This window comes from Rhipicephalus microplus, chromosome 1, assembly GCF_043290135.1.
Source record: "Rhipicephalus microplus isolate Deutch F79 chromosome 1, USDA_Rmic, whole genome shotgun sequence".
NCBI lineage: Eukaryota > Metazoa > Arthropoda > Arachnida > Ixodida > Ixodidae > Rhipicephalus > Rhipicephalus microplus.
The window spans coordinates 193,361,864-193,433,952 of NC_134700.1; the positions used below are offsets into that span (position 1 = coordinate 193,361,864).

The 72,089-nt window shown below is 44.0% G+C and overlaps 1 protein-coding gene across 1 annotated transcript; it reads right to left on the minus strand.

The window, feature by feature from the left end:
• Positions 1-18,635: 18,635 nt before the first annotated feature.
• On the minus strand, positions 18,636-21,063 carry LOC142769138 (uncharacterized). Its single transcript, XM_075872092.1, has 2 exons — positions 20,553-21,063; positions 18,636-19,533 (listed from the first exon to the last, which is right to left on the minus strand). The coding sequence occupies exons 1-2, from the start codon at positions 21,042-21,044 to the stop codon at positions 18,838-18,840; spliced, it is 1,188 nt and encodes a 395-aa protein (XP_075728207.1). The 5' UTR covers positions 21,045-21,063; the 3' UTR covers positions 18,636-18,837.
• Positions 21,064-72,089: the final 51,026 nt, after the last annotated feature.

A 72,089-nucleotide genomic window follows, 5' to 3' on the forward strand; every position in this document is an offset into this window, starting at 1 on the left:
ACTGGTTTGTATTGAGTCAAGATTGTGTGGTGATGAACCACCGAAGCATAGACAATTTCGTCTTGAGGCCTAGTCTTGATCGCAATAAAAAAATAAGCGACCCCAAAGTTCAAACGCTAATGCTGAATTATACGATCATTTATAATAAAAAAAAGAAAACCACCAAGATGAACATCAGTGAAAGCGCTCCAAGAATCCAGTTCATGGCAGCGTGTCATATCACACAGGCCGTCTTAAATTTTAAGTGGCATGCTCCCCCCCCCTTCCCTCTAATTGGTATTCCGGAATCGTTTTGAAGAAGCAAACAAAATTTGGAGAGAAGTGAGGCTGCAATGAAGTAGTAGTTTTAAACGCAGGTAAAATATTTCATTTTAACACTATTCAAGAGCTACAGGGCGGACGCCGCACGCGCGTCGGCCCTAAAGAAAATGCGGAGAGTAATTTTCACGACTACACTGCCAGCTAGCATTACTTGTTTCCAGTGGTGATAGAGCCATAGAAGCAATTAGATCTTCCATATCCCTCTCTTTGTTTTTTTTTCCTAAAAAAACCTATCTCTGTCTCTCCCAGATCCCATCCGAATTGCCTAGTTTTTGTTTGAATTTTGGAGTTTATTTATTATTCAGAAAGAAAGTCAGTCCTTTAGAGCGTTATGTGCTCAGCTGTCGAAGAATGAATGGTACGCAATGTTTTAAAATAACTTTGGACTTCAAAAGAAAGAATTGGAAAAGAATCAGCCGAGCCATGTGTTTCGAAAAAGTTTTGACGGCTGAAGCATGACATACTCCTTTATGAAAGAGACATGAGCCGTCCCTAATGAAGTTTTTTGAAACAGACTCACATCACTGTGTTTTCAAAAATAAGTATAGTTAGGCTAAGTATAAAGTTTACTGTTAACAGTGTTCAACTGTGCCGCTTTGCTGTCACATAAAGCAGCCTTCAAAACGACACGATTTAAGTTTAGGAAATAGATTTTGGCATAACTATTTTGGCCGTTGTTTAAAAGAGGCTTAATTATATATTTCTTGTAAATAGTGGCCAATTTGACAAGGCCTTTTTATGGTGTTTATGACAGGTCAGCACAAGAGCATACTCACTCATACTCATTTACCAAAATTTTTCAGACTTTCTACTCACTCCTGACTGCTCACGCCTGTTCTTCTTCATCTGTACGCGTTCATGTTCATACTTAGACCTACTCACACTCGTGATTACTCACTCACGTTTATTATCATCACTCTTGGCACCCATGAGTTCTCACTCATACTCCCACTCAACCATTTGAAATAAGCTTGAGAGGGAGTTAGTGTGCTGAAGATTAAGTTGTGCGGCTATCGGTGCCTTCAGTCTTCTCTCTACCATTTGTCAAGGTTTCTTCTTAATGCCTTTCTGCGCGAGTCATGAGAAATTGTGTTGGCATCAAAGTGTCCGCCCGAGTGTGGCATGATATGCCTAGTTTGTCCCATCGGGCGTAGTTGACCATGGTCTCACCCGTTGTATAATATATTGTCACAAACGACTGCAATTTTTCTCTTGCCTGCGCGCCCCATCGTCCAGGAAGGATGCTTTTGTGTTACATCCGGCAACTAACGACGCAGCAGCGGTGCCACCACGTCTTGGAAGCAATGACTTTGAAAAGGGAGAAAGGAAGAAATAAGCGCAGTTCCGTTAATGCCTCCCTACAACTGTACCGAAAGGAGAGACATGTGTTCGAGGGAAAAGGAATCACCTCGAGAGGGGACGGGGCGTCCCGAAAGAGTTTTGACTGCTTTGAAATCGGCAGTTGACGTGCAACCAGCAGGAAGCCCACTCGTTGGTGTGGCGAGGCTCGTGTAGGCGACGAGCATGGAGAGGCCCGTGCAACGTATTGAGACGGCTGCAATACTGGGCACCCTCGTCGTATACTAAGCTGGCGAGACCTTCAGCAGCACCCGTCAACTCCCCTACGTGTACCAAGAGCTGCCCTGGTTCGTATGGAACTTTTAAAAACGATATATTCTTTCTTGGGGACCTTCGACGCAAAAATTTTGGTCTGTCTGTCTGTCTGTCTGTCTCTCTGTCTGTCTGTCTGTCTGTTCGTCCGTCCGTCCGTCCATCCGTCCGTCCGTCCGTCCGTCCGCCTGCCTGCCTGTCTGCCTGTCTGTCTGTCTGTCTGTCTGTCTGTCTGTCTGTCTGTCTGTCTGTCTGTCTGTCTGTCTGTCTCTGTCTGTTTGCCCAATTTTAACGGCATCGGGTACTTGAAATGGCCGACCCCATCCGCAGCGCCCACCAATGTTGCTCAAGATTGAGCGTTCATGCTTGTGCAATCGTCAATTAAAAAGCAAAATTGCGCACGCCTGGGACACCATAACAACACGTATATATTCTGCATGTGCGTCTTTTATTAGAAAAGGCATATTTATTGTGTTTTTTACTGTTAATATAACCAGCTTTTCAATAAGTGTAGTTGTGTGTGCTGCATCGCACGTAGAAATTCCTAAGCGCTAGCACAATCTTTTTCTGTTAAATTTTATTTGTATCTTCTTTAGTGTCATCATGTTGTTACTTTATTAACATTCCGCGTATTTGACTTTTGTCTGTACCTGTTGTAGTGTTCTTTTAAAGAATGCGTTTTTATAGCTGTTCTCCATCGCGCGAACTTTTGTTGTTTCCTCTCTGTTACATTTTTGTAATCTTATTGCCATTGTCCCATTTTGATGAAATGTTTGCCTGCGTTTATTCCAATGTCCGTGTCAGCTCTATGAGTGCTTTGGTTGGGCCCATATATCACCACACGTGCAACCCCGCACGGGTCGACAAACCTGCAAAAAAAATTTGAGATGTACCACTTCGATGCCTCTCAGGTGTCGCTGGGCGCAGCCTAATGTGGAAGCCTGCGAGTCTGCCGCACGTCGATGTTGGATTGGCGGGGCTTCACCCGAAGTGTGTGGCATATATAAAACATATATGACACCCTGTTTTAAATACCGTGAAGCAAAATAAATCGAGCAGGGTCAAGTTGAGACGTGTGTGTACTACACACAATTCTGCGGCTGGCTAATAGCCTGACATGTACCATAATAGAAACTTGAGCGGAAAGTTTCTCAAAATATAGTAAGGGTGGTAAAATCCGGTTCATTCAACTCATTTATTTGTAGCATAGGGACCCAGTTGACAGTGTATAGAAGCACTTCGAGGTTTGCACTTCGAGCAAGCCGAGATAAACACCGCAAGAATACATCGCATTGGAACATTATTGTTAAAACGAGGCTAGTAAATGTATTCTTTCAAAATTAGAATGAAAAGCAGGAAGTTCTTAAAATGCACGAAAGTTAAAGGGAACAAGAATTTTCATTCAGAATGGTCATTCGGCAGATAGTACAACGAAACGCAAGCTCTTATGGCATAGCGCCAAAACAAACAAAAAAGAACAGGGCAAGAAAGTGATTCTTCTGCATGCTAAAATGCGAATAGATAACGACCTATACGTGTGGAATCATGCCAGAAATTCCAGAATAGAACTGGTTACCCGATGAAACGTTGCTTGTAAGAATTCCCAGACATATTCCGGCCTTGAGAAACTGCGCCTTTAAATTATTAATGTGAGCAGCATTGTGAACAAAAGTGATCATCTTGAAGCCATAATCTTGGGATACAGTCTTCATATTGCTTTGATCGCTGAAACAGTATCTTTTCGCCTTCGCACCAAGTATTTCGGTGGGACAGAAATTTGAAATTCGGTAGTGTTACCATTCTGATTAAACAAAACATTTCGGGAACACCTAAAAAACAAATCAATACCCATAAAAGTATTACCTTAAAATTGTCACGCCGGTGATGTTTTTTTACTACTTGTAGTTGTGTATTGCCCTCCCTGTGCTTAACCGTAGTTTTTTGCAAGATTTATACGATCACATGTCCTGTTTTAGACCACAAAAATTAATTACGGCTGGTGATTTTAACCTTTCTGGTTTTAAATTGGGAAAATTCGTTATCTTCAATTGAGCCCAGTACCCTTGTTCACAGTGTGCTGGACTTATTGATGCGCAGTAATTTGAAACAAGGGCCTATAGAGCCTATTCCTATTAGGTGGAGTTCCACATCTATATTAGATCTTATTTTTTTTATCGATGCATGTCCGACTTTTCTGTGACAATTAAACCTGGGCTTTCAGGTTATTATATGATGAAGTGTGTATGCCACTCCCTCACAAAGAAAAGGGTTCCTTATAAAAACATCAATTAAAAACTACCTTCATGCAGCGAACGAAAGTGACTTAGACTTGCTCGACATAAACCTAAGCATTTTTGGTAGGTCTGTTGTTTCTGAACTATCGGAGACGTTTAAAAAGGTGGTTCTGCACTGTATAGATCGCCTTTGCCAAATAAAAAAGAATGCGAAAAAACTTCGTAAATCTTTCATGACGTTTTGCATAGAAAAAGAAAACTGAAGTGACTACGACTTCATGGCGCACCCCAGGCAACTATTCGAACGAACCAGAAACTTCTAAATCAATCTATTTGATGGGCTAAGCAATTTCATTTTCAACATACCCTAACAAACTTCATACAGACAGCTCTTGATACATTCTGGTCGCCATTCTCCCGTAAGAAAGAAGGCATTCTTCAAATAATTCACAAAAATAGAATCGTTGTGAATAAAAGAAGCATAGCGAAAGATTTCACGGAATACTTTCAAAACGTTTTCCAAAAAGATTGCGAAAGCGCGCACACTTATGACACCTCTCCTTATCTCGACACAGACATCGTGTTTCTATCCGGCGTTGTATTTGTGGTTCTGAATTCAAAGGCTAAAGCTTCGCCTGGTCCCGATAACATTCGCAATGCGGGTATACGTCACTACGTCAAAATGGTTTCTAAATAATTTTGTGATCATTTTCAGCGCCTCCCTGTCTTCATCTTTTGTATCGACTGATTAGAAAACAGCACGAATTGTCTCAATAATGAAGTCTGGATATCAATTATTTGTTTCAAATTATTGACCTTTACCTATTACTTGCTTTTGTTGTAAGTAATATGAGCACGTCTTAGCTATAACTACATCACTACTTTTTTATTGACAACAACATACTAACCCCAGTTTAACGCCGGTTAAGATAGGGTTTCTATACTGTCACCTATCTGGTCACAGTAATACATATTTTCGCATCTATACTAAATAAACTCGGGTATACTGATGTTAATTTTTAAACTTCAGGATGGCGTTTCATTTAGCTTCCCACAATACATTGATTTTCAATTTTTGAAATATCGGCCTTCCAAATCGTACTGTAAATTGGGTCATTGCGTACTTTCCTGGATAAATCTGGGCGTATTGATGTCATTTTTGAAACTTAGAAATGCTTTTGGTTTAGTTCCCACAATACATTGATTTTCAAGCTTAAAAATTTTGACTTCCAAGTTTTATTGTAAATTGGGTTCTTTGTACTTCTAAAATCGAACACAGTTTGTTAATATAAATGGTCACTGTTCATCCAAACTTCAGGTTACATGAGGTGCCCCCTGGAAAGTGCTTTGGGACCTCAACTTTGTTTAAATCAAATAAATGATATTTTAAAGTTGTCTCTGAACATGTCGTAATAGGGATATTAGCCAATGATTGTGTTTTGGTATAAGAAAATTGTTGCCATGAATGATCAACAGCTTTTAAATACCTGCCTTGATAACGTTTTTCACTGGAGTGAGCAGCGGATTATGAAACTAAACTTAGACAAGACAGTGTGCATGGATATCACAAGAAAGAATACGTAGTTTTCTTTTTCATATGCGCTTCTAGCTCACACGCCCAAAGAGGTCAGTGAATATCTGCACCTTGGCGTAACGATTACCCAAATTTTAAGTTGGATTATGCATGCATTTACCATTTGCGCATCAACCTTTTAAAATATATGCTTTCTCAAGTACAAGCTTCGTCTTTCCCCGCCACCTGTGAAGCTGATAGCCTATAATACCATCATTAGACCTACTCTTGAATATGCGTGCGTTATTTCGGACCCACACAAGAGAAACCATTCGTGTCATAGAAAGTATTCAACGTAAATGCATTAGGTTTGTATTTTTTAAGTACCGCATGGCAGAATCCTCGAAAGATATGCAAGAGTATAAAATACAACTACTTCAGTTTTGTCGCGAAATCCTGACAATAAAATTTTTTTTTCCTATAAAAAAACTAACATTTTGCCCTAGATGCCTCTACGTTCATCCAACCACTGATGTCACGACTAACTAGAAATCACTATGATGCGGCTATAACACCATTCCAGACACGTACCAACCCATTTAGGTTCTCGATTTTTCCTCGGCACAGTACCGACTTTAACGCCTTGCCATTTGCGTCACTGCAACACACTCACTCTCTCAATGTCATACATTATAACCTAAAGCACTGCCCTTTTCGCGTTCGTACTTGCAGGAATGTTTGTGTAATCCTTGCGGTTTACATGAATATGTTGAAGTAATATTACTCGTTTGGCTGTGTCGTGTGTTATATGTGCGTGTATGTTTTGAGGTACACAGTTTTTGTGGATATACTTAATTTGGTCACGAATTGTTACTGAATTATGCAGTTAAAACGCTGTTTGTGATGAATTGTTATATGTACATGCTTATGTATAGGAGTTATAATTTTGTGTGTACATTGCGTGCGTAGACTACCGATTTTAATTATGAGTTTTTTTAATACTGCATGCGCTCTGATCTGAGCCTGCAGTATTCGAAATTGAATAAATAATTATGGTGGTGGAGAAGTAGCTACTGTAACACGGTTTGCTAGTGCGACTATTGCATCGGCACATACAGCCCCGAGTAATTTGAATAATATCGCACAATTGTCGACCACACGCAGTATCAGCAGCTTAGAACGGCCATAATATGCGAGACCGGCAGAAGTACGAACATGTGCATAGTTTAGCGCTTGCGCAAGCGTCGTATGCCAAGCTTTTCTTTTCTTTTTTTTTTACCACAATGACTGTATTAGTCTCCTTAGATGAAAAAAAATGGAAAACAAAAGTGGTGGGAACAAAACCACGCGCACAACCTAAACAGTGATCTATACCGATTCATGTTCTCCTAATCTTTCCTATGATTGCAGTCGAAGAAACCGCTCAAAGTTGGTGCACAGAAACTGAATAAAAAAGGAATGAAAAGTAATTTGAAAGTCATCGATTTTACTACTTTATCCGCCTTTTTCTCACTCGACGCAGAGCCGTCCTCCGCATGGGAAACCTATAGTGTCGGAAGAAGTGCAGCTCGGTCAGCGGGGCACTCCTCAGGGATCCGTCCTCTCACCCACGCTCTTCAACCTTGTGATGATCGGGCTTTCCGAACGACTTTCAAAAATCGACGGGCTAAACCACACTATCTATGTGGACGACGTAATCATATGGGGCTCCACAGGATCGGATGCCTTTATTGAGTCCGCGCTGCAAGAGGCCATCGACACCACCGAGTACTACCTCGACCACACCGGTCTCAGGTGCTCACCCGTGAAGTCAGAGCTGTTGATATATTTGCTCAAACGCCGGGGTGCCAAGCCCAAAGAGTGGAAACCTCCAGCGGAACGAAATATCACCGTCCACACCAGAGATGGTCGTACTGTACCCAGGGTAGACACCATCATGGTCCTCGGCATGATCATCGAGTCCCGCGGAACCAACACCCAAATAGTACAGAAGCTCAGGACTAAGACTGAGAATGAATGCCATACGACTCATACGTACAGTAGCCAACAGGCACCATTGCCTCAAAGAAGACAACCTGCTGCGTCTCGTACATGCGTTTGTTTTGTGCCATTTTACCTACGTTGCCGCTGTACACAAATGGCTACGTTCTGAGCGCGATCATTTATATGCGCTTATTCGCAAGGTGGTCAAACGAGCCCTCGGCCTCCTTATCACCCCTCTAACGCACAAACTCCTCGAGCTTGGCGTACATAGCATGCTAGAAGAGATCGCCGAGGCTCAGGAACGCGTGCAATTGACCCGACCCACCACCACCAAGGCGGGCCGCCATATTCTACGCGAGCTCGGCTTCTTCTCCTCGAGGGCCAGGGACCCCCCAGTGGTGACTCTTATTCCCCGAGAAATCCGCGACATTATCACGATTGCTTCCATTCGGCGAAATGTACACGCCGAATACAACAGCGGCAGGAGCCTTGCGTGTCCAACCACCATTCTCAAGTGCATAGACATGGAAGCAGACAACGTCTCGTTCGTGGACGCCGCTGCCTATCACAACAACCGAGCCTTCGCCGTGGTGGCGGTATCATCTGTGCAGCAGACTCTTAACTCTGCCACAATCCTCCCCCGAAACGCCGAAGTAGCGGAGCAAGTAGCTATAACTATACCTATGCTCGACAGCAAACGGGAACTCATCTACAGCGATTCCAGACCGGCCATCAAAGTCTTCGAACGCGGAGTCATCTCCGACCAGGCATTACATATTTTGCGCAGAGCGGACCCTAGTGCCCTGAAGCACCACACTGTCATCTGGTTCCCCACTCATCTCGGCCATGTGCCGGGTGCCCTATCCAACCTCAACGAGATCGCCCATGATGCAGCGCACGCACTTACCGGCCACACCGCCCATCTTGCTGAGTTAGAGACCAATCGGAATGCACCAATTATGTACAATGACATAACAAAGCACTTTTACCTTGAACGCCGTATTTTCCACCCCCATATCCGAAACCTAACTGACCACAGGCATTAACCCCATGCCTATTACAGACACACACGTACCCAAACCTTGCTACGTTTCACGTTTATTATTTTGATGCACACCCCAGCGATACATGCCCACCATGTGGACACCCTGCGACGCTCGCACACATGCTCTGCGAGTGTAGAACAACTCCTCCCGGCTGCACCTCAAACAAGTGGGAGAGGTTCCATAGAAGCTCACTTCTCGCCGACCAGCAATCGGCCGCCCAGCAGGCCCACGAAGCGGCCGCTAGGTACTCCCTGTCGGTCCGTATACGTGGGAGACGCCCGCTACGCGCTAAGCACGTCCTGCAGGACTGAAATAAAGTTTGTTTCATTTCATTCCATAATTTAAAGTGCGAAGACCTTAGCTGGCGCTGCATTTTCCACATTCGATGATGCCCCCTGGACGGGACCTTTAAGGATGGATACTATTTTCTACATCACGACCTATCGCCAGAGCATACGGCGCGTGCTGTGAAGGAGCACCTGCAAGCATTTCGCATTATGACGCTGCACTGGACACCTCGCGGAGAAGACATGAACATAATAGAAAAAGTTTGGCAAATTCTAAAATCGAATCTTTCGAAAATCAGTCTTCACAGTGCATCCCCCAACAAACTATGGGGAGCAGTGAAAAACGAATGGGATGTTCTTAGGGATGACGTGGACCTCGTATACCAGCACTGTATGCGTATTTGCCGAGGCGCATCGCACGCGTTGAGGAATCGGGAGGGGAATTTCCGCCTTATGGATGCCTTATTTGTCTTTCATTAAACGTTTGTTCCTTGCCGAATATAACAAGTCGCAGCTTCGCCTTCCCAGGATGTACGCGAGAGTTTCCTACTGCAAAAGAAAACAAATCTGTGCATATCCATAAAGTGAATGATGATGAGCGGGGAGAAGCGTCCATCAGCCCGTCCATCCACCTGTGCGTCCATCCATGCGTCTATCTGTCTGTCCGCGCGTCCATTCGTGAGTCCATTAATTTATCGGCCCGTTAGTTCGTACGTCTATCCGTCCGTACGTTCGCGTCTCTGTAAATCTGTCCGTCCGTCTTCTAGTCTGTCTGTCTGTCCATCCGCGCGTACATCTAGTAAACACTCCAAGTACCGCCATCTTGCATCTCGCATCACCTGGGGCACATACCCGCTCTAGAGCGGGTATGTGCCGCCGGTGGCTACGTACAACTATGGAGGAAGGATGGTCCCACACTTGAAGAAGCTCCACCCCTAAAACATTATTTTACCACACGGTCTTTGATAGTTTATTCCACCTAAGTAAGGTACTAGTATTGGCAGAAGCGCATGCTGTTTAATGTGAAATTAAAAACAAACTTGGAAATAAAAATAGGCTAAACGTTCGTGACATTTCTATCTGCTATTGTGAACACTCCGGATGCCTTTAATAAAGAAAGGGTGTGTTTCCTCCTGAAAGAAACAGCCTGGCAGACGACGCTTGCGCTAGCGCTGCTTTATACGCCTGCGCCTATCGGTCTGGCAGATTATTGCCGTTCAGAGGTGCTCATATACTGGGTTCAGTCTATGCTCGCGTGATATTATGAAAAATGCTGGAGTCTGTTCGTGTTATGTGTGTGTCACTCTGGTTTACAACACACGCGCTAGCATATTTTTGCCTCTTAGCTCCTTGTTCTCAGGCAAGTTCACCATGTCACTGGACTATGGTTGTTGTTCATGTTTAAATGGGCAAGGCGAGCACTCTGACACGGGAAATATAAGAAAAATGCCTAAACAACACAGCCGCCTGCTCGCTTCTTTGCAGGCTTTATCCAGTTGAAGTACGAACCAATACCAACTTTTCCAATCAGTAAATAGTATACTCAATATGGCTGTTGTCTCTTTATAATGTTAAGCCGCGTTTAACCCGGAAAATGACGAATGAAAATGAGAAGATGAACAAATATTAGAGCTGATTTCTACTCTGCGTTTGTCTTAGCTCGTCGCTTCTTTTTAAAATTTGAGAAGTAAGGTGCGAAAGAAGCGCCCTTGGGCTTGTCTTCTAACGTAACACTGAGGTGGTCGACGAAAAACCACCAAGCTACATCAGAAGGTAAACGTAAAAAGCAAAGAAAATGAGGTGGATACTCCTATGTGTGGAATGTTGATATAGCTATCCAGGTAAAAATATATATTTGAGTAAGGTGCTGCTCTCATATTCTAGCCCAGCCGCGGTGGTCTAGTGGCTAAGGTACTCGGCTGTTGACCCGCAGGTTGCGGGATTGAATCCCGGCTGTGGCGGCTGCATTTCCGATGGAGGCAGAAATGTTGTAGGCCCATGTGCTCAGATTTGGGTGCGCGCTGAAGAATCCCAGGTGGTCGAAATAATCTCGTAATCATATGGCGGTTCTGGGACGTTCAGACCCACATATAAATCATATCAATGAACTCTCATATTCTACTGCAATGTTAACACAAGCACCGTGCCATCCGCGATATATAGCTGCCCGTTTCTTCTGTAAATCTGCGAAGGCCGAGCGCAGTTTTTTGCTCTATTTCTTTTCACGGATCGCGTTGTTTATATCCAAAGTAGAGCAGAAATGCACTGCGACATCCCACGAACAAGCGTTAAAGGAGAGGTCGGAATGCTACGTTCCTCTTCCTTCCTGCATAAATACAAAGCCATAATGCAGGTCTGTACGAGCAATAGAGTGAAAGAAAAAGATTTTAATACTTCATTACTTTCGTCTTTCGTTCTCAGCATGCAATGCAGCTTCCCACAAGAAAACGACACTTGATAATTTTGACTTCACCATCATAAGCTGCACGCTCATATATACAGTCAGCCCATGCCACAGCCAAATGTCTAGAACGTTAGCCAGGGCAGTTCGTTGTCAGCCAATGGCGCACTAGATCGAGCACTTATTGTGTTCGGAAAGGGGCGTATATGACATTCTTCGAGGGTATCCAAGCATCGTTCTATTCTTGATTCAGGCAGGGTACCTGCGATACAAGTGTGCCCATACAATACAAGTGTGGTCGCTCGAGCTAAATGGCCAGTTCACCTTATGCAGCACGCTCCCTCGTTTCGTGTCCCAAGGCCGGCCACCCTGCGAATGCCCCACAGAAACTAGCAGCTCGAGAATTAACAGCGGCCACTGTTATTCAAGTGGGGCGGCGCACTTTCGCCGGGAAAGATAAAAAAAAAAGAGGGTTTTATGTTCAGGGGCCCGCCTCCACTTAACGATGTCCAGCACGTTTCATCTGGCAACATAATCATTTACTAAGAAATGTTGCATCATGCATGGCGTTCAAAACATGGACTCGAGTATTGGCGTTTATTTTTTTTTCCTGCAATGTTTCTCTTTCTCAAAGTAAAAGTCGACTGGGGTATTCGCTCTATAGTGGTTGAAGTAGCGGGCCACAGCTGTGGCCAGGTCTGGCTTTTTTCCCCTAGTTTTCTTAGGGCGATAGGTACGCGGATGAGCCTATATAGATTCCCCCGAGGCACACGCTAACGATACAGTAGGTTTCGCAGCTTTTACGTGTGAGCGGGCATTGCACTGTTTTTCGCTTGCAACATTCCTCGCTGCTAAAAGTGGATGCTCAGAAGTACTTGCTGCTGGCTTAAGAACAGAAAGTATCCTCTACGAAAACCTGCAGGCAGCCACCGGAGCCAGAATAACACGCTCTCCTCAGTAATAAAAAGGTCTGGCCTTGAGAATAGGAATCGGGCGATCTACAAGCGACATCTCCCGCTAAATCTTCTGTGACACGCGGTGTCCATAATACTCGTTCGAGTACAAAGTTGCTCTAAGGAAAAAAAATCTAATGCTCAAAACATCCCCACGGACGAACTAGTACATCAGGCACCTCTCGCTTAAATTAACTTTTATTCCTTTTAGAATATAACGGTCTCAAAGTAAGTGCGTCTTTGAGGTTATGTGTACGATGACGTAAATACAGTGCTAAGCAAATCGTTGAGCAAGTTTATCCTCTATCGGCTGTCATTTTTGCCTCATCTCGAAAAAAAAAACAACAACGATGTAGACTTGTCCCATATTTTGTAAAGCAATTTTACTCTTGTTCAGCGGCGACAAGAATTTATGCGTATTGCATTCAATCCTGTCATCACTGTTATAGTTTGTGGCACAATCTAAAAAATGGTTTATTTACTAGTTTAATTTCACTATAGTGACTTGCATACGCTTAAGTATTTCATTCGCGTTCTGCCTGAGTGTTGGCTTTTCAGCACAACGCGAGTATTCTGCGTTACGTTTATTTTATTCTGTATTTTTTTTACCGAAAAACTTTCGCGGCTAATAAGCTTGGTCTATCGAGCATGCATGCACTGTTATAATTTTTTTACGTAAAGTAGCATTTTCAACTCTCGCTGGTTAACGGTAGAAGGCGTTACTATATACATCATGAAGTCGGAAGCCTCAACATTAACGGGGAGGCAGTATTTATAGTACCAGCTTCTACTAACTTTACTGTTGCTCACTGCGCGTACCAGTTATATGAAGCAAATTTTGAAAGTGAACTACGCCTCTAGCAGGAAAACCAGACGACTGCTGCAGTAGCGGGCAGCTTACACGATGTGTGTGCTGAACAGCTAGAGAAACCACTCATTGCTTTTTCTTTCCTTTGTGGGCCACGGTATCAGCCTTCTCTGTGCATCGCGTGGTTTCGTCACCTGAAAATATTGAAAACCAACTTTCACACAAGCAGTCCCATTATTTCAACGAAGGACGCGTCGTTGAAGAATGTGATTGTATCTGCGACCGCGCGTCGATTGCAGCACTGCATTCCCTCAACCTTTTCCTGAATTGCTATTTTACACACCGACGTTATGGCAGTCGCCCAACGAGAGGTGTATAGATAAAAGAAAACCCAGCGCCGGGAAGACGTTGCTCAATATAGACACGTTCGACTTACAAGGCGTCCTATGAAGCCGATCATGACTTGGTTAAATATATACGGTCACTCTGAAGCAATATGTGTCTAAAATAAATGTATTGAGAAACTGAGGCAGATACAAATGCGCTGATTGAATAAAATGGGTAACAGCTGTATTTTTGTCCCCATGAACTAATGTACCGCGTTTGGTGGGGGATTTTGCAGATTAGACTGAATATGCCCATGTGCGCTTTTGATTCATATAAGTGCCAGAGTTGCAGAATCAGAGCGACACAAGTTTTGACCATATCCACCAGAAATTGAGAACAATCAATTCTTAGCTTTAGGCACACTGCAATAAATCTAAGTTGGTATGAGCTAGGAAAGGATTTTTATAGGAAAATGTAAGTGTTAGGCAATTGTAATTTGTTTGAACTGGACAAGAAGGACACTCGAGAATTAGAGACTTAGCCATATTAGCACGCTTATTTCAAATGAACGTTTTCGGTAGACCGAATTGCATAATTGGTTTTACTGTATTTATCTTCGCTTATATTGGTCATTCACAGGTCTCCATGGCTATAGGTCATCATCAAATTCATCACCGGCGTGAATAGGAATGCAACTATTTTTTTTTTGCGTTGCCTGTTCTTTTTCAAATGCGCCTCCGTTCTAAACAACAGCTAATTAGCCAATAAAATAGTACTCTCTTTGCATAACACACAGCAATGACACGTACAACTTTCGTGGATTTGCAGACTTACCTATGTATATAAGTTAGTTTGTATGTTGGTTACATCAGTGCACGGAGTGCATTCGTCACGTATACTTCGCATATACTTTCATTTTAAGCTTGATGCCAACCAAACAACGCCACATTGGAGCAACCTTGCTCTTTGTATTTTTTCTACTATTTGTTAAAAGAAAATTAGATGATGCTGCAGCCAACAGAACGCTCTTGCTCTTGTAGGCATTTTCATATGATATTCTGAACGGACTTAAGCCCATATGCTGCTTCATAGGTTTGTTTCTCTCATGGTGGTGCTATTTATTCCACGTGCTCACCTCTATATGCTGCACACATTGCGTGGCTTTAGCATGCCATTATTAGAAGGCCAATGGCGGGAGAGATTCTATTCTGCGTGTTCAGAGAACGAGGGCAGAGGGTGAAATAACGATTCATTGATTGATTGTATAAATGATATGTGGGGTTTAACGTCCCAAAACCACCATATGATCATGAGAGACGCTGTAGTGGAGGGTTCCGAAAATTTCGACCACCTGGGGTTCTCTGACGCGCACCCAAATCTGAGCACACGGGCCTACATCATTTCCGCCTCCATAGAAAATGCAGCCGCCGCAGCCGGGATTCAATCCCATGGCCTGCGGGTCAGCAACCGAGTACCTTAGCCACTAGACCACCGCGGCGGGGTTGTGAAAGGTCGATAAATACAAGCTAATAGGAAATCGTATAATTGAAAAGAAATGCAGATAGCAACCGACGCTGTAGCTGACCTTTCAGCATGTATACATTCTCAACGTTTCAAATATTTTCCTTTAAACATATACACAATTTAACCATGCTGCTTTATATTTATTGTTGTTCAAAACTTAGAAACAGTCAAATTTACGGTAATCACAAAGTTGTCGTAGGCGATAATTACTTAGTTATTTGCTACATACTGCAGAGGGAAATTTGCTTGGCACAGAATAGGTACAAATAAACATATATTCAGAAATTGCGACAAATAAACTCAGGTGTCATTGGTTCTTCATTAATGATCGTCACAAGAATATACATAATTATCATGATGAGCTGAATGTTAAAACCAGTCCAGTGTACTTTCTAAAGCGCCAAGCATAGGGATATTAACATGGCAACTGTATTGGTCGAAGGTCACAGTGAACGCACGAAAGCTAGTGCCACAGAAGTAAAATGGAAATACGTAGATATCAAACTGTTTAATTTACACCTTTACTTAGATTTCAGACATTTTGTTTTACACAAATTGAACGCTTTTGATTTTTATTGCTCTTTGCCACCGCTGTGGCTGCAGTCGCCAAAACAAAGATAGCGCAATGCCGTTCTCTAGTCTTTATTATACTTTTCTTGACTAAACTCCGATCGCCGCATTAAAATGATACTTGTGTACAGTAAGCGCTGCAGCCGTATGTACTTTCGCTTCTTGTCTAATGCCAATTTCAACGAAAAATGAAAGGTGGCAGATGCGCCCCTCCAAGCCGTGGCTCCTTACGCCAAGTCTAGCGATACACCCACACGTGCATATTTCCTCCGCTTTGTCCGGAGACTATTTTCGGCAAGTTGTGATCGCCACACATTTACCGTGGTGTCGTCTGGTCCGCGAAACTCTGGCACACGATTCAGACCAACGGACCTGTCCGCACCCAAGGACGATGAGAGATAGTGTGTGGCGCGACTATATACGGTCGCACGCTCAGAAATATGTGCGAACACTTCGGATAAACAAGTGCCAAAAAAGCTACACAAATCGACACAAAATAAGAACGATACGGACTGTAAATTCCGGCCCTTTACCTCCGTTCTCGTCTTCTTTGCGGCTTCAGGCCTTTCTTCCTCTTCGGAGTGCTGCAGCGAACCGGTTCAGCGTGTGACATACCAGATGCATGTGATCTCTTCTTTTTTTTCTCGTTTCTGAGATCACGCACCGTGCACTTCATTCTGCCAGTTATATTGCGCTGTACTTTTTTTATTACTGAGACATTCTTGTAGCCCGAACTTGAAGGACGCTTTTACCCCTTGCCTGCCCCTCAGCAGTTCCGTCAGTAGCAAGCATGACTCGCCAGCGAACAGCGCGTGTGCTAGCAATTTGTTATCTCTTATAATTCCTCCCAACCAGTATCAGTTAGGCTCTTTCTGTTTCGTACCTCCGGTTAGTTGCACAACCATTCATTCGTGATTCAGTGCACATCGGTCACTGTCGATAACGTTGCTCTTTCCCACACTCAACTAGGCTCTGTCTGTCTATATGGTGAGCCCTAATCCCGCTGAATAGTAATACGCAAGCTAGCGAAAGAAATAAAAAAGTGCCCAGTTTCACCATAACGACGTTTTTGTTAGTTAAAAAGGAGATAACTGAGGTATAAAGCGAAGCTTCTTCTGCATACGGTATCAATATTGGGAAAAGTTGCGGCAGAAGAAGCCGTGGAGCATCTCTGATATCTAGGATAAGTGAGCCAGAGAGTAGAGGGGAAAGGGTGCTGGTTCAATGCTTCGGCTTCGAAGAACAAAAGAAAACAAAGAGTGTTCCGCTGTCAAGCTCTTGTCTACACATAGAAATATCCTCAAGGTTTAACGCCGAGAAACATTTTTATACAATAAAGATGCAACGATTGTTTTCAAGTGTTAAGGCTTTTAAACATCTGAAGTGGAAGAATGGGGTATATTGCCTTCATATCCTGATTACCAAAGCCTAGGTCAGCGAACTCGCATTATCCCTAAGAAAAGATACGTTAGGAGCAAGGAAGGTGGCCCTTATAAAGTTGCGTGAAATTTGTGTGTAACTAAACGCCGGCTGCCGTGAGAACTTTCTCGCGAAAATGACTTTTTCGGTTCAATTTCAGCTTCGAGAACGTTGCTAAAAGTCACATGTCCAAAATGCTTGGATGCCTTTCAATTTACACTATTGATGCATTTTGATGGTCACTTAATGTTTCAATTGCTTTTGCGTTTTAGTTTGTCCGCTATCTACACATACGTGACCAAAAACGACGTGCAGAGTAGGCGTCAATAGAATAAGTATCAACGCAATAGGGACCATTGCTATGTAGATCAATAGAATATACTTTTGTGAACACCTCTGCAAAAAAAAAAATGCCATGAGGCAAGCATTGCGACCGCCAAGCTATATTTGTTACGTCGACAAAGCTAAAATTTCACATTACCTATTGAACACAAGTTCGCACTTTCCATAAACCACAACTTAAGCAAACGCCGAGGTGCACCTTGCTAAACTACACCTCTATGCGCTTAAATAACTTTGATGGCTCACAACTTCAATTTATCGCTCTTAGCACAAAGCAGACCCCGAGCTATTTAAATACCTAGATAGAATATAAATATGTGTGCAGGTGTGCGATGCCATAACGGAATCATTCCGCGGCGTAATGTACTGATCGGTTTCTTAACTTATTGCAATTTTGTATAAATATACATTGGGCTAACCGGGGAAGGAAGATAGATGGCATAAAAGGGTTGAGAAGGGAGGGGGGGTGCTCTTTTTTTTTAAGTTGGCAAGTGTATATACGCGTATAAAAACGAACATACGAACATAACAAAAGGAATATATATCTCCCCCCCTCCCCTCAAAAAAAGATTCTGGCTACGCCCTTTGAAATGATTTTTTATTGCACGTACAAAATACAATTATTTATATCCTGGTTTAAATTAAAATGTTGAGTGGTGTTTGACATTGCGGAGTTAACAAAGCAGGGTGAAAGTCTCACTGAAATATGAGTGAAATCGTTTATTATGTTCATTTGAAATATATAAAAATCAAGTCTGGGAGCCTAAGCGAGCATGTCACTGTGCAACTGGAGCACCTATTCCGAAGAACAGCTCCGTCTTTAGTTCATACACGTAAAATATGATCAGCAATAACGGGGTGCCGTTGGCCAAAAATATTGGTTACACAAAGATCGCTTGTTTCATGTGTTATAAAACAAAACAGAGATTTCTTGGCACAGAAAAGCATGGACTAATGTTACTCGAGCCATTTTGCCTGTGAATGGTAACCAAAGATTCATTGTTTATATTCCCCCTGTATGCGCTTTAACTTCGCTAGCAAACACGGATGACAAAGAAAACAGAAGGCTGGACGTAACCACGTCACATCCAGTTAGGTGTTCATTCGCGGTCTTTAAAACCCCTCACGAGGGACGTTAACAAAACAAGACAACTAGCTGCTGCTCTCCTACATTGTTCTTATATATATATATATATATATAGCAGGTTTACTAGCACTTTCACTTTCAGGTGGTTCTTTCGTGACTTATCTTCCTATTATTGCAAAAGTAGACTAATTATTGACACAACGTGATTAGAGAGTCTGTAAGATGTCGTGTTAGGAAACGAATTGTGTCTTTTTTCAAGATTATTAGGTTATCACTCTACAGACGCGTGAATCAGTGTGGAGTGGAGAATTAATACTTCGTATTGCTCACCCAATGGTGCGCTCACCTTTCCAGTGCCATTTGATTGATTTATTTGTTGAACAAGGCGTTTTAGACACAAACGATGGTTTTCTATCTACTTTTGGTTTTGTATTCGTGTCCAGTGACGCGGACGCGATGACGGGGTCGTAGAGAAACGATTCCTAGCGTCGCGTGGACACCACGAGGGTCCGCTGGATCTGTGAGAACCTTGGTTGCTACCACTTCCTCGACACCGTCCCGACCACCGCTGCCATTCTCGTCAGCGACTGTAGGGTCACGATCTACTATGCTACGGCCGTCATTTTCGACCGATGCCGTTGGGGGACCCTGGAGATGAGGGGTGATGGGGTGCGGGGCAAGGAGCACTGAGTGTCCATTCTTTGATCCTACTTGGAAAGGAACTGATGGAACAATGACAGCAGAATCAGGCTTCCTCGCGCTCACAAACAACTCCTTTCCTTCATTCGGCCTTCCTTGAGGTCTGCCCGCCTGGAAAACCGAGCCGCCTCGTTGAGATTTGATGAAGGTTGCGACGGCACCAACGGGCTTGGAGTCGTACAATGCACCAGCTGGTGCAGAGGAGGTCGTACCAGGCTCGTTGGTGCGAATATGAGCACGGAAGCCATTGGAATCCGCCACGTAGTCCACCCGGCGATAGATTCCGTTGGCATCGGTATAGCCGTAAAAACCATGTTTGTTGTTGTGCACGTCGCTGGTCTCGTGTCGGTACTGGGTGTTGCCGAACTCATCCACAGTGTCGTAGCCAAATTCATACGGATGTGGAGGCTGCAAAAGTGCAAACATTTAAATATAAAACGTCGTGCGCAAGCGCTTGTAGCAGTGTACGTGAAATGATAAAATCACACGTTTAAAAAGCTGAGTTTCTAGCACTGGTGACCTTCAGAACCAATGTCATCCTAGCAAGCTAATCAAGCTACTTGACTGAAGCAACATTTTTATTTCCGCGTTGAGTGAGAGTTTTTCTTGCTGTAGTTGGCCCTGTAAATATTTGAGCGCACTCTTTTCGAACAAACCGTGAAGCATATGCATGCACTTCAGCAGACGCGTGTGCGCATGAACACTGCACAGATGCACTCAGAGAGGTACTGGAGCACGCGCATCTGCAAATATCACGGGAGTACTGCTTTTGCTTCAGTTAAGTGTTCATTGAAGATCACGTAATTATAAGGGGAGATCCTACGTGGGAATCCCTTTAACAGCGTACCTGCGATAGCCCCCCGTAAGATTTCGATGGTCGCCAGAAAACTATCATCATCACGAGTAGGAATGTGACACAAGATTTGTGCAAATCAAATTATATTCCACTGGTGAATTAAAAATAAAAGCGAACAACAGTTATTCCAAGAAATGTCTGCAAAGCGGTTGTGTGTAGGCAAAAACACGGAGCACATACAACGAGATAATACCAGGGGAACGGGAACGGCAACATTAACCCCGCCAGAAGACTTCGAAGCGACGGAAGCCTAACGCCAGTGACGATGTGACGGTCGTTGGCATAGCTGTGAGAAATTATTGGGAAATGGGACAATTATTCATATCTCAAATACGGGAAGGAACGTTGGCTTTTAAATGAGAAGATTAACTGATATATGTTCAACAGACAAACTCAACACACCCCTATGTTTTGACCTTCATCACTGTACTGGCCACGGCGATTCTAAATCTTGTGACTGGAGCCCAGTCGCTGCGGCCACCTGAGCTATTCAATGCAAAGTCATGTTCAACCTCATTATAGTATGCCCGTACACACAGATAGGTTTCAAATGGAGCATTGCTTTACTTACATATAGAGGTCCGGAAAATGGACGGGGCACCACAACTGGTGTTATAACCTTAGGGATGGCTGGAATCCTTTGTGTAAATATGCGCACAGCTGGTCTTCCTCCCACTATGGCACCCCCAACAATAGGGGACGGTGGCACTTGCTTTACCAAGGCAGTTGGAAGTGGAACAAATGCACTGCGCACAGGGATTGCTGGAACTGGAGACACCCGAACGACCGATGGATGTGTCAGATGAACCGATGGCGTTACTACGGCCTGAGTTTTCGTGAGTGGAGGCCCCAGCGGGTACGATGGAAGTGGGTACCTCTCGAGCACTGGTGGGATTCCGTGGAAAGTGCCAGCTGCGAAATTCGGTGGCGGTAATCTGTCCGCTCCCGGTGACACTGTTTGGAATCCTGTTGGCTTCGCTGGCAATGTTTGTGGCACAATCGTTCCATGTACCCGGGGAAGCAGGAACCGTGAGTCTCCCTGGTAGCCGGCCTGTACTGTCATGCTCCCGCCAATACTCAGCAGAATCTGTGAATAGAAATGTAAAATGCCTTGGCTTATCAGTAACTTCTATTTTTTGCATGTAATTGTAAACCTGTCAGCCATGTCAACAGTAGTATTACATATTATTCTACAAAAAATGCTACGTATGCCCACTATATGACAAAAACATCACCACTACTCACCAAGACTAGCATGACCAGCTTCCTGATACCCATCCGGTGTCGCGCATTTGTCGAGTAGCCATGTTGTGACCTGCTGACTGCGCGTTTATATAACGACAGCCTTCTCTCTCGTTTCGGGATGGCCGCGGATACGTCAAGATTGAGGACAATGGAACAGGGACTACCCGCTGTTCTTCAACTCCGCATAGTCGCGGAGAAGATTTGCTTCCTTCTTGCCCCTCACTGAGCGTCTGAAAGTATCCGATGCCTCGAAGAGCTGGGTCAGCGTGATCTACTTCAACTGCCTCGCCCGGTAGGGAACACAAGCGCTTTCTCGCAGATTGGCCACGCCACACTGTGCAAACGAACCCCGCTGTTTCACTTTCACCTCGCTGGTTGCCTTGTCTTCTGCCGCTCGCTGTGTGACGGGACGAATCCTCGAAAGGTGCTTCTGACCTATAATCGTTCAGAGTCGAATAGCGGGCACTGCACATCAAGGTGCACTTACAGATAGCCAGAAGGGTGTGTTTGACCTCAACGTAATGACCAGTAATTTGGTGATCATGTGCAGGGTCATCAGATGCCGGGAGCATAATTTGTTGTCGAGTTTGTATGGTTACATCCTGCTGCTCATCTTCCAATTATGCGAGGTGCTTCATGAGTCTCAAGTAGCGGTGCGAAATAAAATGCTTCTGAACAATATGAATTCAAGGGCACAATCAATCAATCAAATCATAAACTCATAATAAAGAAGCCAATATACTTTAAATGGCCGCAGTATTTATATTCCAAAGCGGTTTCATATATATATATATATATATATATATATATATATATATATATATATATATATATATACAGTGAGATCTACCAGACAATAATGCAAGGAGTGTAAAGGGAAGTTATTACAACCAATATAATGTAAATAAGAAGAAAGAAAAGTGGATGAAAAATAATTTTCCGTGAGCAGGAATCGAACCTACGACATAATATAATATTATATTGTATTATTATGTTATTTATGCACCCACTGTTCTTTCTTCTTGTTTACTATACATTGCTTCAAATAACTTTCCCTATACATTCCTTGGCATTATTGTCTGTTAGATCTCATTATTATTGTGTCAAAACACGGAAAAGCGAGCCCTTAGGTATACACTTTTTTTCCTTATTCATTAACGAGGATCTCATACTGGCATGCTTGGTGCCGTTAGGTTGTATACGAGGGACTATTGATCAGCTGCACGCTCGTAATAGGTTAACGTGCTACGTGACGCCACACAGGTACATAGGAGGGTGTTCCACACTCGCCGTCATGGCTAAATATGGCGCTGACTGACACTCCCACGTTTAAATTCAAATATAAACCCAATAAAAGTGGCTGGGGGAGTAGCCGCCGTGATATCTAAGTGGTTATAGCATTGAACGCGTTATTCGAAGGTCTTAGGTTCAAGTCCTCCTCACGGGAAGTTATTTTTTCACCCACTTTTGTTTCTTCCTATTTACATTACATTGGGTGTAATAACTTTCCCTATATATTCCTTACCATTATTGCCTGTTAGATCTCGTTATTATTGTGTCAAAGCACGGAAAAACGAGCCCTTAAGTACACACCTCTTTCCCTAATATATATTTATATATAAGGGAAAGAAGTGTAAACTTAATGTCTCGTTTTTCCGTGTTTTGACACTATATTAACGAGATCTAACAGACAAAATACGAGGATTATCTTGCGTTATATATATATATATATATATATATATATATATATATATATATATATATATATATATATATATATATATGTATATATATATATATATATATATATATATATATATATATATATATATATATATACAAAACGCAAGATAATCTTCGTATTTTTTATATTTGTTATTGAAACCAGACTCAGCAAAGCGAGTGGAATATTAAGGAACCAACTATCATATTAGAGAGCCTGTCAACTTTACAAGGTCGCTCTAGTTATGTGTCTGCCCATCAGGTGCTTGCAGATATATACAATTGGCGTGGTTTTCCTCAATATAAATTAAAGCAATGAAACTTTCAAATATGTTGTCAAGTTCGTACGGTACAATTAAAAAGGTTGTTTGGTAGGTGTTGGTGGTAATGGGGAGTAAACATTTGTCTAACACCGCTAATCACAAAGCACTAAGAGTGACACCAAGGTTTCGCGTTGCAGCATCCGGCATTTTTTTAAACGCTTGTGCGATCTTGAGTGTGGCCCTAGTATTGCTGGTCTCAAGTATTAATGATGCACAAGATGGAATAAAAAAAAGTAGACCACTGTGATGCTTTGAAGAAATGATTACATAGTTTTAGAGAAGTATCGGGTCGTCTCACGAAAGGTAAAATACTAAAACTTCTAAAAATTATCAGCCTAAATAGGAACATTAAAATAATAGTTTGATAGGAACACTTACAAGACGCTTCTTGTAAAAAAAGAAGCTTGCGTCCAGTCCTCAGTATCTTTGTGCCCACGCAGACGAAAATGCGCATCATACACTGCTAAGTACGTAAAAAAATGATTCAACGCGAAATGTACTACGACCAGTGAGTTACTTTACGAGCAGTATTACGAGCGGTGAGTTACAACGAAGCTCATTGAAATATACTGACTGTAGATATCGGATACTTGGTTCACCGCCAACAGTGGGCATTCAGAAAAAAAGTGATTGTGGGCTTCAAGAACAGTATTGGTGAAAAAAATATTATTTGAAAATAGTAAGGTCATAAAGTGCAAGTGAAATGCGTAGCACTAGTTTTGGTACGTTTTAAAAATTGTGCTATGAAGTGGTCTTGTCTTATAGGTCAGACATATTTATTAGTCTTCTGTGTGTTTTTTGTGAATGTCTAGTAGCATTGAACATCTTATCTTTCAATTATTCTTGGGTACTTATTTACCTGAAATCCTGCTCGAGTTTTTTTTAATATTGTGCTGTTAGATTGTAGCGTGTTTGCGCACCTTGCTGACTACTATTGGACATTTCTTGTGGCCATTTTTTTTGTAGTGTTGTATATTTTATTTCCTATGTTAGTAGCAGCTGTGCCTTTCAAAAAGGCGCAAGTTCTCTTCTTTGATATTTGAATAAAATAAAATCAAAACATCATATCGGCCTTCGCTATTAGATGACATGCACACATATCTGCTCACGTAATCGATAATGTGTTTGATTGAAACGCTTCAGCCAGTTGTGTAACACCAGGACGCAGCTTTGACGAAAGCTGACCTGACTGAAGGAAGCGTCAGCGTTTGTTAACTTGGCTTCTTTGGCCTTTCACTACAAGGTTGTTAGCGTCTTTGGGGTCTTTACTCTTCCACGCCGGAGCTGACCATGCATTAAAGACAGCAGGAGAGCATGACGATGTTCGCGAAGTGACACCACAAAAATGCCGATGGCAGTAAATGCTTGCTGTCGCAATAAATGTCTACTGACTGCGCCTTTCGTCATTGAGATGTAGGTACTTTACAGAAAATATATTTATGTAAGTAATAAATAATAAGTTCTGTGGGTTTACGTGCCAAAACCACTATAGGATAACGAAGCTCATAGTAGTAAAGGTTTCCGAAAGTTTTCAGTTCAGTGTTGCGTTCATTTTAGTCAGCGAGTAGTTTGCGAGCACTGTATTGGTCGAGTTATGTCTAACAAGACCTACGTTCTTTCTTATTTGCCCACAGAAGCAGCTCAAGGAGAACAGTGCTGCCTTGATATTCTGCAGACTCTTCTGCACCAGACGGACGAAGCCCTTGTTCACAGGACGAACTTCTTGTGGGTTTCTGAATTATGCAAAGTCTTCAAAACCCCATGATATAACCTAAGTTCCGCATTCGCGTATGATTGACGCTTAGCTCGGGTGAAATCTGCCTCCGTGCAGTCTCGTTGAAGGTGATTAGAATTTCAAATCATTCTGTGGTTCGGCTACTTTCTTTTTGAATCGGCTTGAGTCATCGCATAGTTTCACGTGGTCTCGCAGACGTATTTCGTGGTGGACTTCCCTGATTCCTGGCTGTGCTGGCTAGAGTTTTACTTTACAGACGGACCACTCCGACTCACTGCATTACTTGCCCGGGTTGCGACCTTTTCGGCCTTCAAATCTTTCTCTCATTTACGGGAAGGCGTCACTGTTGTACCTTATTGCCGCCGAATATCGAACAAAAAGACTGAGTGGCGTTCAACTGTCGATACTGATCCCATGAAGTATTCTTAAAAATGTATAGCACTAAGCCGACTGATTTCCTTAATAATTAATTTTTTTCTTTATGAAATGCAGATATAGGATAAGCCCCATTTTATTATTACAAATGTCTCATTACTCAACCGTAGAAAGCAGCACTGAGTAGCTACGTGAAAAAATGCAGTGACCATAGTAATTAATTTTTAATAACGATAGTCTTTCTTGGTGACTTTCCACGGAAAAATTTTGCTCTGTCTGTCTGTCTGTCTGTCTGTCTGTCTCTACAATTGTCTGTTTGTTTTTTCTTACCGATACCTCAAACGGCACCAAACGGCCAACCCCATCCACTGCGTCCATCAATATTGCTCAAGGTTCAGCGTTCATACTTGTGCGATTGTCAATTAAAATCAACCATTGCGTATATCTGAGGCACCACAACAACACGTCGATGCTTTGTACGCGTGCCTTTATACAGGAAAAGGCACACACAAGTTTTTTCAAGGACCGTAGTGTTTATCGCGCTGCGCTGACAGTGCAACACTATGCTCAAAAAAGGTAAGTGCTTCCAACGCTTTGCTAAGAAGATACAGTGGTGGTGGCACCTGCCCGTCGTTTTGCGTTCTACACCTTATCATCTCCGAGACAAGTGCGCATCGTTCTCCGCAGGCGCGCACGCTTTCCTTTGTTTTTTAACTGCCAGATGGCGATTGTGTCTAACGTGCCTCGATGCGCTCATTCGCCTCCGCTACACCCTCGAGGCACTAACGCAGCGCCTCCAGAATACCATTCACCAATTTCGTTGCACAGAGCATAAAATAAACATTTTGTTCAATTTCTCCAGATGCAAGACTATAGTCTTTCGACAATATATGTGGTGTAAAATGCAGATTCGGGGCCACTTTTAGTATTGTATGTTTATGTCGAATGTGTAGGTGTGTACACTGCTTACTTTCTTGATGGGACTACATTCAATTCTCACCCTAATTCTACATTTCAGTCAATAGCATGGTTAACAGGTATAGAGCTTCGTTTGATTCATGGTCTCGTGGCTTCATATGGCCGTAAATTTCTTAAACCAATTATTCTTATTTAGTAACCAGCCTTATTACTACTCAATTTATAGATATGACATTTGTTTACTCGTAGCACGAAGAAAAGTACTGCGTAGAATGCTACAAAAGAGGTAGGGCCTTAGGCCAATGCGTCTGCAGAATAGACTACCTCGCGCTGTAACTGAAAACTTGAACGCTATGAACAACTGCATGGCTGAATGAGTTGCAGGAACGAAACTTGGGCTTGTATAAGCAATATGCAGTTTTATTTGCATTCGGCCATGCGACCAATTGCTTCTTACGCACTGCCTGCAATTTTTTAGTTTTCCTGCTAGAACGATCGAAAAAGACCTGTGGGGTAGTTATGCCTCGGTACTAGACGCAACATCAACAAATCTCTTTCCTGCTTTATTATTCTTATGAGACCACTATTCTACCTTAGACTAATATTACTCGAGAAACTTGCTCGGGCGTCTTTTGCACCGTGCTTTTTGTCACTTTATGAACTTAGCCAGGGCTCGCTTTGTGAAACTTTCATTCAAGGCTTTTTCAAATTGTTATATTCACTCAACTGCCAAAATATACATCTGCACTGCCTATTGTAAAGATGCCAGATGTTCACAAAATGTAGGAGACCACCCTAGCAGACATTGAAGGGCACTTCAGCAGCATTTTAAAATACTAAAAAATTGCGCATTCGTGGCGTTTTTGTTTTGCTTTTTTTTACGCACTTTGTGACGCAAACAGTGATTCCCGTGACATCTATTGTTGGCATGCTTTCGATTGGTTCATATACGCGAAATATCACACGTGATTTCTCAAGTGAACTACTTTGCAATGTAGCCTTTCTTCCTCATCTCACACAATCATCCTGCGCGATCCGCATATTTCCCTTCATTTTGCGTTTACACGACTGACAAGCAATCTCTAACAGCGTCCGGCCTAGAAACGCGAAATTTCGATACGCTCGAGCGTTTAGTGCTGACACTGTTCACGTGTTTTAAGAAGAACTAAGGCGTGAGGAGGACACATCGCCAGTGTGATAGTTAGCGAAGGCGAGCAGGAAGCTCTTGTTATCAAAAGCGGGATTGACACGGGCCCTTTAGTGCTTATATTTGCTGAGAATTATTCTTAGATTCATGTGATTTATGGTTAATGTTACGTTATAGGAGTGACAGCGATTTCATGCCAGTGTTGAAGACAGTGTGTAAAGTTTTTATAAAAAAATATTGAAGGCCACCTTTTTTATGCCCAATTGACCTACACAGGGGACTGTGTGCATCGCGAAGTGTGACGGAATATTTGGAAAATGAGTTTCGCAATGGCGTAGAAGTACGCCACTCGCACCAAATTGAAAGATTCTTTTGAATATCACCCCCTGTTAGGTGGAACGAACAGAAAGCGATATTGTTTTGCCTAAAACGTATAAGAAAATCATAAAATCTTTTCTGTAGGCATTTATATTGAACGTGTGTTATAACAGCACTGGTAATCTCTACGCTTGTTACGATGCCTGTGTGTGTGAAATTGTTATGAAAATGTGTATTTGAAATCTTCAGTTTATTCAATATGTATGTTTTCATTAAGTATGAAAATACCATAATCAAGTTCACAGTTTTTCTTACTATAACATCTCTATCACGGTGCAAAATAGGCACATTTATTCTTCAACTTCTTTATAAAGACATTCACGCTTCACACCAACACTTGATAGTTGTTAATGAAACGTAAAGGCTTACCACTGGCTGCTAGTTTACAACCAAGCATACAAACTTTGAAAATCTCGTATTCGGCACAGGCATAAACTGGTTTTTACACGACAACGTTACCCACTCGTAATACATTCGGTTATTGAGAGTATGAAGCTGCAAAAGTTAGTTGTACAGTTGCATGCACGGCGGCGCGCAGCCTGCGAGTTCATACTAGGATCTTCTCATGTACGTGTATAACGCCGTTGCAGATGTTAAAAGAAATGTCGCAAATGGTGAAGAACCGTGCAGTATCTGCTTGTACATGTTTAGAAGTTTATGGTGAACGTGTGAACATAGACATTCTAAACAAGAGATGGAAAAAGCTACGCTACGTGGTTAACATCCTGATGGATGGCATGATGCCTTGTTGACTTTCTTAACGTTTTACTTGAAAGCGAGCAAGATGACGTCAGTGCCTGTCAGATAAACAGTCACGAAAATTCTTAAGGTGCTGGAAACACTGCAGGCTTCTCAAGATTCAGCTCCCCAGGAACGCTGCTGGTTGGCATTCCTATTTTCTAAGCTGTGGTAAGGATAATGGTGTCCCGGAGAGAACTGAATACGGATGATTGCGTCCCGCTGGGAAAGCTGTCAGCGGCTGTCCTCTCCATTCGCTTTCTTAATAACTGGCTGCGAGAAAAGGTGGCCCGCGAGTGGCGGCTTGCCCGAGAAAAAATGAACCTGTTTTATTCAACCTGCCTGCCGCTTCCACATTTCTTTTTCTCATATTTATTTTAATCCTCAGTGCAGATACCTTGGTGGTCATCTGTCGAACTGCAGAAATGAGAGACAAAGAAGCCACTACTACATCTGATTAGGTGTTCTTGTGAATTTCAAGCCAACAAATTGACAAAAAGTTCAATGCAAAATTCCATCACATAAAAAAGTGATTACGAGTGCTCTCATTGGTTTTTCATGTATATTTTTTCTTGCCCCGTGACCTATTTTTGTTGTAAGAATTTCGGCTTTGTCCCGTTTTGTTGTGGATAAAATTTCATTCCTTTCTTTCTCAGAGCATCAGCGTATTTCATGCATTGCTCACATGTCTATAAAGTGGTATATAGCAATAAATAGCGTACTGCCTTCAGCGATCGAGGCTACGTGTCTCACAGACCTTTTGAGCGATTCGATTCATCGTGTTTTGCGCGCTTGCATGCACTCAAAGCAAGAGATGATTATTTCAAAAAGAAAAAAAAATAACTATAGCAGCCCCCTTTTTTTGACTACAGGATCGCACCACCAGATCCCCAAGGCAAGTCCTAGCGGAATTCAAGCCTAGTTGTAAAACAGTATGAGTTATACACGGCAGGTTAGAAACACAGCTCATTCCCTGTGCTAGCTGAAGTCACAAATACCGTACTGCACTTCCTTCCTTCCCGATATCGTTAGGGTGTACTTCGTTGCACCAAATGCATGTACGCTCCATCACCACTCTACACGAGCCTTTTCCCACAATCTTACAACACTGTTTTGCAAAAACCTCACGGCAACCATTTTCGTATAGTTATGTTACCATACATGCTTAATTGAACCATTAGTTTTGAAAGTACTAATAAATTATTTTTAGCTCATAGTCTTTTTTGGCATAACATTAATGAAACCCGGTAAATCATGAACCCCACAATGGTATCGTAAAAGTTTATTTTGCTGGTTAAATGTACATTGCTGAACGAAAATTTAGAAATATAATTGAAGTTGTATTACGTAATCTTGGATAATTGGGCATGCTATTTTACTAACATTTTGTCTTCTCTTCTATTGCGATGCCTGAATAAAAATATCACAGCATATCTATGAGGGGAATGATGACGATCCGGAGGTGTGGTGAACCGGAAGGACGGACGCACGGACGGATGTACGAGAGCACGGATGGACTAATGGACATTTCATCCCACTCATCATCATTCACTTCGTACATATGCTGGGACACTGACTCACATGCAACGCAATTTAACTGGCCACTACGACTACGAGGGCTACGACGACACGGGCCATACGACCCAAGGCGTAAGAGGCTTCGACCCTAAAAATAACAGCATGTCCATGGAGTGAGTGATGACGAGTGGGGCAAAGCATTCGTCCATCCACCTGCCTGCCTGCCTGCCTCCATGTCTGCCTGTCTGTCTGTCTGTCTGTCTGTCTGTCTGTCTGTCTGTCTGTCTGTCTGTCTGTCTGTCTGTCTGTCTGTCTGTCTGTTTGTCCATCCATCCGTCGTCCGTCCGTCCATCCATCCGTCCGTCCGTCCGTCCGTCCGTCCGTCTGTCCATCCGCCCATCCGTGCATTCGTGCATTCGTTCATCCAACCCCCACTTTTATTCTCGACTATAGGAATAATTTACCCCGTCTAGTGATCTCATATGCAATTTTTTATAGACACAAAAACCATCTAGTGAGCAACTCATAAACTAGAGCTGGCTACACATTGTGTACTATAGGCCGAGAAAGTAACGAACCACCATCTCTGGAGCTTCGCCCCTAAATAATAGTAGAACTGATAGTATATTCAACCCCACCCTGCCCTGTATTCTCTCATAGTTCCAAATTTTATACGGTGAACGTACATTTACCTATATAGTAAACTGGGGACTCAAACACTTTTTACAGTTCATACAGAACACCTCAATTCCAGTGAAGATTACCACACAGTAGTGTACTGCAAATTACACATATGCGGCCATGAAGGAGCACTTCATGGCAAATGTGAAAGCGGCCTCACAGTAGCTGACGTGATAATCTATAGATGCTCCTAATAAGGAACACTGAATGAGAAGTGTGCAGGTGACCACACAGTAGTTTACTAAATAATTCATATACGCGTCCATTAAAGATCACTTGCTGGCAAATGTGCAGCAACCACGCACCAGATTATCACATGATTCATATATGCAGTCATTACGGAGTGCTAAATAGAAAATGTGCAGAAAGGAAAAAAGGAAGGAAGGGTATAGGAGGAAAAGAACAGCAGGAAAGTCAACCAGCTTACAGGCAGCTGCTTTGCTACCCTGCGTATGGGAGAAATTGGGGGAGATGAAAAATAAAGAGGAAATAGAGAAGAGAGAAAAACACAGCACAATCGGCAGCGCACACTCACAGACCAGTCTTGTCTTTCGTGGTGTGTGACATTGCTGTTACAGCCGCTTGTTCAAGTCCGTGTCGCGTAGCAATTTTAACAGAGCTTTTGTCGCCTTCTGTTGCAATGTCTTGTCTCAGGCACTGAAAGAATAGTGTCCACATACATTTGGCTGTTGTCGATGCGCGCAAGAATGGACGCCAGTGACTGTCTCTGGATGTCATACAACGGAAAGTCACACAGGATGTGGTGTAACGTCTCTTCGCAATGACAGGAATCGCAGAGATCATTGTCGGTCATTCCTATGACAAATGAATAATATTTTGTAAATGCCACTCCTAGCCATAAGCGATGAAGAAGGGTAGCTTCTCTTCGGTAGAGCCCAGTGGGTGCGGAGAGCCATCAAAGAGGACAGGTGGTGTTGACAATTCGACTCGTTGCTTGGTGGGCACCATAGTGAAAACGTGATTTTACGCGCAAGTCATCAAAGATTACTGATAGCATCGGTCCGCGAAAGTAGTATGGCTTCTTCTCGTGTTCCTTTCAGAGCTGCCTGCATGGCAGTATCGGCATGTTCGTTCGCTATGACGCCGCATTGACCTGGCAGCCACTGGAATGTCACATGATGCCCTTTCTCGTGTGAAGTGTGGAGAAGTCATCGAATTTCAAAAACAAGCTGTTCGTACGGCTTGCGACGCAGTGCTGAGAGCATAGATTGTAGGGCAGCCCTCGAGTCGGTGAAAATTGACCATTGTTGCGATGGTTTCCTATCGACCACACTAAGTGTAGCGCGCAAAGCAGTTAGTTTCGCTGCTGTAGATGCCGTGGAGTGGTCATTCCTAAAGCTGATGGTAACACCTCTTGCTGGGACAACTACTGAACCTGACGAACACTGGTGGTTCGTGGAGCCATTGGTGCATACGTGTACACTGTCTGATTTTTTCTGGTGCAAAAGAAGATGAGACAGTTGTTTCAGCACGGGCGATGAAAGCTCAGATTTCCTCCAGATTCCTGGTACACTAAGATGCAATGTGGGTCGAATAAGACAACAAGGGTATATCGATGGTTTAGATGCAGGAGTGAAGCCCGAGGGAAGTTTCTCACTGTACTTCACAATCATTTTAGCGAAGTATGTTTGGCGCCTCTCTGAAAGAAACAGTGCAAGGTGATAACAGGGAGCACGTGCGAAGTGTCTGATGTGCGTTCTCAAGACCTATACAGCAATGGAAGTTTGTATCGGATAGTCACCAGCAATTGCAATTGTTGCCTCTGTTGGCGTACACCAGGGCAGAGCAAGGCACGCTCTCATTGCTTGGGCTTGTACTGCCTGTAGAACACGAACATTGGTCTTGCAGGTATTTCTCAGCACGGGCAAGCTATATCTCAGGAAACGGAGAATCAGGGCTTTGTAGAGTTCCATCATTGCGTCTACTGACATCCCCCACATCTTTCCTGCCAGGAACGTGAACAACTCGGAAATAGCGGTCAGGCGCCTCTTCGTATAGACCACACGCGGACTCCAACAGAGGTGCCTATCAAAAATGATGCCCAGAAATCGGTGGGTTCTGACGTAAGGAATGGGTCGCCCACAAATTTAGATGACATAAGGGGTGATTGCTTTGCGAGTGAAGGCCACCAGCACGCGTTTTTCTGGTGATATGCTGAGACCTTGTTTTAACAAGTAGTTGGCAATCATAGTTGCTGCTCTTTGAAGCCGGGAACGTATCTGAGGACGTATGATTGCCGAAGTCCTGACACAGATGTCGTCAGCGTATATTGAGACCTTAATGGTACTTCGAAAGTATTCAGCAACGCCGATTAGTGCAAGAATGAAAAGCATCGGGCTAAGAACTCCGCCTTGAGGATCACTCCTGGAAGTATAGCGTCACGTAGTTGGACCATCTTCCGTTAACACAAAGAATGATCTTGCAGCCAGGTAACTCAAAATCCAACGAAAGACTCGACCACCAAGGCCAACCACCGCAAGAGCACCGAAAATGGCTTCATGTAGTACATTATCATACGCGCCTTTCACAGCCATAAACCATGCTGTAGATAGTCGCTTACGGGATATTTCATGCTGAACATACGAAACTAGATCAACGACATTGTCAATGGAAGAGCGGCCACGTCGGAAACCAGCCATGAAATTCGGATAAATCTTGTAGCATTCAAGATACCTCTCCAGGCGGCCTAGTATTATCCTTTCCATTATCATTCCTACGCAGCTGGGCAGTGCTACTGGGGGGTAGTTCGAGTGGGTATTTGCCCTGCTTCAAGATGGGTACCAAGCGGCTTATTTTCCAGTCGTAAGGAACATTGCCATCCTGCCATGATGTTGTAAATGCTCAACAGTTCTCTCCTCACACCTTTCCCAAGGTTGCACAGGGCTCAGTACGGAATACCATCTGGACCCGGAAAAGTTGAACGCCTGCAGAGAGCTAGTGTGGTCTCGAGCTCCTCCATTGTAAAAGGGAGGTCCATGTGGTAGCCACGAGAACGGGTAGCGTCACCTCTCGCTGGAGAATCTGGACGAGTGGCTTTGTTGGTGATCTGCGCACAGAAATCTCCGACATTGATGTCTTGTCGCCCTTGAAAGAGCGTGAGTGCTTTAAATGGAAAACGCTGTTCGGTAGGATGACGCAGACCTTGCACCATTTTCCAAACGTGTGAGAATGGCTTGCGATGGTCTAGTGACTGGCGAAACGTTGTCCATCGTTCTGACGCTAATCATTTCATGCGACGCCGAATCTTCCTTCGCATCGTGCTGGCTGCCCTAAGATCGTGAATTGATTTTGTGCGCCGATACCGACGCTCCGCCTGGTGTCGAAGTGCTCGAAGTCACTTCAACTTCATGTCAAAGTCGTTTTGTGCGGAAGTTATTGTCACCATGCGAGTGGCGTTTTGCATTCTGCTTCTGATTGTTTTCTATAACTCAGATCGTAGGCTATCGCTGCAAGCATTTTCCATCTCAGATTTGAAGTTGGTTCTTGGACTGCTCGAATGGTCGTCTGTGAACCACAAGTAGACAAGCCTTTGATGTTAAGGTAGATTGCAATGTGATCACTTCCTAATGTCTCGACATCATGAAACTATTTGACAAATTTCACCAGGGAGTTAGAAACAAAAGCAAGGTCGAGACAGCTGCCGTATGTCAACCCTCGAAGTGGAGCTACCATCGTTAAGGAGAGTAAGGCCATAGTTGTAGGCGATATTTGCTCACCTGCGTCCTCTTGCATTTGTCCGCGTACTTCCACATGCATGATGGTGCGCATTGAAGTCACCTATGATGACCCATGGAGCAGGACACACTCTCCAAATATCCACTAACCTCCGGGAATCGAGATTATTAGACGGCGATATATAAACGACTATAAACGTAAACGTGAGTTTGTTCTTTTTCACAGTGATGCAGACATACCGATTGTCGTCGTTAGGCGCAATTGGTTGCACAACATACGTCAGTTCATGACCAACAAAGACGATGATTTTGCTTCGCGCACCGTTTGTTGAAGACATGAGAGCTTTGTACCCAGAAAGTCTTATTGGCTTCGACAGATTGGGTTCACAAATGACGATGATTGGAAACACGTTGGTAAACACAAACTAACGAAAATTCGAAAGACGCAATTTTAGTCCTCTGGCGTTCCATTAGATGACGGATGCAACCTAGACTTCTTTAAGAAATGATGAGGTGCGTGTAGCCATCTTCCTAGTTGAGAGATTCAAGCACTGGGCTTATGGCGTCCAATACTCTTAGTGCGCTTCGAGCAGATGCTGTCTTTATGTCGACTTATAACGCTCGGATGACTTCCATGAGGGAACGCCGCACCGAGATCACTTGACGATCTGTTTTTGGCGTGGCCTCTGTTGTGGCCGCAACCTGCTGAGATTCCTTGGAAGAAGAGGAGGTCGGGAGCGTGGGCCATTCTTCCAGAGAAGGAGGCTTCTCCACTCCTTTCGCGGCGCTACCGAGTGGAACCGCTAGCATTTCGGGAATGTGCCTTCTGTGAAGACTTTCGATGATGCCAACGCCGACGCCGACGCCGGACTACTTCGGCTGCCTCCCTGTGTGTCGAGTTGTCTCGGGCCATTTGTGTGAGAACCGCGCGCTCCTTTCGGATTCGAGGACAGTCGTTTGACGAGGCAGCGTGAGGACCGCTGCAGTCGGCGCACTTCAAAGTAGTCGCCCGATAGGTGTCTTTGGCATGAGGTTCAGCGCAACGGGTACTCAGTCGTGAGTTGGGGCATACCCCCTTGAAGTTTGCTAGCCTAAGCACTGATGACATTGAAGTGGTTTGTGGACGAATGGTCGAACCGGATGTCGGAAATGTCCATTTTTAACGTGGGACGGTATGCAATCTCCCTTGAAAAACACTCATGCAGTGCGTTTTTCCAAGGCGCCGCACTTGCGCAATGACAGTTCCCTCGTTTGCAGGCTTGACGAGGGTAGACAAGTCAACATTAGGAATTGCAATATCGATGTCATAAATTACACCGGCAATTGATTTATCATCTATTGGAATAAAGGGGCGTATTTTAATGCCGCCTAGCTCAGTCATTCGCTGCAGCTGTCCAAGCGCAGTCACACACGTGCACCTCCATTGCGAGAATATTCTTCTTTGGGTTTACTCTTACGTCCTTAATTTCATCTGGCACCGCACATTCCGGAGCAACCGAGAGGGCTTGCCTGTTCAGTAGTCGTAGGTTGCATGAAGGATCTTCCGGCGTGAAGATAATGACGTGAGGCCAGCGCGCAGGCCTTGACTGTACAGTCGCTGCACTTGCAGGAGTTGATTCTGATGCATTGGCAGCCCTTCTCTTCGCCTTCTTACGCCGGACAGATATAAAGCTGTCATCGGATGTGTCGTCTTCCGACATAGAATACAGATCGTTGTCTTCAGTGAAACTGGGGGAGCCAGCTTGCTTCCTTGTGGTTGACGGGTGTGAGGACCTCTGACCAAGCGGGCCTCTGGCATGCTCCGCGGCTATCACCGCAAGACGAGGAGGCGAGGCACCTCTAAAAACCGATGGTTTCAGTAAAAAAATACTGAGCGCAGAAACAAGCGTTATTCTAAAGAGACACTTCTTCTTCCAGGACACTTCTCCCACGTGAAGAATAATAGGAAACGTGCAGGCGATCACACAGTAGATTGCTGCATAATTCATACATGTTGCGTTTAGAAAGTACTGAATGAGAAATGTGCAAGTGACAACACAGAAGTATTTAACATCAATTCATATAAGAGACCATAACGGATAACTTGATGGCGAATGTGCAGTAGACCACACAATCGTGTACTATTTGATTTATATATGCTGCCATTACGGAGCATTGAGTGAGAAGAAAGCAGGCGATCTTGCTTAGAGTGTGCATGTTAATCAATTATTTTGAAAAACAAAAGCGTACGCGAACATTTCGTGTTGCCATGAATGTGTTACACAGATCGCATAAAAGATACATCTGCAGTCTTGACTGCAACAGAATGCCGGAATAGGGCTTAATTATTACAAGTTTGGGCTTGATATTATTAGTAATTCGCATTGAAGCATTTAGTAGTGTTAACTAAGTGTCACCCTTTCATATATAAACAAGTTGAGCAGACCTGAAACGCTTATATGCTCGTTTAGACAAGCAACAAAATATTGTTGGCACGTGAATGGGTGACACTAGTGCTACTTGTTTTATTTGTTCAAGTCGGGCATTCATAAACTTCAATTATCAAGCCAGAATAGCCAACACACTTATCAATTCTTGTCGAAGCATTGTTCACATAGCGAAATGACTGCAAGATGAAGTGAACCAGAGAGTCCCAAATGAAGTACTGCACTTTTATTTAAAAGTCACATTTTAAATTTAGCTAAAAGAAACTGAACGAAAAATCCACGCATTTTGGTGAAGTGAACGATGACTAATGGAGAAGCTAGGTAGTTAGGTCCATTATGACTACGTTGAAGTCATCGACTAAAGTATTGAAATTTCTGCTTGTAGGTGTTTCATATTTCTCCGTCTAAATCATGATTGAAATTATGCTGTTGTGAAACCTTTTTTGGTGTCTAACATATCTTTCGTAAGTACCGAACGCTACCCAAGCGTTGCCCCGTATGAAGCAACCATGACTATGAACAACGGACAAGCCTTGCCTTTAAGGTGGCCCCTAAAAGACCTCCGAGTTAACCCCATCACCAGTCTGAATCAACAATTGCGGCGACTGCTGCTATACGCTAAAAACTATAGGCATTTTATTGAATTAATACCTAGGCTTGCTGATAATCGAATTGCGAAGCTGATCACAGGATGCTGTCTTCAATTCTCTAAGGAGACCATAAGAATAACCCGCGATAGGTAGGACGTGTTTTCCTGGCTCATCATCGTCTTTGTTATTAGCTGATTTTTCTGATTCCTAAAGAAAAGTAGTGACAAATTATTATTGGGTGGTTTCATGATAAGCTCTTACCAAACGCGATAAACAGACCCAGGTTTAAAGCTTTTGTCCGACCTGGCGTCTGGCAACTTCGAACACGTTGCTCCGATCCATGATGTAGACCCTGTATGCAGATCTCATCAATCTGCGCTAGCAAGCACACACGTCTTTGCAAATGCATGTAACACTTATAGAATGCCGCAATAAGAGCTGCTTCTTCTCCTCGTCAGCATTCTTAACAATACAAGTAGTGAGGTGTTTATTTAAAACACAAAAATCATCCCTCTATTGCGCAATTGGTTGCTTTAGCTTTTGATACAAATTAAAAAAAAACATTATTAGGCTGTTAGCAGAAATTTTCACACGCACAGATGCGCATATTTGTCTCAAAGTAAAATACGATTTGTAAATAAATTCCTCATTACCACACTAAACACATCAGGCAGATAACTTAGGAAAAAACAAATATTTAGGGAGAAACACAATTTAGAAACTTGAATGCAATTACACTTTCTGCTGGGGATTTTGTGCATTCATGTCTCAAACCTCCACAAAAAATATTTCGTACTGTTTCTGCCGGAAACCAACAATGTTGCTTTCGGACAACGAAAGCACGCCCCATGGATACCAACTCCTTTGGGGCGAAGCTTATAATTTGAAGTCAATCCAAAAGTATTCTCTAAATAAAATTTATTATTCGCTCAATAAAGTGCAGAGAGATACATATTGCAATGAAACACGTTATAGGCGAACGTATTTACATACGTGCTCGTGCACGATAAGCCGTAGCCTTGGCAAAAGTGTCCGTGATGTTAAAGCTACATTAGTAATGCACGCGAATGAATGGTCCGCGCAAATCGTCTCTCCTGCAACCGTCAATAAACCGCTGCTTATGGACTTATATCTTATCATTAGAGTGTGCTCTTCTGAGAATGCCTTGCCGTGCAACGACCTTCCCAGCCCTCACTGATTCAAGGTGAAGGAAGAGATCGCCTATTCAAGAGCAAATCGTATATCGTTCGCGATACTTCGCTCGCGAAACCAGTCGTCGCGTCTATACGAGCGACATCCTGTTGCCTTGGCCTGGATGTGCTTAAATGAATTACCTGGTGCTCTACAGCTTTGAATTACGACCATCGGGAAAAGATGTGACTTCGCGCTCCGTCCGCCAACCTCATTACATGAAGTCTTTGTGCATTTTATTGGCGCTATTTTTTTTCCATAGAATGAATCGCCCTTCTTCCTCGATATCGGTTTTTCGCCCACAGTTTTCAGGGGTGAAGCTCCTAAAGTCGGGATCTGTATATGCTTGTCTCTTGGCACGTGACCGCCTAGTTCTATGACTCACTCAGCAGGTGTGGACGAGTGGACGGACGGACGGAAGAACGAACAAACAGGCAGACAGACGGACGAACCGACGGACGAATGAATGGGCAAGCAGACAGACAGACAGACAGACAGACAGACAGACAGACAGACAGACAGACAGACAGACAGACAGACGGATAGAGGATTAACAGATTACTGATAAAGTCCTCGGATTTTTCGCTCCACACATTATCACTCACTCCGTAGATACGCTGTGATATTTTCTTAAGGAGAGATACAAGCTAAGAAGAGACATGAAAATTTTATACCAGGAGGTGACTACATTTGTGAAATTCTCACGTTAGCTACGGCCTATATATTGTCAGCAAGTTCATATAGATCAAACGGGCAATCTTCACGGCGTTGAAAAATAGTAGTTGACATTCTAGATAAAGTTTCTTATAATCACATTTGATGGACGTTCTTATATTGACAGTTTTTTGACAGGATATCATGAACGAAAAGCGCAAAGTGTTTCATGCCAGGATCCGCCACTGCGTTCCCGCCATATTTCCGTCACAAATATGAAGTTATAAATTATATATACTAGGAGGTGTAAAAAATCACTGGAAGAAGAAGTTGCGTCAACACGAGTGGAACTTGTGACCTCTCGCTCTGCAGCGCGTGGCCCGAAACCGACCCGCCCACGAAATAAATGTACGTTTGGCCCATTGTTACGATCGAGCTATTTCTATACATCTGTTAGCGCTTGCGGTGCTCAGATTTGTAATTCCAGCGTGTTCGTGTTTTTACTGTCGAGACAGTGCGAAGGATTCGGACAGCGCGCTTCGCGATGCGCGCCCGCCTCCGTGGTCGGTCGTACGCCCACGCTAATCGCCATATCGGGGTGCTTTGTGCGTCGCAACTTTCAGCGAAAGTGTGCGTTGAAGTTCCAGGGAGCACGAAGGTCACTTCACTTCCTGCATCAGTCATGCTTGAGTAAGAACGCGCTGCTCACATACGAGTAACACGTATGACAATTGTTAGTTCGCACTGTAACTGTGTATGCCTTTGTGATAGTCCCGCGTTTCTTTCTTTGCATTTGAGCTGAGCACTTTCAGTGTCGAGCTGTGACAGCCTTTAGTTTGCACTCGTCTTCGGCATGTTCTTTTCGTGCATCTGTTTCGATTGAAGAATGTGCTGCAAGTTTCCATCGGCTTGTCTTTCTTCAAGTAACAATACAATTTGTCCCTATAGCATTCATTTCTTTGACTTTGTGGTGAAACAGTGCACAAGAAACGATCGAATAGCGCAATACAAAGACACGTTTCACATTTGTGTTGTACTAGTTCTTATGAGTTAAGAAACAGTGACTTTTTCCTTCGTTTTTCTTCTTTTGCAAGTGAAGATTTAGCTCATTTCTCCAGGGTTTTTTAATTGAATAAGTCTCCGTGTTATGCAAACCATTTTTACGTTAATTGTGACGCGAGCTGAAGCGTTTTCTTGGGACCAGTGGAGCTACTTGGGAGCCTTTCAAGTGCAGCCACACTGAAATACGCATTCCTCCCCCCCCCCTCCTTTTTTTTCTTATTCTGCCTACCCGTAAGCGTGGTTCCCGTGGCAGCGAATCAAACCCATGCACTCGGGCCTGGGAGCTACCCGCAACACCTGAACCTTTTCCTTTACTATTTTCTTGCTCTGTTAAACATTCGACACGAATTATTGGACCTATGGTTATTTGGAATGATTCGGTTTGGAGAAAGCGCTGACATCAAAGCTACGTTATCGACAGTAGTCGTTAAACATCTGTATAAGTGTTATAAGCACCGCTCGTGTGGGTCGTGGGGTTGAAACCGTGAAACCGTGATTTTTAAAGCTTACGCTGTTGGTTTCACTTAGGATTCTAGTTGTTTGCAGTGACAATGCTCTGCGAGTGGACGCTAAGGGTTTAACACTAACTGAAAGTAATCCAAGGTGAAGCATCCTATTTCAAAGCGAAACATCTACTTTCTCAACACCTGTGATTATGTTGCTTTGTGTCACCACAGATACATAGGCGGGTGCAGCTAGTTCTCCAAACTGTAGACGAAGATGGACTTTCCTGGGTTATTCATACGCCAATACCTAATGAATTTTCGTACCGATACAAGAACAGCAGAAATACAAGAAAGGCAAGAAGATTAATTAGACTGTGTTCAATTTCGTACCTTAAAAACCGGGAGGAATATAAGAAGGTAAAAGGCAAAGAGAAGAAAAAAGAAACCCATCAGAACATATTATTTACAGCAGTGAAAGTGCAGCGTATCACAGGCAGTCGCTGAATTATGTTGCCTTCAAAAGGTGCAGAATGGCAAGGCGTACTTTCACAGCTAGTGGGCCGGGAGGCGAGGCTTCCGAGGTCTTTTCTGCAGTTAAAGACCAATCATTAAACCTGCTGTAGGCATACTGGAGAATCCAGCGATGTTCTTAAAATTGGCTACCACGGTGCAAGAGGTGACCAAGAGTCCCTACACAATTGCAGTTCTTCGGTGCGTCAATTTGTAGCTAAATGAGTTTGTGAACGCTACACCAAAGCGTAGCCGACAAGACATTTTAGCTTTAGTCGGAATAACTTGGTGGTAGTGTTAGCTGTAAGACTGAACCATTGTTCTATCTGTGATGATTGGAGTTTAGCGGAGAATTCTGGTGTGTATGAGAGCCAGATGTGACCCGATCTACATGTGTCGGCGCGCACGTCAGAATCCATGTACGGCACTGGCATCAAATGGTACACATTGGCAGCGTTTGTCAGGTAGAGGATCTGAGTGTTGGATTACCTGCTTGAAGCTTCTGTGGGATTCGTTCACCATCACCCCGCTGCTTCGCAACCACACATTATTCTCTTTAGCGGGAGATGGCACAATTTTTGTGAACTTGCAACACTTACACAAGTATATCCTTTCGAAAAACAACCATTGGCCCTGCTGCGGTGGCTGCACTTCCGATGGAGGCGGAAATGTTGTAGGCCCGTGTGCTCAGATTTGGGTGCACGTTAAAGAACCCCAGGTGGTAAAAATTTGCAGAACCCTCCACTACGGCGTCTTTCATAATCATATGGTGGCTTTGGAGCGTTAGATCCCACTTATCAATCAAATCAAAAACAACCATTAGGAGGGGAGGGGAAATAAGGATGCAAGAAAGGCAGGGAGGTTAACCATGGCTGAGCCTGGTAGGCTACCTTGCACTGGGGAGAGGGTAAGGGGAATAAAAGTTAGAGAGACAGAGAGAGAGAAGGAGAAATGTCACTCATGTCATCGACAAAATGGCAGTTATGTGCTTAACATCACATATGGTGAGTCACATCCGTGTCTTAATCAATAGAGCACATTCGTTTTATTAACTTGTATGCACGGTTCCATGCACCCAAAATCTTGCCGATGGTGGAGTCATGATAGTGCCGCTTGAGTTCTCAAGCAGCAGACTTCTGAAGGCTGGCGAGAACTGGAGTCATGGTGTCAAGCAGTTGCAAAACGCTTTGAGCTGTCGGTGTCTACATCTTGCTCAGCAGCACGCGCATAGCGCTGACCAGGGTGCTGACCATGCCGATAAGTTCTCCTTCGTCCGTCAAGTTATGAGGTACCGTCAAGTATGAGGCCTCTCACTCTCAAAGTCTGATTCCTCTCATCAGGCGCATGTATCTTTGGGAGTTCGGGCCAAGCGTCACCTGCATTGCTGGTCATTTTCTTTTAAAACGGCTGAGTTCTGACTGGGTAATAAGGATGAAGCGCCAGCTCCACTGCTAGCAGAAGCGCCTTTGTCTTTGGAACCGACAGCACTTGGCCAGTGGGGGGGTGGTGCAGGTGGTTTTGGAAGTGCTTCGCGAGGCGACGAGGTTTTGGTGGCTTCGGTGCAGCGCCGGCGACGGGACCATCGTCGCGTAATGGATGCAGCTGCTTCTCGGTATGAGATGTCATCTCTGGCCTTTTTCTTCAGTATTGTGAGCTCCTTTACAATAAAAAGACAGTCCTTCGAAGAGGCATCATGTCGCCCATTGCAGTTTGAGCACTTCAGAGTCGTGACCTGGCATGTGTCCTTGTTGTGGTGCCCAGTGCATAGGGAACAGATAGTAGAATTCATGCACACACCACTTACGTCACCTAACTTCATGCACTTCCAGCACTGAAGTGGTTTCGGTATAAAAGGGCGAACTGCGTGTCCGAAGTGGCCCACTTTTACATGTTGTGGAAGTGATTCGCCCTTAAATGTAATTCTTACGCGTCATGATGTCCCGATACGACATATACTTGTAATAATGGCATCTTCCGAAGCCGGCCTAATCAAGACTGGCAGGTCCGAGTTGGTAATGGCTTCGGCATCATCATATATCACTCCAGTGCTCACTTCTTTGCCCAGCGGTATATGAGAGCGGACTTTCATCCCATTAAGTTCCGTTACTTCACGCAATCTGTCAAGCGCAGTGACATGATTGACGTCAATCGCTAGGATATTCTTGCGGCTATTCACTCTTACTTCCTTTACCTCATTCGGCACCAGTGCCTCCTGCTGTACAGACAAGGCTTGCCGGTTAAGGCATCTCATGTTGTCACTAGCGAGAACTGGCATGAAAAGGATGGTTAATACCTCGGTATTCCGCGAATATCGCATGGTGGGCTCATTCCAATCGAATGACGGGCTTAGAAATAGTCTCTTTTCCTTGTGGTTTCTGGCGAGCTCGAAGTTGTCGTCCCCTGATCCATCACTGCTGACGTTGTAGGGTTCGGTGTCATCACTGTCAGTGCCACTCTCGGAGCTGTAGCGCTTCCTGGAAGCAACACCTGCAGTCATTCCGGTGTCCGGTAGTCTTCCGTAGGGCTCTACCTCCATCGCACACCTGCATGAGACCGCTCTTGACAGGCTGACCAAAAATTATTCACAGAAAACCGTCGAACTCAAACACTCGGCGTTCTGCCACACCGGCCACAACCATAAGGATTCATCAACAGTAATACATAAGAATGCGCAATTTAGGACGCACTGGAACGATCGATGCCTGACTGAAACACAGCTAAGAATGACACGTCAGTTGGGTGACTAAGCAGTTACTGGAGGACATAGACGGAAAGTTCAGAAAGAACCACCATCAAATTTGAAAGCAAGAACACGTCAAATATACTAACAGTTTTTTTTTTATTGGCGAAAAGGAACAGTCCATAAATTGTTCACATTGCCATTATTTCAAAGTTCACAACGCAAATTTCCACAATGCCAATATCAAGAATGCCATTGTCCACATCGAGTAGACTTCAATAAATGACCTAAACAACGTGAGCATTCTAGGGTGTGTTTACAGTATCTACTACAGTCTCTGTAATGCGCTGAATTGTGTGAACTCATATTCTTTTGCCTCTCTTAGATAGACAAGTGTTATCTCCCGCAAAAAAACTTGTTTTTGGCGTAGTGTTTTCAATATGCTTCATGTGGAAGCTGAGCAAAAACATTACTTGTTCCCAAAGGGAAGGTACAAGGCCATTTGGTTGTCCCGGTAGCCCCCCCCCCCCCCTGGTGAGCATGTCTTTTATTAGCGTGTGCTTTTCATTTTAAGTGTTATTTTGTGGGCCACATCATGAGTTTATCACAGAACCTGGTGTGATCCCATTGGCATATGGATACCTGAACTGCAATAAAATTACAGTTTAGGTTTCCACACAGTGTAATATAGCTCGTTGTGGTAACGTATGCCACTCAAAGGCACAGAACTGTTTATTGGATTAACTTGTGTGGTGCGAAAAATTAACACACAAACTGCAATCATTGTGCCCATCACAATCATCAGTGGTAGAGAAAGCGGACCAGCGACTAATGCGCGTCGGCATTTCTGCGGTATAATACGAGTGACATTGAAAATTCTAGCCTAATATTAGGCAGTGAGTCCGGTCCATTTTATATCCTGTCGTTCGCTTTGTGCACGGAATCTTATCAGAAGACTAAAATAATGTTTAAAGTTCCCAGACATCCTGACGCCGCCTGCACAGAGCGGTATTTACACGTGTAGCAGGCCAACCGTAGGAAAAATCACCGCTATATCCCCAAAGTGATAGATGATAAAAGAGCTTGATCAGAGATGATCGACTAACCAATGAATCATCTGTACACACTCCTTTATCATCATATAAAGACATGACGGGTTTGCTTGACGGCAAGACTTTTTCAGTTTGGTCTCCCAAGCATTCACCGCAAGGTCTTGGCGGCGAGCCAAAGCTTCTGCAGCGTTCCAAGCCTGCCGCGCTGCCATCTTGACTTCTGGGCTGTTCATGCTGCGGAGTGGTAACGCAGAGTGTTAACTGACAATGAGGGACTTCCAGTGGAGAGAGAGGAAGTCAGTGGAGAGAGAGGAAGGAGAGAGAGGAGCATTGAAGCGCAACCATAAATTTTGTGTCGCGTTCCAATGCGCCGGCTTTCCATGGTCTCTTTGTATTCACCCAGATTGTCCTAGTGCTGGCTACATTTCTTGTGCGTCACATTTAATGACACCTCGACTACTTTCGAAGGGGAGTCTTCTCATAAATGGTGTCCGTTACCGTACGCCGATAGCATAGGGAATGAACAAAATTAAAGAAAAAGAAAACATGGTGAAGCAACGTTCTTCGTTTGGCCGTTATCCACCGCACGTGATTTTCAAACGTTAAAAGGACGTTGGTGTCGCTGAAGCGTGTTTATCCTACACGCAACCGCAAGGTCGTGCTGAAAAATTTTTTCTCTTTTATGCTTAGCTTCTAAAGCTACTTCCTCGTACTGTTTTTGAAATTTCCCGTACAACCTCTGGATTACTTTACTGCCGACTATTGAGCCGCGAAAAATAAGTGGTTAGGTTTGTATACCGGAAGTACGATAATATGAGGCTGGCCATGGAGGGGGACATTGAATCATTTTTGCCTAGCTGCCCGAGTTGTTTAGGTTGATTCTGAATGCGACTATACTAGTGTTTTTGCAGTTTGCTGCATTGACATGTGATTGCCTAGCTGAACCTTTAATTTCTTTCTCAGCCCGCAGCATTTTAGCCCTTAAGCTACCAAGTCAGCTATATATACGTGTCAAGGCAAAAGCAGAGTATGGTGTTACATATTATGGTGATTATAGCCATGCGAGTGATGCGAGCAGTATTTCCTCTCTTCATGTGAGCGTCTTATGAGCTATCTCAATTTTGTTACTTAATGACCGGTTCATTCAAAATTACAGCGTTAGAGGTAGAGTAGGGCGAGGCACATCAAATACCAGTGTGGGTGCAAGTCCGACAGTTTTATGGTGCCCAAAGGGGAATATGCCACTCATGTAAATATTGTTTTACTTTAGAGGCACCATATATTTTACACAAAAGCAGAGTCTTGCCTACTGGGGAGGGCGAATTACACCTTTGACTTAGTGAATTTTTCATTGTACACCCAAAATTAGGTGTCCTATTAGAATATGCGAAAAAAAGCTTTACCTTTTAACATCCTATACAATATAGCACTTGTCCTTTCACCAACTTTTTGCTAATAAGCTTTGTTATTTATATGAATGTCCTGTTATGATCGTTTGGTTCGCATCGTCTACCGAATAAAAAAATCACAGCATATCCACGAGGTCAATGATGATGAGTGGGGCAAAGCACGGACGGACGGATGAACAGATAGACCGACCGACCGACACCGACAGACAGACAGACAGACAGACAGACGGATCGACGAACGAACGGGCGGACAGATGGACAAACGCACGGACGGGCGCACGTACGGACACACGGACGCACTGACGGGTGCACAGATGGACGCACGAATGCACGGATGCATGTACGCACAGACTCACGGACGGACGCTCGGATGGACACGTGGACGGACGCACTGACGCAGAGATGGGCGCATAGACGAATAGACCGATGCACGGACGCACAAACAGACGGACGCACGGATGAACTGACAGACGTTTCGCCCCATTCATCATTATTCATTCCATGGATATGCTCTGACACAGTTTCCGTTGACATGCAATAAAATGCAACTACCTACTATGATGACTACGATGACACGGCACATACGACCCACGTCGTAAGGAGCTTCACCCCCAAAAATTGGCAGATCCCCCGTACCTTGGAAATCTACGATATTCGAAGGATGTGGAAGGAAAGACGTTAGCTACACGCACTAGACGCATGAAGTGTGGTGGGCTGATATATTTCATTAGCACGTGACGGTGGTTACGTGCACGAAGTTCGCGAATATGCGTACATCTGTGACGTATGTCCAAGTTTCCAGGAATAATGAAGACGCGTCAGTGAGCTGTTGACACCTCCTTAACATGGGCCAAATAACTGTGAAATGTCAGCACCATGAGCAGTATTATACTTGTTACTCTAATCGTCCGTTAATGCGTTGATGATGGGCCTATGTACACTGAGGTATAGAACGTATACTTTCGTAGTTTAAAATTGTTGACGTCTGTAATGAAGAAATGGTCAATTACACTTGCGTTCCTCTACTAGGGCATGACACATCGGAGGCTCTGTCTTCATAGAACACGTCCTTTCTATATAGTGTGAGCCCGGTCTAGATGTGTTTTCAAACATTCAATAAAGTCGCCAGCAATAATAGGCAGCATGTTCCTGTCGCCATAATTACTGCTGCTGGGATTCGCTCCTGTTATGACGTGTTATTTTGAAAGAACGTACGTAAGAGTGTTTTCACTTATTCGTTTGGGGCGCCAGGCCTAAAGTAAATGGGGGCGATTGCCAAGTCGCTGTCGTTGTAATTCATATGCACAACGCAAACATGGCCCATTCGGGTGCTTCCGTCATTGTTTTTGGCGTACGGAGGATGGCGCGTCGCTATTCACCACTGTGAGTACGAGCCACAAAAGAAGGTTAACAAGATCAAGAACAAGATGATAGTAATGTTGCATTTGCAAAATGCCGTGTTCCTATAAATTGCCACGCAGGCGCTACAGCAATGAGGGCGCTTGCTGTGGACGACACACTCAAATTCCCGTATGTAAATGGGAGCGCTAGCTTTCAGAGGAAACCAGCACAATAGTTTTTTGTAGCAGATACTTCAAGGTCTCTAACGTGTGCGCGCATAGGCTGGATGAAGACAGCGGTGAGTGTCTGGTTGTTTCTTTCATCGTGGCGGCACACGAGTGTGGTCCAGGATAGTAGTCAACTGCCTTGTTTCTAGTCGGGTCATTTCATGGGCGAGTTGTCTGTCAATGGAAACACGCACGTAAAGAAACTTGAAATCACATTTTTCGTTGGTTAGGTATAAGCCCTCGAGACTGGTGGCCGTGAAGAGCGCCACGTAGACGGGTCTCATGGGTTGCCTCTTCTCGTATTCATACACTGGGTGTACGTGGCCCCTAGCGATTTGTGATTGCTTATAGCCTTTGATTGTGCTTTTGTAAATAAACTGCGTATATTTGGAGGAGATGCCTTGCCTCGCGTAGATTCTGGTCGTGGTTCGATGTCGCACGGGCACCCATTGATGTTTAGTCGACGCACTTGCAACCGCGATGTGCCTCGTTTTAGCTCGAGTGATGGTGCCGCCTGCTGTAGATGTTGGAAACTCACCCCACACATGCTCAAGCTTTGCGGGTTCATTATTCTCAATGTACCACGGAAATTTCAATGTACCTGTTTGCTCAGATCGATCACTTGTGGCAAATATTTCTTGTGCTTTTTTTTATGGCAGTTCATTCATTTTTACCTGGCATCACACTGCCTGCTTTACCATTCGCTTGTGGCAAATAATGGCAAAGTTGTTCAACAGATTATGCCGTTATTAGAAATTACAATTGTGCCACAACCTGATATTAAGGCTACATATATGATTAGAAATTACGCTGCATTAATCATCGTATTAACTTGATTTTGTTGGTCAAACACTTCGCGTGTCGGTTCTGATTCATGAAAACCAGCAACTTGACCTCGCTGCAGGTGCTTCTTACGAGCTCTTCACTGCCAAGCAGGTGCATGAGTAACCTTTCTTTCTTCGATGAATAAACGGTCAAGCTCAATGTAAGCGCTGTTGCATCACCGTGCAAAACCAAGACGAGGACGACCAATCGAAGGTCACATAAGTCACAGTCCTTCTTACATTCCTTGTCTAGGAGTTTCACTGTTGGTCAGCAAACATTACTAATTCCACAAGGTGTGCGTTCGAGGTAATTGGTACTCCATGATCAACTACATATTGCGCAAGTTTTCACCCGTCTTTTTTTGTGCACTGTCTTAAAAAACAACGTTGGGGAGTCTTCGGAATTGGTAAAACACGCAAGTGAAACAAGTCTTTCCAGAAGTAGTTTAATGTTTGGTGTACATTGATATGAGAGAGCTTGCGCAATTTATATTGGTGTTTGAGAGCTACTGTATCACTTAAGGTGGATACAGCGACGTGGACGCTCAGTCATACATGTACAGCTCGATGACTAACGTCTATCATAAATGATTGCATGAACGCTTGTGCTCATAGATGCTTATGGTAGCTGTAGTAGTTAACGTTGAGAGTGGAACCAGAGAAAGTGATCTGACAGCCAAGAGAACATGACTGATTGGACGCTCAACTTGGGCTGAGGTCGTGTACTCGCTGCATGGTGGAGTTATTGAACAAAACTGGCAGACCAGACGGAAGCACAACGCGTGTCGAGTCTTCTCTTTGGTCGGCTGTGATCATTCGCGGGGTGAGTGTAAGATAGATAGATAGATAGATAGATAGATAGATAGATAGATAGATAGATAGATAGATAGATAGATAGATAGATAGATAGATAGATAGATAGATAGATAGATAGATAGATAGATAGATAGATAGATAGATAGATAGATAGATAGATAGATAGATAGATAGATAGATAGATAGATAGATAGATAGATAGATAGATAGATACGCTCACAGTCGCCGAAGTTCGCTCAGAAATGTTTCGCATTCATTAAAAGATACATTTAAGTGTGCATCCACAGCCGTTGTGCGGACGCAGCCTTTCAGCAGTTTGCAACGGGAGGCTGCGTTCATATGGCTGCTGTAGACGCGCAACTAAACCTGCCTACTAAGGCGGAATAAACGGTGAATCAGTACGCATATGCATCGTACAGCCGAGTTTTCCAGTCACCACCCGGATGCAATACTTAGCGGATAAAAACAGATATAAGAACAATGGTGGGACGAATTGAAACGCGATGTGCGCATATAAGTTCTCTGCATTATTGGATGTATTGCGGACGCGTGCACGCGGGTTTTTGGCGTACCCCGTACGGCCAATGTTAACGAACTTCGAATGCGCTAGTATGAGCGACGCAGCTTCTTCTGGTCAGTGGTTGGTGCCTAGAGTTCCGGCTTGAGAGCTGGCAAAAATACCGTGAAACTGTATACAAAGAGCCGTGCCAGCACATGTGAGCGTCACGTGTATTCATACGTCTAGCGAAGGTTTCTATGTTGCAGTTTTTTCGTATCTCGTCGTATACACGGGGCAATGTTTTCCGAGCGTGTGGCTCCCTAGACTATGGTGGCACATCGTAGCTAAGTTCAAACATCAGAGCAGCAGATCGGCATACGCCACGAAGAACGTACCAGCTACTGAAAAAGCGCGAGTCATTCGTTTGAAGTACAAACACGCATAGCAGACATTCGCGAAGGTACACGCCTTGAAAGCTAAGAATAGACGCATCTGAAGCTTGTGCATGAGCGAGGTGGATGACTCGCTGCAGGGCCTTTTGCTGGTGCGGGCGCATTAATGCAGGGCCGCCAGCGGGTGTTGGCTCAGTGGGAAAGCGTTCCGGTCGTCACTTGATCTTAACAAGAACGTGATTAGGCGCGGGCAAGGGCCTCTCACCCTCACATCGCTTCGCTTGAGCAAAGACGAAAAAAAAAGGAGCGCCACAGGCTATTCGGTCTCAGGCTTGTCGTTCGCGGTGCATATTTCCGTAGAGGAGCGTCGACGTTTCCGTCACCCACCCAGAGAGCTGCCCTTCGTTTCAGCAAATACGGAAGTGGGCTCTGACGGATGCAGATCCTCGTGCTCGAGAGATACGTGGTTTCTCCTAAGTAGTCCCCAGCTTTCGTTCTTGTACCGTTAACGCACGCGTGAGGAATTCTTCAGCGCGAATGTACATGGGCGTACCCTCATTTCAGGTTCTTGTTTGGCACAGGTATTGCGAATAGGATGATACGACAGCGCTGAGCCGCACTAACACTAAAACAAGATACACATGCAGTTCGTAACGCGTTGGCAACTACTAAAGCGAAAGCTTGGAAAGAAGCAAACGTTCATTAAAACATGCACCCGAGCCACCTAACAGGAGGTGCGGAAGTCGGAGCGCTTGGAAATACGTTCGTGCCGCGTATACCCCAAGTTTATGTACTGAAATAGCTTGGTTTTATTATTCATTTTTCTTGGGTTGGCAGACGACGACAGGTGATCTCAGCGCTTCCCATTGAGATACCTTGAGGCACGCTTCATTTTCCGCAGGCGCGCGTGCTGAGATTCTACGCTGTGGAAGCTTTACGTGAATGACGTACATAACATTGGCGTATCCATGGAGGGGGGAGGAAAGCTTTATGAGTTCTTTCTACACCCGGCTGATATAACAAGCGCCACACATATAAAGGCACCTTGGCACGTGCGTTTGTATGTGGGCGTGTATTTTGCATACACACTTGCGAAATTCTTATGTTTCATGGCAGGAATGAAGAGGGCTTGTACACCATAACCCCTTCAACCCCCCTCTCCCTGGCTTCCGATAGTCAAGAATTTCACAAGTGTACATGCAAAAAACAGACACATATACAAACACGCGTGCTGACGTGCATAAAGCATGTATAAATCTTCCTTCCCTACTACTCCCCAACCTCCCCCCCCCCCCCCCACACACACACAAAACAAGATACATTCTGCCTAGGCCCCTGCCAGAACATATCAAGCTGTGTGTTTAGAAAAAGTGGTTAACGATTTAGCGTACTCGGTACTCTACTGCGGGAGAGCTGAAAGCCGTCCCCAACTTAATGTTGAGAGACGAGATAGAAACACAGGACAGCAGAAGCACACTGTTCGAATATTTCCTTGCGTTCCTGTCTGAAACGCTTCTGTTACCTGAACTATTCTTGCCCCATTTCAACAAATCAGAGTGTTTTATATTCTAGCTTTTGATCAGTGCATTGTATCTGTCGTAGTTTGAAAATTATTATTCTCATTAGTTAACAAGCAAGGCATTACGTTTGTCCTTATCCGACTACTCAGGTTTTTTTTTTCTGTGCTCACTCAGGCTTCGTGTGCAGCAGGGCTCCCAGCAGGGAGAATGGCGCCATTCTTTACTCGTTGCTTATCTAAGGCCATGACATAGATGATAGTTATTAAGTATTCATACTTCTTGTGACCTAGCGCAACACTAGAAGGACAGAGAGAAAGTACACACAGTGCTACATATGTCCCTTCCCTGTACCTGTCATGTTGCGCTGTGTCATATGAATTGAGATAGCTGATCACATGTAGGCCCGGAATACACAGGTGCAAATTATAAGACACTAATATAGCACATGCTTCTTTCTATCTTTGCTTTAATTTTTGTCCCTCAGCGCAGGGAAGCAAACAAAACGTGTCTAGTAACAATAGTAAACATTCATTAAAAAAAACTGAGGTTGCCAGGGAAACCAGCCTCCAGTGGGCCAGCTTCCCTACACCCCATTGGTCATAGCTGTGTTCCCTTTCGTTTCTCCTCCCATTCCTCTTCTAACCTTTCCGAATCTCGCCCCGCCGCAGTGATCTAGTGGCTAAAGTACTCGGCTGCTTACCCGCCGGTCGCGCGATCGAATACCGGCTGCGGCGGCTGCATTTCCGATGGAGGCGGAAATGTTGTAGGCCCGTGTGCTCAGATTTGGGTGCACGTTAAAGAACCCCAGGTGGTCGAAATTTCCGGAGCCCTCCACTATGGCGTCTCTCATAAACTTATTGTGGTTTGGGAGGTTAAACGCCACATATTTATTTATCTACCATTCCAAAATTATCACCGCCTTGTAAACGACGTTCACACGACTGTCAAAGCCCCGCAATATCACGGTAAGGCCAGAAGCGTAAGACCAACCCCCATAAATGAGAGAACTTAGATCCCATTGAAAGTAATGCTGCCGCAGAAACCGCCGACATTACGGCAATCCTACTTACTGAAGCACGATGTATACTAAGTGTATAATGCCGCCTCCTGAATGCAGGTGTTACAGATTGCATATTACGTTTTCGTCAGGCGATTGCTGTAACAAACCGATAATAGGAAGTCAGAAACCCGAGATTTTTATAATAGTTAAGCCCCAAACTTTCTCTAATTTCCCACGAAATCTGCGTCGACTTAAGAATGAACTCATTGGGCACCTAATATCACAGATTTACGATGAGGAATGCTGAAGGGAAACAATGTGCAAAATGGTTATTTCTGAAATTGTTACCCTTTATTGCCCAACGTGACGTCCTCTTGCTAGTAAGCTAAATTTTGCACAAAACAGGCAGGCACGAAAGGCTACCTTCTATAAACACCCTGTTATGCATGAGAAGAAAATGTTCAAGCTTGTCAAATGCAATTGTTAATAATAATTGTTGGTGGTTTACTTGCCCAAGCCCTGATATGATTATGAGGCATGCGGTGGTAGAAGGCTCCGGAAGTCTGGACTGTCTAGTGTTGTTTAAAAAGATCCTGAAACATTTTTTGAGACTTTGTGAGCGTTTGAGTTGCGCGCTCTCATCACGACGTCTGCACCATAAATTAGGCGACCCATTTCGTATCAAGCCTACTAAGGGCTATTATATGTGACCACACTCCTTAAAGAGGCACTAAAAAACAATGAGTTGGTTTAAATTGACAAAATGCACTCTGATAACTATAGTACCATATGTTCCAATGTCACATGCTCCTCGCTAGTGCGGTAATTGAATGCGTAAGTTTGGTTTTTAAATATCAGACCGAAATATCCGCCCGTGATGTCTAAAATTTCATAATGAATGTTTCGTATTTCCGCTACATTGGCTCGTTGAAATTTTCTGCAACATCGCATGCTACCTTTATGGCACTAAAAGGTGACAATGTGTTCCATTTTTATCGATTAGAAGCTACGTAAGTCCCAGGAGACGACTAGCTTAAAAATCTCACGACGCGGTGCTTGGGGCGGGAAGCTCTAGTGTCGTCTCCAACTGCATTTTCTTTTCGCGCCTTTTCTCGCTTGCCAAGCGTCTTATTCTGGTAAGGGTGGTGTTTTGTGGATTGTGAAATTGTACTTTACTGATACCAAAAAAATAGTTTCGCTGCTTAGGTTCTCCTTAATAGTGCCGTTGTTCTTTATTTCTCCAGACAACGTGCTACCGTCACTGGTGGCGGCAGTGCACGTGCCATAGACAAAGCGCGTCACCGAGTGGTTTAGTGGTTGTCATGTCTGCATAGTGTCTCTAATTTTTTATTGCGCAATAGTTCGTAAACTACAGAATGGGTGCTGTCTACTCCGACAGGTGCCACAATACTTCATTTCCCTGTGCGGCAAGAAACTGCAAATGCCAAGTAGGCGAACAAGCATAAGTATATGAGAGCTGTCACCGCGATGAGAGTAAACTTAGATGTGGTTGTGTTTTCAGGGATAACGTTACAGCCGCTCATGCTTCCATTTCGCCGTTGATTGGACAGCGAGTAACTGATGCTCACAGCAGCGATAAGCCCAGGCTAGTGACTGCGTCAGCTTGTTGCCCTAGACTCCTTGCGTGATCTCACAGCTTTATAAAAGTTAACGATTGCTAGAATGCTAGAATTGCAGCACAAAATAAAAGCCGGGTAATTCATATTGTCTGACAAATAAAACCTACATTTAAACGTAGCAGCGAAGCTCCCGTCTATGCAGAGCTCACTTCAGCACAGGCAGAAGAAGCTGGCATTGCTCAAAAAGTTCCGTGTCACAGAATGTACATATGAAATCAGACTTATCAGGGTGCTAGATATAACGGAACAGTTATCCGCCAAAGAGAAGAGGGAAATTAAGAACTCGTTCGGCAGACCCGCTAAGATCTGTAGCAATGTACATTTCAAAAATCTTGCGACAAATTGCACACTCTGTGCAAATAGGTTCCCAGGGCCCCTTAACAACCTCCGAAAATACGAAGAACGACTGCGTTAGTTTCTTCCTACATTTCCCGTCTTGTAAGTACAATTCGTGACGTCCGCTGAGGCTTCACGCTTCGTCACGATGAAATGAGGTGTAGATTGGTCAGTGTACGAGAGTTATCTACAGTAAATTGTGGCACAACCAGTTTTTTCATGCAGTCGTATGCCAGTTTTGCCTGGTTTTGCGTGACTATTGTGTGCGATACACTGATTTCACATCGTTCTTTGCGTTTGCGACTGTGAAAGCGGAGAAAGTAGCGTATATTCTAAAATCACGAAATCCTGACTGGCTCAACGGCTAGTGCTTATATTTCACGTGCTTTATGAATGAAGAGGGGAAAATAAGGAGACAGCATTGTAGAAAGGGTTGAGAAGGTGAGAGAGAAACTACAGTCTTGACTTTGAACTCGGGGTGGTTCAGGGGCCCTCTTAATTGGCATGCATGCGATCATTTGGACTTGCGTTACCGGCTCAATGCGTTTGCACAAAATCACCAAAACTGTTTCAGTGTCTCTATAACATGCACTGACATGGCGCAGCACTTGGCCTTTTTAGAATTTCCCCTGACTGGCGATTCCATCCACTGCGCCCAAAAAGAAAGCGGCGAATTTTGGGACACCACCAGAGCACACAAACTGCAATTATTCGCTTATTAACTTCAAAATATACAGCTATTTCCGAGATGCCCACTCAATGAGAAGATTGGCTGAGTCGGTCCGAGTTAGCCTTGCCACGTTTTTTCTCTGCGTGCCAGCGTTTACCAGAACAAAAGTCAGTGAACAGTTTTAGCTGCACAGTGGGTGGGGAGCCTACGCTCTAGGCCTCCGTGCGGTAGCAGGCGGCCTAAAGGGCGTGAGAAAAGTTCAACGACTAACAGCTTATGTAGCGCACTTAGTGACCCGACCATTTGGCGTTCCAGCTACATTAGTCCCAGTCCCGCATTCATAACGGCGTGTACCGCCATCCATATTTCTGTTTCGAAGGCGTAAAACAGGAACAACGAAGACACTTCTCAGTGGCAGCTGATCTGAGCCTACACCTTAGAGAAGCGTTACTCATCAGCGTGCCCTTCCCCTCATGTTTATATGTAAGCCGTGTGATGTTTTTCCCCGCCACGAGCCGACCCGGATGTCATTCCGAGCGTGGCGTGTGTGTCAACTCGGATCGCAGTCTGGTTCTCACAGCTTCGCTGCACAAGTTTTGGGGGGCCACGAACTACCAATATTCTCATATTCTCGAGCCTAATATAACTGTCAATCGTTGCCACTCAAGTGCAGTAGCACGAGGTCAATCAAGCTCAATGCTGGACTACTTTCTGCACAGTGGTACTTCCTTCTATTCGGTTGAAAGGATATGCGTTAAAGTTGGCCATATGAGCAATGCAAGTTTTGCCTAAACAGAAAAACTACAGGATGAGCCAAAATGCCCATATACTCAGTGAATGTTTATATAATGAAATTCGATTGTAATTTATTTACGTTTCATATATACAAGCGTCAGTAACATCCCCATGCTCGTTGTCACAATGCTCTGATTTTGGCGTTTATGGTCCGTAGACATATTGACGTTCGTTATCGAAAGAAACAGTATTGCCGCAAAGCATTTATCTGTAGGCAAAAGCTTCTGTTCTTATGGTCTAATGTAACATAATACTGGGAAAAAATAACTCCTCGTCGCTCTATTAGACGCGATTTTGTAGCAGCATAAAAAAAACAAAGTTTCGAAAACGTTTAGATGTAGTGTACTGCATGCGTGAAATATACCTGGACCAGTGACTGCATGCGTTAGCATGAAAACTGCTATCTTTGCTTTTACCCTTCATTATCAATCGCTCTAATAACACTTGTTTTGTCATATTCCAAGCTGGGAGTCAATTTAAAATGCTTTTGACAGGGAAGCTGCTTAAGCCAGCCGTAAATTGTGCCCCCTGCCACAAAACAATCATCATCGTTGATTTATATGTGGGGTTTAACGTCGCAAAACCACGATATGATAATTTATTCACAGATATGCGGAGTTTAACGTCCCAAAACCAGCTTATGAATATGAGAGACGTCGTAGTGGAGGGCTCACTGAATTTCGACAACGTGCAGTTCTCTAACGTGTACCGAAATCTCAGCACACGGGCCTACAGCATTTTCACGTCTATTGAAAATGCAGCCACCACAACGTGGATTCGATCCCGTGACCTGCGGGTCAGCAGGCGAGTACCTCAGCCAATAGACCACTGCGGCTGGACATGATCACCATCATTAACGGCTATCTGACCCAAAAATGCTCCAAATAGCCCTCGCCACGGGTATACTAAAAAGGAAAAAAAAAGCAATGGTTAGCTCAGCGAATTTCTGTCAGCATGGCCATGGTATTCGAAAATTTGCTGAGTGCCTCTGACTAGTCCTTCAAAAATGAAGGAGCAACAGTTACCCCGGGAAAGCTGTCAAACGTCGGTGGTGTGCTCAACCCCGAGTACGTACAATGAGAGAATACTAAGTAACAATATTCTGTTACCTATTATTCTCTCAATTTACGTATTGAGAGTGATGACGGCTGCGATAAAGCCTTGAAGTGACGGATGCCCTACAACAACGACGATATGATAGGCGAGGGCGCTTGGTTAGTATATAGTAAGTTGTTCTTGAAGGAAATGAAAAGGGAGCTAATTTTTGTCTGCCTCATTGGAGACACGGCTATTCTCCTTGTTGTGAGAAAGCGGGGTATGAAAAGGATAGTAGAAAGAAAATGATAAAGAACCCGTAGCGAATTTAGGAAGAAGAGATAGGATAGATGGGGGACATGGAGGAGTCCGAGGACGGCGCACTGATCGGCGAGATCTACATGGCACCAGGCGTTCCTGAATGGTCGGCCGATATGCGAGAGCTACGCGGGCGTCTGAAATTGTGTACGACGTAAACTTTTAGCATGGAACTCTCCAAGGAAGTCCCTCGCTTTGAGTGCTAGTTTCTGTCTTTGGAATATGGGCGTCCGCGTCGTCTATGTGACCACAAGTGGTTCTACATTTAACTGGACCATATCTGCTCTGAGCCTAAACCGGCAAAGAACCTAGCATGCCCTATCTAAAGCCTAGCAGGCACCCAAAAGCGACCAAATTAGGCTTCAGGTTTCAGGCGCTCATTTTCGCCATATTTTATTACGTGTTTAGCGTTAGTATACTGCAGAATGGTAAGGCATTACAAGATTACAGAGCACCATCTCGATTTTACAAAATATAGCATTATTTAAGAGGGGTATAATTTATCTTCATGCTTAGAAATAGACCATTTCTACTAGAATGCGATTTCTTGTCTCATGTCGATGAAATAATTTTAGCTTAAGATCAGCAAAAATGGTTCCATTATGTTTTATCGGTTACAGCCTACCATTACTGACAATGTGGCAGCAGATCCTCACTGCAGACCGCTCAATTTAGGTGTAATCTTTTGTTGCAGAGAGATTACATGTTTTAAACATAAAAGGTGTCGCCAAAATCAAAAAATTTATTGTTGAATTGCTTGATTAAACCAAGGTTCGGCAACCTTTTTAGACTGAGGGCCAAGTTGCATAAAGCCGACACTGCAGAGGCCAGCTGGTCGAATCGAGGAGTTTCAGCAATTAACAATAATGTAGAAAAATAAAATTGAAATATTCTTTTTTTACAGTACGCCTTACAAAAGGTTGCAGTTTTCAAACATAGACTGCAAGCAACAAAAACTGAAAAAGTATAAGAATGTCACTATGAGCTGAACATCTTTAGCCATTGCAATTCGAAAATATCTACGTCAAGATTGCTCAAAGAAGGAGTCAGAAAGTGGTACAGGTGAACTGGAAACGCTAGTTTGGTTTGGTGGACTTCATTCTGGAGTAAGTATTTTCGCCGACGAATGTAGTATTACAGAACGCTGTTATCATGGCTGATGTTACTTTCTTCAAACTCGAAAAGTGAGTCTGGAAGGCCTGTGTTGAAGTCTTTAGTGTACCTCTTTTGCAATAAATTCGGGGATGAGCTGATTCTTTGTCTCCAGAAAAGCCAGTTTCAACTGACACATATTTCTACCTTAAAACTATTACAAAAGAACAGAATGCTACTCAAATGTTTTTAATAAAAAAACGCTTACTTCGAACTGAATTTTAAAATCTCGTATTATTTTACGCAGTTTTCAGTGAGAAAAAGCGTTTTAGTACATGCCACAAAGCTTTTGCCGTACACTAGGAAAAATGATTAGAAATCACAAGCCTGCAGTTCAAAGCTGCCTCGTCGGCCTTGAAATAGAAAGTTCTAAAGAGGGGGGGTGGCGGTTGGCATAGGGGCAGGGGGCAAGTAATATCACTGCACCAGCCGCAGGTTGCCCACTATCCTGGATCAAACCAGCTTTCAAGTAAAAATAAATGCTCTAACCTTCAATTAGCAGCGCGCACGCTTCGGAAACGCTTCTTGAACAGCGCGTGGGAAAAAACCACTGTCCAGCGCACAAAAGCGATGCTTTCCCGACCACCTTGGCGCTGCTGTTGATTCTGAGCCAGCACTATGTGGATAGGCCATCAGTACTTACGGCAGAAGTTGCGTGACTTACTTTGCATCTCCATGCCCACGCGGCTTGCCAAATGGCGTGATAAATATGCATACATGTTTGTGTTTCCATAGTCATTTTGCTAACCTCGTTCCCCATTACCAAGTATTGGCAAGACAGTACAGTGCCTTATAGTTCTGACTGTGATGCAAAGTTATACGTTTTATATTAGATTATTCATCTTCATTTTTCTTTCTGGGTCAAGAATTTCCATTACAGACTATGCCACAGTACAGGCCATGCTAAATTGATTTCAGCGAGTGGAGTTCTGTGACCTTCACAGACACAAAATGACACATCACTTCTCTCTAGGGGCCATCATAGTGAGATGCGAAAGCCTCACGGGGGGTACGCAATCAGTTCCTCTTCCATTATTTGGCTGACGAAACGGTGGTAGCCGAGGCGTTTCAATTGCTGCTTGCCGGCGTAGACGTGTACGTTCGGTTTCCTGAGCCTTACTGTGCTCTGCTCTGCGGCGGTGGTGCTACCGCTGCAACTAGCTTCGACGTTGACGTTGTTCATGGCGTTTCGCACGCCGTTGCACAGACGGAGAACGACGGAAGTACAGCGAACGCGCACTTTCGCAGCTTCGGAACTCCCTCGCCGGTATCGCCATTTACGTTCAGTTGTGCGAGTGTCCATAGCGCCGTTGGAAAGGAGAGTTCAGCGCTTGCGGGTGAATCCGTCTACGTTCAGCTTCACGAGCATGCGTAGCGCCACAGCGAAGGAGTGTGTCATGAAAGTGAGAGCGCGCCGCATTATATACGAGCGCAGAGCTGTGGCATAGAGAGAGAAACGGGAGAAGATATACGAAGTGGAGGCTCTACGCCACCTCCACTGACTACCTCGTGCTCACGCGAAGAGAAGGGGAGGGGGGGGGAGGGGAGTCGGCGCATGCGCAGCATGTTTGCGGACGCCGCATAACGCGCGCTGCCGTGAGCACAAGAAGTTCTCGCATATAAAAATGCATTAGGATGTTTGCATTTCGCCATCAGCTAAGCGATCTCATGTATGCCTTATTCAACAACTATGAAATCACCGGAATAACGCCACATCAGCTAGGCTTCCACTGAAATTTTGATAAGTCGCCACTATTTCGCGGTGTTGGTTCCTGCAATAACGGAATTTGTTCTTATTAGGTGACATGCTTAAATTCTTTACGAGCTATTACTCAGTAAATTCATTTTAAATACCACATTCTGGGTGTCTTTGAGATGGCATATGAAGAAGCTAAGACAGTCATGATAATTATAAATAAGTGTATTACTTTCGCAATTTCACGCTTACTCAGATTGTTGGTCGCAGAGTCGAAAGCCAGTTGAGGCTATTTAGTTTGAAACTCTGATTCAAGAACTGAAAACAGGCATAATCACATGAAGGTGACAGCCATCACGTTCGCTTTGCAATGTGTCTGTGAATTCTGTTAGCTGGTGATAGTAGCCTGTGACAGAGTACTTCGCGATGGGATATTGAATACGCGTTTTCTGCATTATGGAAACTTCCTGAAAACTATAAATATTATCTCGTGCCTTGCGAAAATTAATTCGCGAGGCATAACATTCTTCGGGACAACAAATTCCTCTAATGTTCTTTCTAAATGTTCATTCAATTATTTATAGGGGTGAAGCTCTATTTTGTCTAACCTTGTCCTACGTCAGGCATAACAGGCAGCATCTCCTGAACAGTATCCTAGACGGTGCTGTCTCATCACCATTTCTTGTCCCATTCCCAGATGCCATTGGTTCAATAGAAGGGTGCGCAACAGGACGGACGGATGCATGGACGGACGGAAGCATGAATGGACAGATGGATGCACGAAGGGAAGCATGGACAGACTCACGGATGAAGCACGTATGCATGGGCGGACAGACGGACCAACGCGTGGATGAACGCCCGGACACTTTGTCCCACTCATCACCATTCGCTCCACGGATATTCTGTGATTTTTTACTAAAAAGCCCTCTTACACTGGAGAAAGGATAACTAATCTGTAAGAGCGTATGTAAAACCACGGCAGCGCATAAAAGGAGGGCGGTAAAGTTATATTTGCAAGACGTTTCAGCGCGCGAACAAAGGAAAAAGGACAGGGTAGAAAAAGGACAGGCTGACCTTTTTCCTTTGTTCGCGCGCTGAAACATCTTGCAAATGTGACTACGCACCTACTAGCCCAAGCTTCCACTCTTACGGTTAAGTTCGTCTAGGTGCGCCAAATATTTTCGTAAAGTTGGTCATCGATGATCGCGAAGCTTCTATTTAACAATTCTGTAGTGCTAGAAGTAACAGTAAGTGATTTTTTTTATTAAAATAGAAATTAATTGAAGGAGTTTTTGTCACCGTTACTTGGTGACGGCTACCCTTTTCCACTTAGTTGGTATGAATAAAAAATATTAAAAAACAGTACATGATAATTTTTAGGTGCTCTATTAATGTACAAGCATAAAAAATCTAAAAAGAAATGATAATTTACCAATAAATAGGCATTCGCATGTGCGACATGCATATAATTCGCTTACCTCTTCATTGTTTTTCCTTTCCTTTTCTCAAGAAAATAAACAGAACCACGTATCTAGTTTTTTTTTTGTGCACATGATAGGTGCCACCTGCAGAAAAATGTGCAAATGGCAATAACGTATAAACTGAACTTCTAAAGAAGACTTCCGGAAGGCAACACTAGCAACGATTCCAGTGTCATTCAAGAGTCAGAGCCCATCCAAAATCGCTTTCAAAGAAAGGTGTAATGCAAGAACTTCTAGCTGAACAAAGCATTAGGGCAAGTTCGATACTCCTCATATCATTAGTAATGCAGGATGCTGAATGGTAGCGGCTCCTTTTAAATTGAAAGCTTTGTGAATTAGCCCTCTAATTTCAATAACGAGACTTCTTGTATGCACCTTCAATACAATTTTAATATTTTTGAATATGCAAACGCTGAACTGCAGTGCTTCATTTAGAATCAGCATTGGCCAGACTTTACACCACTGACCGTGGTGTAAGACGTTCGTAACCGCTCTTGAAGCGTGTTCAGGAAGTGCTATTTACTCCAGCCTAAACGATGTAACCTGCTATTACAACAAAAGCGATGACGTTCGGAACTTTGGGCATCTTGGTTGTTCATCTCACATCACAAATGATTACGCGATAAAGAAAACATCTGTCTGCATACCCTGTCTGCTGCCTGTCCTGTGTTATTCATAACCGCACTATTGTTTCTGATGCAAGCTGCTATTATTACTTCAGACGTAGTCGTCATCATTTGAATATTCTCAGAAAATTTGCCTTAATTTTATATCCACTGTTATAACTGCTCAATTTACGTTGAGTTTAATGGCAAAAACATGTGAGTTCAACTTTCCCGAGTTGTGTTACTGCATTTGCAATACGAATCTTTCGTGATCTCGGGAACTAAATACGCAAACGGCGTTTAGACTCATAAGTAGCTGTCTCCTGTGCGGCGGTCATGGCGCTGAGAAAGCCCGTGATAATAAAAACAACCCAAAAAGCACGGCGGGGAACAATGGTACCTCCAACCTGTGAGCGGTTACATACACGCCAATGCACATTCCGCATACTCGTGACCAACGAGCTCCACCATTAGAAAACGAGCCGGGATCTAAATGGGTGCGGAACGCACATTCAGACCAGGGGGGAGGAGTGGCTTCCGTTGCACCAATTCCTTTGTTTACAGGGCTCCCTTTCTTTGGGTTTCACCCGAGTTCTCCGCGGGGTCCTTGTTCACTTTCGCTCCACGCAGACAGCTTCATCTCACGAAATACGCAACAAATGTCCACTCGGCGTGCCCTCCATTCGGACACCTCATCCCTCACTACACGCAGCGTGACTTTCCTCGGCGTTACAGAGGGCTCGCGTGACGCAGCCTCGTGCACGAACGGAGTCTTCGGCGCAATAGAGGCCAAGGTGCGTGGATACCCGTAGCGGGTCGGTCATTTGCGGGCAATGATACGCCACGCGTGCGGGCTAGCAAATACACGCGCTGGAACCGATATCTACTTGTTCACGCCGTCGTCACTTCGTGGAGGGCGAGTGGGGGGCCTTGCGATGGCATGCCGCAGCAAAACGGGGTCAATGGCGCAGCGCGGGAGTGCCCCGCTTCTTTTCGGCGGCTGCTGACAAGCTACCTTGGCACATATGGACTCGCGCGGATTACTTGTTCGGCATCTTTCGGGGTTTGATCTCCGCGTACCTCGTACATACGACTGCCAACATGCTTTATCTGATGTACAGCGCTGGTATGTGGGTAGGAAATGGGAGCGTAATGAGAGCGAATGTTGCTAACACCTTTTGCTTTTCTTGTTCTTCCTTTCATCCTTGGACGTGGTGCTGCAAGTATATGGTGTTTCTTGAGGGTCGAACAATGACGTCCGTCAGACTGGCTGTCTATGACCTTCAGTGACGCAAAAATTGATATTTTTTAGGGTGCGTTGAAGCATTTATATACAAAAGTATTTTGGTGTAGAAGATACAACAAAAATAAAACCAATACAAAACATTCTATGCTCGTGCAAGTTGCAATGTAGTATGTATGACAATGGTAAGCAGCCGAATATCGCAGACAATAGGACTCAGACAGGTTAGCATAAATATCGAACTAGTTCAATTCGTACTATTTCAGTTATCTCCTTATTCCTCATTACGACCATGTTTTTGAACATCCTCGACCACAGCAGCAACAGCAGACGATGTTTCAACGCAACACTGCACACTAAACGAAAATAACCTGAAATAACCTCAAAAACTGGATAAACCTGTTTCCCTCTGGCGCACTACTTTTTCTGTTTTTTTATACCCCCTACTTGTCGAAGCAAAATGTACTCTCGTGTGTTAACTGAATTTTCGAACCTAGGAAGTGTAGTAGTTATTCATCCCAGTGACGTTTTAGCGAGTATAGAGAGAGTAAATTTTTACTGCCATCCCATGGTTTTCGAGGTGATTTCTGGGAGTTATTTTTGGTGGTAAAAAAATAAAAGTTGATGGTGCATTCGCACAAAGAGTCGAAAAATTTATTACATATCAAATCACTGCCGAATTGATGACACTTGAATTAACATACAGACAAACACGCACACAACAAATGCAGAATAATACATTACTTGAACAGACTGCACACGTTACTCGAATGTTTTTTTTTCTTTATTGCCTTGATATCAAGACTGTTCAAATTTTACATATTTACATATCTGACGAATACATAGCACGCGTTAATTGTTCCGCCATGTGCCCCACCACGGAGGTCTAGTGCCTAAAATACTCGGCTGCTGATCCGCAGGTCACGAGATCAAATTACGGCTGCGGCGGCTGCATTTTAGGGGCGAAGCTCCTTATAGCGGCACCCATTTGTCCCTCGTAGTCGTACTAGTAGTCGTAATGTGTAACCAGTTTTACATTTTGACCTCCAAGGGGGTACCGGTGAGAGATTTCTTCTGTGCGTTGTTGAACAATAAAAAATTTGCAGCGTGCGGTTTAACTAAAAGCCGAATTCTCCTGTCTCTCATTACCCCTTAGCAGCCATTGGCACGTACATTGAACACTATCTGACAAGAAAAGGTTGCTACGTTATACTCGCTGGGCGTAACCTCCCTGGTTTCAGAAAGGTTTAGCGAGTGTTGGGCCGCAGTGCCATGAATACAGTGAACACTATAGTATATACCATGAACTCGAGGTGGTTAAAGGTAGCAAGTAGACACGAAGCACAAGCCGTAAAAAAGTGTGCGTGTGCCACCTCTTGTTTAGTCCTTGGAATATCTGCTGGATGGCGGTGCATATGCGGAATATATGATGAAAATATGCGAGATGGTGGTACTTGCATAGTTGAATAGATGGACGAACGGACACAGTGACAGATGCATGGACGGACTCACGGATGGCTGCACCGACGGATGGACGCATGGACGAACGCAGGGACGGACGCACAGATGGACGTGTGGACGCACAAACGGACGCATGCGCGGACGGGCGAATGGACGCACGAACGGTCACACAGAGGGGCGCATGGACGGACGGAAGCAAGAACGAATGGACGGACAGATGCTTCGCCCCACTCTCCATCATTCACTCCGCTGATATGCTGCCATTTTTTTATGGAGGCGAAAATGCTGTAGGCCCGTGTGCTCAAACTCGGGTGCAGGTTAAAGAACCCTAGGTGGTCGAAATTTTCGGAGTCCTCCTCTACGGCGTCTCTCATCATACTATGGCGGTTTTGGGACGTTAAACCCTACATATCAATCAATCAATCAACGTTCTGCGATGCTGCTTCTCCTGTTAACAAGAAGTTCTTTCACACTACTGTGTGGTCGATGGGTGGCGGCAATCATAACCTCATTAAAATCCCCCATTGTTGAACTACGAGGTAAGCCCCCGCATGGTTTGTTGCAGACAGTCACGGCGGGGTCGTTTTTTTCGTATAGCAGATGCTATGTTGGGATATAAAAAGGTCTAAGTCTTTACAAAAAAAAAAATTACTGACAATCACAAAACTGCATTATGTAAATGCTCAGCAGAGCTTCGTGTTCGGTAAGGCAAAGTGTGTTTAAAGTGCTCGCATTGCGCAAGGTATTGACTAAGCTATAATCTTTTCTATAGCTTTTCTAAAGTAGGACAGCACCCACTGGACCATGATGTCTCTTTCTGAGGATAAGCGAGGAACACGCTACTCATGTGTAAGGTGTTATGTGCACTTTCTTGATGATACATGTGGCTGAGGAAAATAAAAAAAATTTGGCTAAGCATTTTACAGTGGGGGGAATCATTGAACCTCACAAGAGTTGCACAAACGGCACTGGTTATTTTACGTTTATGCCATGCCATATTACCTAGATTAACGCTATTCCTTGCCTATAGCATGACACTTGCGTAAGGCCTTTTTGCGAATAAGTTACAAGCACCAGCGTAGCTCTGTGGTAGAACACTCGCTGGCCGCGCAAAATTTGAGCATTCAAATTTCATTCGATTCTGCGTACTTTTCAAGACAATAGTCTTTATCTATGTGCTGTTTAGAAATAAATTATTTATACTATACTGGCAACAATTTTTTTTCGCACTTGAGCGACGGCTACAGAGCCAAATCACGTGCATCCTACCACCAGTGAATGTAGTTCTCGAGCTGACTATTCATCCTTCTCTCTCTTACTCTTCTTGTTTTCTATTTTTTTCCTTTCTATTATTCCTCCTTTCGCCCAACTCAAGTGTAGGGTAGCTAACTGAGCGAAGCTTGGTTAACATCACTGCCTTTCCTCTCTATTTATCTCTGTCTCTCTCTCTACAATAGCGCCCTTATGTTCAACCTGAAATACAAAAGTTTCACCTTTAATTTCTATACGTGGAGCTATTTGAGAAAGGGCGCAGCTGGCCCTATTGAGATAATCATATTTATTTTCATCTATTCGTTGTGACTTCGCATTTATGAGCTCGCGAGAAAGTCCGGCCTTTTTACGTGTACCGCAAACGCTAAGCGGCGTCTGCGTCTACATGAAATGCTGATGGTGCCCCCCCGCCCCTTTCCGTAGCGTGACGAGACACGCACCACATCAGACTACTTCGCGTAGGGCTACATGTGCAGAAGCTCCGCACCCGTAGCTTTCCCTTCAGTGCCAAGAAAAGTTGTCGCCGAGTTTACAGAACATAAGATATGCGTGACGAATCAGTATTTAGGAATACATTCACATATTGACAATTGTACATCACATTCCCTTAACACAAAAACTAACCTTTTCACACAGAGAAAACAGGATAAGTCAAATCAACAAACTACAAATACACATAATTTTGACGCAAGTATTTTGGTATGTCGAGTTGAATATCACCCGAAACGACTGAAATCGATGAACATGGGCAGCGCCCAACAATATTGATCTGGTTTTGGCGTTCAAACTTGTGCGTATTTTCGAATAAAACGAAATATTGCGCGTATCTGAGGCACAACTTCAGCACGTCCATATCTGCGGGGTGTTTCTTTACAGTATAAAGGCATTCATAAGTAACTCCAAGATACATAACGTTTATTACGCTGTCCTAACGACGCAACGCTATGCGCGAAATAGCTGGTCATTCCTGCGCTTTTCGAAGACGATACGGTGGAGCTTTGCATTCTACAAAATATGGCCTCCAAGATCGCGCGCACACGCCTCGCGCTCGCTACATTGGTGGTCCTTCTTTCGTTCTCCGAAATGTCTCGCGCAACACCTCGAAGCTCATATATGCGCCAGTTTGCACGCGTAGAGCATCAAATAAACGTTTTATTGAATCCCTCTAGATGCCAGACTATTGTCCTTCGATGATGACATTTGCTGTAAATCAAACAGATACGGGACCAGTTTCTTTCTTACATTGTGTCTTTCTGCCTATTGGTTATCTTTCTATACTTAGTGTTTACGGCACTGATCTCGATGGAACCGGCGATAGAGTCGCTGTGTAGCTCAGGAACGTGAGCTGACGAGTTGCGCTCGAAAAGATGTAATCGTGAATTGCCAAAATATTAACGCGTAGATCATAGACTGCCAGTTTTAGGCAAATTATCACAATAAGAAATAAGCGAGTTTTCATTTATACACATGATTGTGGTGTGGTTGCTTCTAGTCTTTCTTTTTATCAGATTACTGTAGCTTTATTGCAGGAAATACATGTTTAAGACATGTATGCATATCGACCGTTCAATTATAAGTGTGTCTCCTAGCTGTTAGGAGACAAGTGGTGTCCCATACTGCAAATTTTTCAGGATTTATGCCATTCCATTCAAAAAAACGACCGCCTGTTTCCACCCACCTGGCCAGTCGCATTTAGTTCATCTTATTCCAACCTCAATTAATCCCACTTTCGGCCAGGAATTAAGCCATGCGACCAATGGTATATAGGTACATCTAATAGGCTCATAATTCTCCTTGCTGTTGAAGTTATCCGGGAACACTTCTTTGTCGATTATAAAAACACGGTTGCCTAGACCGTCGCTCTGGGAATCAAAACCATGGCCTCCACGCATTGCATGCGGACTCTCTAACGCCTTTACTGCTGCGGTGTTCGTTCCGTCTTGTTTTTCTGCCTTTTGCTTTGTCGTTCCCTCACAGTGCTTTGTTCAATTATCCTATTCATCTTTAGAGCATAGAAAGCAAGTCACGCACTAGCTCTTACCTATCACGATGGGCGGACGAAGAAACAGAATTTCGCAAGGTCAACCTTTAAACCCTCTAATAACCACGGTTTCTGTTAAAATTTGTAACATCCGCAAACTCAGATTTTGCCATGGACGGAGGCTAATAGCGTATGGGAGATTTGGCATTCAGTTTACAAATTTCTCGGAGCCTCATATAGAAACATTACAATCCATCAACATCGTGGATGAATATTCCCGGGTGGAAATCGCAGCCGATGCTTTTGTGCACGTATCTTATAATCGCCCTTTATGCATGCTTCTTTTAATCCTATGCGCTTTCGAAATTGTTATCGTTCTTTCATGGCGTATATCGTTCATAGGTACTGCGATTATATCAGTGGCGTAGTCCGGGGGTAGCAAACAAGGGCCTTCCCCCTGTTTCCGATTTTTATTGCCACACAGGGTGAAAAATTACGATTTCAAAAAGGTGCGTACGCCCTGCCCTGGCTTACCATATTTATCACGTGGTTAGCCGAAGGCATGCAATGAGACAAGCGTGGTCGGAATGTTTGCTTGAAAAGCCCGCGAACACAATGTGCCCCTTTTAGCTTAACTCTTCGGGAAGGAGCTGCCATCTATCGTGCAATTTACCATGTGCAGGTAGCAGTGAAATGTTATTGCGTTTCATCGCTTATAAAGTGAAAAACTTGCTTGAACCAATCAACTTTCAGTAGATGATGCGAGCATATATTCAATTTTGCTTCAACAGCAACAACGATGTTTTAGGACGCATTGAGGCGTTGCTTCCGAGATAAAACTGTGCAGCCTTTCAACGATAGTCTTGGAGGCCTCGGCCACTCAAGTCGATTGCTTCTTAAAGCTTTCATTATGTTTCACAGACGGCGCTGCACGTATTAACTTAGCAACATCACTGCAAAGTAGTCTGTACCTGACAGGCTCCCTGAAATGAGCAACACTTCATTTTTTAAAGTCTTCATAGCCTGTGATAATTGCAGAATATGAATACCTCAACATTTCAACTGTACGTTGACGCAATTGAAACCACTGTGTGGAAAACGCGCAAAGAGTGAGAAAATGTGTTGTCCCAGTGCAAGGACCGTGAGTGCCGGTGCGCTCTTATAAATAGCTTTTTTAGAGTATCAGCGTGTTCTTATCTTTTTTTTTTTTTGCACCTGCATGAACTATCGCTGTAATCTGGCAGTCACCTTACAGCTTTCTCTTAAAAAAATGCTTCGCTACCAAGTTCAGTGCAAAGTTTTCATGTTGCGATGTTTTTGTCTTCTACACACAAGTTCCTCTCTTGTACCGTGGAGTTAATCTGAGGCCATGCCTCATAGACGTAATTCATGTCGACACTTTTTGACAACCCCATGTATGATGTGGTTGTCAAACATGTCTGTCATAAATGTTCCGATCATAAATGTTCTCATCATGACCTTCACGATCAAGACGCCTCCTGAAATGGGATGATATCATCGCAACACTTATTGTATGAAGTGAATTGTGTATCTCCCGAGTGCCTCATGAAAGATAAATGAAAGCACCACTGTTTGCCTAACTGAAAATTGAGAGGCTTGAGTGTTGCAAGCGGGACAGATCGACAAATTCATTATTTTTCAATTAAAAAAAGGAATATTGTGACGCTTGCTGAGTGAATTTATCTTGCTGAAATTTTGAGCGCTGACCTGACTGAAGTCTTACTTGGCGGCTGACAGATATCAACCACGACTGAGGTGCTCCCTTGTGTCCGAGCGAGAAACTGCAACTTGCGAACGTTGCGAACGAAATCTCCGAGCTGGCGCTACTGTGTCGTTGCATGAAAGCGCGACTATATAAAAGTTTATAAATATTACAACGTGGTAAACACAGATCAGTTAGTAGGAAGGGCTCTTTTTAAATGCCCGTCATTGTCGTGTTTCCTCTTTATCACTGATATTTTTCCACTACCAATATGTACTCAAGGCAGCTTCTGGGGCTCCTAGCGTGATTATTCGCTGGGTGTGTATGCTTGATCGCGGCTTTAAGAAGCCCTTCAGAGCCCTTCTGTGCTTCATCATGTTTCAAGCATCATTCTCAGCCTGTCATATGTTTACTACAGAGTGAAGGCCTCTCCTAGTGATCTCAAAGCGCCCCTGACTTGCGCTAACTGATTAAAATTTTTGCCGGCAAATTTCTCAGTTTAATCGCTTCACCTGATCCTCTGTGGCCAGGCTTCCCATCTTGCGGTACCCATTTGATCTTCTAACTGAACATCAGTCTGCCCCGCCGCGTTGGTCTAGTGTTTATGGCACTCGACTGCTAAACGGAAGGTCACGGAACTGAACCCCGGCTGCAGAGACTGCAATTTCGCTGAAGACGAAAATGTTTGAGGCCCGTCTGCTAGATATAACTGCATGTTAAAGAAATATCAGGAGCACTTGACTATGGTGTCTTTCACAAGTATATCGTGGTTTTGGTACGTTAGACCTGAGATATTAATATTACTGTACATCGGCCATCAGCCCTCATGACGTAACCTGTCTACGTACATTTCTTCCCATTTAATGTCTGTTAAGATATTAGCAGAAAATAAAGGGGCAGAGGAAGGCTAGTAAATGCAATCAAATAAAGTTCATCACTTGTCGCTGAATAGACACTACGATGGAGGAACAGATTGCATTCAAGAAACGAAAAAGTGGAAGTTTAATTACTCCTCCAAAACCAAGGCATGTCACACTCAAGAAAGTGAAAGGGACAACAGCACAAAAGCAGGAAAACATATTATATGGCAAAGTATATATTCACAAGACTATGTCCTTTATTTAATGACTCAACAAAGGAACATTCCCTAGGTATCCTTTGGATTCATTATCGTCTTGTTTTTCACAATGTTACGGGAAATAAACGAGCCCTCAAGATTCACTTCATTCGTTCAGAGTGAGGGTCCTATTCAAACGCGACATGATGCTTCCATTAAGCGAGGGCTTATTGGTCAGCCGTTGGCTCGTTCAAAATCAACATGCTACATGATGCCATGTGGCAAAAAGAAAGAGCGTTCCACATTCGCCATGAAGGGTACGATTGATGCTGATTACACTCCTGGGTTTCACGCTCAATAGTACTCACAAATGTGGATGAGGGGACGATGGTCGTCGTATCTCAATTGGTGAGAACATTGGGCACCGAATCCGAGCGTAGCATCTTCGGTCCATGCATTCATGTTATTTTTTCGTCCATTCATTTTCTTCACATATGGATCACAATTACTACAGCTCAATTTAGGTACA

Coding starts and splice junctions, on each gene's coding strand:
- LOC142769138 (XM_075872092.1), bottom strand. CDS start 21,044: ATGACAGTACAGGCCGGCTACCAGGGAGACTCACGGTTCCTGCTTCCC. Junction 19,534..20,552: donor CATTTTCCGGACCTCTATAT/GTAAGTAAAGCA, acceptor GCACTTTTGCAG/CCTCCACATCCGTATGAATT.